Below are 72,089 nucleotides of genomic sequence, written 5' to 3'. Positions count from 1 at the left end.
TGAGAACTAAAGGCTACCAGAGTTGAACTGATGGATATTATTCCCCATTTTTGACTACATAGAGATTGTTTTGCTTTACTTTTTTATTGGAAATTGGGGATATTCTCTACTCTTGCTATATATACCAGTATGTGTCAGACAAGGCGGAAGAGCTAAAATGATAATGACCTTGAAGGCAGAATTTCAATTTGCAGGTAGCTCCTTTCCAGTTTAATGACTTTTATAGAAAGCACAGACAATAGGATTTAATCATTCAGCACTGTTGCCCACATAAAAGAGAAGGCAACTTCTAAAGCAGCTCGCTCCATAATGAAGCGGCAGAAAAGAATTTGTATGCAAAAGGAGATGGGGAAGCTGATGTAGAGCAGCAAAGTCAGAAGTCTTTTACTCTCCAGAGGTAAATTCATAAAGATTGCCCTTCAGTAAACAGAGTGGTAAAGTGCTCTAACTTTGCCAACGTTTTGCATTTGTGCTGTGAATGACAGAAACTGATGAGACATATTTGATAATTAGGGATGCAATTTAAATTTGAGTAGGTTTATGAGCATTTGATGTTAAATGATCTAAACATTGGCAATGACATGTCCTTCTGTGCGGTAATGTCTTGAGCTAGAAGGCATCCAAATCACCCACCATTCATGTGCCACCTGGCCATATTTTAAAGATGTTATATAGGTTCTCTCCATTATTGAAAGTCAAATGCTTTGCAGGAGTCTGGAGAGTGCAAAAGATATAGTAGGCGGGAAAAAATGATCCATATTTACTAAGCTGCTTCTGTTTATATCATAGCCAGGGCCAGTTTGTTCATGCAATGTTCTCAGCAGCGTCCGGTTGTTTAAAATATAAGACAGGATTTGCAAACTCAAAATAAATCACGTCTGCTTTTTCTGTATTGAATTTCCCATATTTGCTGCCTATAACTTCCCATCAACATTTCAGTGAGCAAGATGAAACAGATGCATAGGAAGAGGATTCCAAATAAATCAAGTCCAATGGATGAATTCAGATTTGCACATGGTACCCGTGAGTGGTAAGAATTGCATGAGGCACTCTTCCCCTTCTGACTAGCACTGTTTTTTAACTCATGTCTGTGTGAACGCTGTATTCCCTCTCCCCCGTCCAGCTGATATACATAATTAAATGCATTAATGCTATTATTACAAAATCCTTGGGACGATGTTGGGTAACTAAAAAAAAATAAGATCCACTACACTAGGCCTCACACGAATAAAATATAACTGTTGCCTTTCTCTAAAAGAAAAGAAAAGACTAACATATGGCCCAGTCACTACAGGGAGAGCTAGAGGCGGAACTAGGCTGAGGAACATCATGCATATGAGGAATTCATTGAGAGTATTCATATGGAGACATCCAAGGCTGAGGAAATTATCCTGCTAGAGAGGACTGCTGTCATGCCCCTGGGGGAGGAGGATATGGCTCTGTCACAGGGAGGACACTCACTGCTGGTTACTTCTAGCAGCAAGCAGTGTTCCACCTCTACTCCCAATTCATCCACCATAGTGATAAAGAACCATTATGCAGCCCTGATAATGAGCAATGAGAAATCGCCCCCAAAGATGGAGAGGAGAAGCCATATATCCTGATGGCTGGAGGATCACAGCCACCACTCACAGGAGGAAACATAGGGTAGTGGTAGTTGGTGACTCTCTTCTGAGGGGGATGGAGGCTCCCATCTGTCAACCTGACATTGCATCCCAAGAAGTGTGCTGCCTGCCAGAGGCCTGTATCTGAGACCTTATGGAGGGATTGTCGAGGATCATCTAGCCCTTTGACTACTACCTCATGCTGCACATCCATTTGGGCACTAATGATACTGCAAGATATGACCCTGAGCAGATCAGAAGTGACTACAGGGCTCTGGGAGTAAGGGTGAAGGAGTTGGGAGCACAGGTGGTGTTCTCTTTGGTCCTTCTCAGCAAAGGTAGGGGCCCATACAGAGAACAATGCATCCTGGAGGTGAATGATGGGCTCTGAGGATGGTGTCGCTAGGAGGGCTTCGGGATCCTTGACCATGGGATGTTGTTCTGGGAAAAAGGACTGCTAAGCAGAGATGGGATCCACCTACCCAGGAAGGGTAAGAACATATTCGGATACAGACTGGATAACCTAGTGAGGAGGGATTTAAACTAGGTTCGATGGAGGTAGGAGACAAAAGCCCACAGGTAAGTCAAAAACATGGAGGCTGGGAGAAGGGTCGGAATCTGGGGGGGAGCATGGGCCATTGTAGCAGGAATAAGGGAGAGACAAGAGAGAACATGGGGGCGGGGGAGAAAGGTGGATGAAATCAGTTCTTAGATGTCTCTACACCAATGTGAGAAGTATGGGGAAAAAAGCAGTAAAACCTAAACATGCTAATTAATAAACACAAGTATGATATAGTTGGCATCACAGAAGATATGATGAGATAATACACACAACTGGAATATTGGTGTAGAAGAGTACAGCTTGCTCTGGAAAGACAGAGAGGGAAAAGGGAGGAGGTATTGCCTTATATATGAAAAATGTATACACTTGGACTGAGGTTGAGATGGAAATAGGAGACAGACTTGTTGAAAGGGTCTGGGTAAGGATAAAAGGTTGTTTTTTTTTTGTTTTTTGTTTTTAAAGGTGATGTCATGGTAGGAGTCTACTACAGATCACCTTGCCAGGAAGAACTAACAAAATCATCCAAAGCAAAGGACTTGGTAGTGATGGGGGACTTCAGCTGCCCAAACATTTGGGAAAATAACACAGTAGGGAACAGATATCCAAAAAGTTCTTGGAATACATTGGGGACAATTTTTGATTTCTGAAGGTGGAAAAGTCACTAAGGGAGAGGCTGTTCTATATTTGATTTTGACAAATAGGGAGGACCTAGTTGAGAATTTGAAATTAGAAGGCAGCTTGGGTGAAAGTGATCATGAAATGATAGAGTTCATGATTCTAAGGAATGGTAGGAAAGAAAACAACACAATAAAGACAGTGGATTTCAAGAAGACAGAGTTCAGCAAACTCAGGTAATTGGTAGGTAAGATCCCATGGGAAGCAAGTCTAAGGGGGAAAACAGTTCAAGAGTTGGCAGTTTTTCATAGAGATATTATTAAGGGCACAAAAGCAAACTATCCCACTATGTTGGACAGATAAGAAGTATGACAAGAGACCACCCTGGCTTCACTCGGAGATCTTTAAAGATCTGATTCCCAAAAAAGAGTCCTACAAAAAGTGGAAACTAGGTCAAATTACAAAGGATGAATATAAACAATAACATAAGTATGTAGGGATGAAATTAGAAAGGCCAAGGCACAAAATGAGATTAAAATAGCTAGAGACAGAGTAAAAAAAAATTCTACAAATACATTAGAAGCAAGAGGAAGATCAAGGACATGGTAGGCCCATTACTCAATGTGGGGAGTGGGGAGAAGAATAACAGAAAATGTGGAAATGGCAGAAGTGCTAAATGACTTTTCACCAAAAAGTTTAGTAGTAATTGGACATCTAAATTTGAATGCCAGTGAAAATGACATAGGATCAGAGGCTAAAATAGAGAAAGAACAAGTTAAAAATTAATTAGACAAGTTAGATGTCTTCAAGTCACCAGGGCCTGATGAAATGCACCCTAGAATAGTCAAGAAGACTAAGGAGACATCTTAGCCATTAGCAATTATCTTTGAAAAGTCATGAAAGACTGGTGAGAGTCCAGAGGACTGGAAAAGGGCAAATATAGTGCCAATCTATTAAAAGGGAAATAAGGACAACCCAGGGAATTGCAAACCAGTCAGCTTAACTTCTGTACCTGGAAAGACAATGGAGCAAATAATTAAGCAATCAATTTGCAAACATCAACAAGATAATAAGGTGCTAAGTGAGAATGGATTTGTCAAGAAGAAATCATGTTAAACCAACCTAATAGCTTTCTTTGACTGGGTAGCATGCCTTTTGGATAAGAGGGGGAAGTGGTAGATGTGATATATCTTGACTTTAGTAAGACTCTTGCATGACCTTCTTATAAACAAACTAGGGAAACACAGCCTAGATTGATGAAGCTACTATAAGGTGGGTGCATAACTGGTAGAAAAACCATTCCCAGAGCACAGTGATCAGTGGCTCACAATCAAGCTGGAAGGGCATCAAGTGCGGCCCCACAGGGATCATTCTGGGTCTAGTTCTGTTCAATACCTTCATCAATGACTTAGATAATGGCAAAGAGAGTACAGTTATAAAGTTTTCAGACAATACCAAACTTGGAGAAATTGCAAATGCTTTGAAGGATAGGATTATAATTCAAAACGATCTGGACAAACTGGAGAAATCGTCCAAAGTAAACAGCATGAAAGTCAATAAGGACAAATGTAAAGTACTCCACTTAGGAAGGAACAATCAGTTGCACACATATAAAATGGGAAATAACTGCCTAAGAAGGAGTACCGCGGAAAGGGATCTAGGGGTCATAGTGATCCCAAGCTAAGTATAAATCAACAGTGTTACACTGTTGCAAAAAAAGGAAACATCATTCTGAGAGCTATTAGCAGGATGTTGTAAGCAAAATATGATAATTCATAGATTCATAGATTCATAGATACTAAGGTCAGAAGGGACCATTCTGATCATCTAGTCCGACCTCCTGCACAGCGCAGGCCACAGAATCTCACCCACCCACTCCTATGAAAAACCTCACCTATGTCTGAGCTATTGAAGTCCTTAAATCATGGTTCAAAGACTTCAAGGAGCAGAGAAGCCTCCCTCAAGTCAACCATGCCCCATGCTACAGAGGAAGGCGAAAAACCTCCAGGGCCTCTCCAATCTGCCCTGGAGGAAATTTCCTTCCCGACCCCAAATATGGCAATCAGCTAAACCCTGAGCATATGGGCAAGATTCACCAGCCAGATACCCAGGAAAGAATTTTCTATAGTAACTCAGATCCCATCCATCTAATATCCCATCTCAGGGGATTTGGCCTATTTACCCTGAATATTTAAAGATCAATTACTTACCAAAATCCCATTATCCCATCATACCATCTCCTCCATAAACTTATCGAGTAGAATCTTAAAGCCAGATAGATCTTTTGCCCCCACTGCTTCCCTTGGAAGGCTATTCCAAAACTTCACTCCTCTGATGGTTAAAAACCTTCGTCTGATTTCAAGTCTAAACTTCCTGGTGGCCAGTTTATACCCATTTGTTCTTGTGTCCACATTGGTGCTGAGCTGAAATAATTCCTCTCCCTCTCCTGTATTTATCCCTCTGATATATTTATAGACAGCAATCATATCTCCCCTCAACCTTCTTTTAGTTAGGCTAAACAAGCCAAGCTCCTTAAGTCTCCTTTCATAAGACAAGTTTTCCATTCCTCGGATCATCGTAGTAGCCCTTCTCTGTACCTGCTCCAGTTTGAATTCATCCTTTTTAAACATGGGAGACCAGAACTGCACACAGTATTCTAGGTGAGGTCTCACCAGTGCCTTGTATAACGGTACTAAAACCTCCTTATCCCTACTGGAAATGCCTCTCCTGATGCATCCCAAAACCGCATTAGCTTTTTTCACAGCCATATCACATTGGCAGCTCATAGTCATCCTATGATCAACCAATACTCCAAGGTCCTTCTCCTCTTCCGTTACTTCTAATTGATGCGACCCCAACTTATAGCTAAAATTCTTGTTATTAATCCCTAAATGCATAACCTTACACTTCTCACTATTAAATTTTATTATTAAATTATTAATTCTTCCCCTCTACTCCACACTGATCCCCAACTAGAGGATTGTGTCCAGTTATGGGTGTCACATTTCAGAAAAGATGTAGATAAATAGGAAAAAGTGCAGAGAAGAGCAACCAAAATTATTAAAGGTCTAGAAAACATGACATCTGAGGGAAGATTGAAAAAAAATGGGTTTGTTTAGTGTGAAGAAGAGAAGACTGAGAGGGAACACTCTTAGAGTGAAAAGAAAAGGAGTACTTGTGGCACCTTAGAGACTAACAAATTTATTAGAGCATAAGCTTTCGTGAGCTACAGCTCACTTCATCAGATGCATTTCCACAAAATGCATCCGATGAAGTGAGCTGTAGCTCACGAAAGCTTATGCTCTAATAAATTTGTTAGTCTCTAAGGTGCCACAAGTACTCCTTTTCTTTTTGCGAATACAGACTAACACGGCTGCTACTCTGAAACTCTTAGAGTGCTTTCCCTTCACCATCTCCTCTGGTTCTTGTCACAGAGACAGAAAGCAGAAGACCAGAAGTCTGAAGTGCAGGCAACACAATGTTTATTGAGGTTAGTTTCAAACAAGCATATTCATTGCTTTACATGCCGGCAGAGTCTGTTCCCCAGTATTCCATTCCCAGCTATGACACGGCAAAGCATTTACCCTATGTCCACCTTCCCAGCTCTGATGCCGCAGAGCCTTGCCTATGTCCATTTTTCCGTTCCCCATTCTCATTTCCCATTCCCTATTCCCCCCTTCTCCTTCTTAGAAGGCCCAAATATACCTGCAGTCCCACCCCTTACAAGTTAGGGTCATGTTCCATTTTGGGTCTGGGGTCTACATCCCACCCCTTCTGTACTCCCTGGAAGGGACAGGGGGTAAGGTTGTGCTGCCGTCAGGGAAGGGCATTTCTTTGGTCTTTTAATGTTTTCTACCTCCTCCTCCTTGCAAGCTCCTTTGCCCCTCCCGACTAGTTGCTTGACTTTGCCTTGAGATAGGGCTTGAGACAATCTTAAAATGTGCTCTTGAGTAACACTTTAACTACTCTTATCTGTTCCCATTGTGCTAACAAATCCAGCTGACTAGGCAGAAGCAACATCACAGTGTCTTTGTCCCTTGTTTACACATTTTAGTATAAGAGTATCAAAAAGTCAAACCCTAAATTCTATCCCAGGCTAACAAACAGACCTATATACTAACAGATATGATAATAGTTTTCAAGTACATAAAAGGTTGTTACGAGGAGGGAGACAACTTGTTCTTCTTAACCTCTGAGGATATGACAAGAAACAATGGGCTTAAATTGGAGCAAAGGAGGTTTAGGTTGGACATTAGGAAAAACTTCCTAGCTGTCAGGGTGGTTAAGCACTGGAATAAATTGCCTAGAGAGATTGTGAAATCACCATCACTGGAGATCTTTAAGAGCAGGTTAGACAAACACCTGTCAGTGATGGTCTAGATAATACTTAGTCCTGCCATGAGTGCAGGGGACTGTGCTATTTTGAGATTTATCAAGGAGCCTAAGATCTCAGATTATGCAAATTTACCTGGGTTTGAAGCTGTCCTCCTGGAGATGGCATTTCTTGAAAAACACTGACAAAGCACTCACCCTGAAAAACAAATGCTGGAAATGGTTTTTGGTTGTATGTGCTTTCATTAAGTTCATTAAGGGCAACGTAGAAGCAGGTCATAAACCATTGGAACTCATGTTAAACAATGTGCATAGTACCACCTATAAGTCAGAAAGTGATCATGATATTGTAAAACTGTTAAATGTGATGTACAAGCTCAGTAAGAAACCTATGACATACATGTTTTAAGGGAGCTGGGGGGAAAACAATTTGAGGTAAGTGTGACTCAAGTCCTACACCATTTCCAAGACAACTTTGGAGAAGCTAAAACAAGAAACACAAAATGAACCAACTTTATAAGAGCCTCATAGGTTCTAAGCAGAAAGCCAGTAGACAACCCAGGAACTACTAGACATGAAATGTACTGAAACTATTGGGATGAAATTGCTGCATATGATGGGATTCTGTGCAAAGTGTAGCAAGTTCTAATTGCACAGCATAAGGCTGGAAATGCTAAGCATATGCCAAAGTGTTCATCTGAATGATATTGTAAGCCCAGAGCCTGAGCTGTACAAATTATGGCAAGCCAAGGATGCTGCCATTGGACACATGGCATCCAAGTGTGAAATGGACAATAAATACAGGAAGCAGAAGGCAAAACAACCATTGAAACCACAGGAAATTCCTGATCAATCTTGGCCCCTGGCAGGCACTGTTCCATAAATTTATGAATGGATTCATGTGATAAAGTTGCCTGCAACAGTAGGGACTGGACTCAAGTCCTATATTCTTATTTAAATTAAACAGGGAAGATTGCCTCATATTAGTTACCTTATTGATCTTTTTTCTTTTTTTTTTTTCAAAATTGTGATACTATATCTTTACACGTGATATAACACCCCCCCCCCCGCCATGGTGCAATATAGTGCACACAATATATTAATACACTAGCACTTACCCTTGGATTCCAGATGAGATAGGGGTTCCAGACAGTTAATGGCTTACGATTCATGAATAACTCATTTGGGCAGTACTTGTTGATGCATCAGTTCAAGAACACCTAGTCAAGCTGTCAGTGTGGACAGTCTGTGGGACAGAGTGTCCTTACACCACTGCATGTTTTGATTCCAGATTCCCTGGCCATCACTGTGTTTCTCTCAGTGGCATCAGAAGAATGTTCTCAATTTATTTGCTGCACTCTAAAATAAAATAGATGATGGTGTATGTGCATGAAAAATCACCAACACTAAAACTTGGACCCCAAAGCGTGTCCTGCATATTCTCATAAGCCATTAACAAATTCATGGTTATCATGCATAAATTGTCAGGTACTGAAATAATTTTCAGGTTTCAGAGTAGCAGCCATGTTAGTCTGTATCTGAAAAAAGAAAAGGAGGACTTGTGGCACCTTACAGACTAACAAATTTATTTGAGCATAAGCTTTCATGAGCTACAGCTCATACACACACAGACATCTTCTTTGCCAGGCCTAAATAATTTAGAGATGGCGGGGGGGGGGGGGAGGTAGAGAAGCTCCTTATACACACATTTCTAAAACCTACCCCAAAGGCCCAGATCACCTTGATTTTATTTAAATATATGGAGCTTCTCCTCACCCCATCTCTAAATATTTAGGCCTAGCAAAGAAGAGGCATGCACCAGCTTTCAGCAACTGTGCATCCACCCACTTCCCCCTTCACATATACACATTCCAAAATTCCATTTCCCTTGGTAACATTTACGTTGAGTACCTGGAAGAGAATGTCATTTCCATGAGAGTTCAACATCTACCAGAACTATAATTTCTACTGTCAAGGGAGCCGGAGAGTACATGTTACATCAGGAATAAAATATAAGGTTAAAGATGATATTTCCTCAGGCTGTTAAAAAAAAACATAGAAAATGTATTAAGTAACTCTGCTATTCCCACAAGCTAAGGGAGGACTCATGACCAATTCATCATCTCATACCCTTATTTTCTGTTCCTAGCAGATCAGAAGGGGAGATCAGTATCTTCTTCAAATACTGAATTAAAGTTGTGGCCACAATTTCTTCAGTGTCTAATCTTACTATATCTAACCGATCTTTAAACAACCTCCAGGACAGGTTGGTGTCCCATAAAAAGAGTACTGAATTGCTACACTAATAGAAATCAGTCTCCTAAGTAGATAAGGGTAAACTGAGTATTCATGCAATATCTGTTTGGGAGAAAGAAAACTCCCCCCCTTTTTTTTCAATATACTTTTAAAAAGTTAATTTTGTATTGGCGGAAGATTCTAGACTGACAGCTCTGGAGGCTGAAGTCTTTTGTTTATTCACAGAATAGGTACAACACAAACAGCTGTGTAGACATCTATATGGTTTATTCCACCAAAAGTCAGAGAAGGTTACTGACATTTGAAAATGGGTAGTGTGACAGACCCAGACCAGTGGGGTACAGGAGTCTGGTAGGAGGCAAATATACTGTCCACTGGATGAATAGTTTTCTGTTCCCTGAGTGACCAGAGCAGGGGCTGCCCTAAAGCAATCAGGAACCTGCTAGAACCCATTAAGACCGGCAAGCTAATCAAGACACCTGGAGCCAGTTAAGAACTTGCTAGAATCAATTATATCAGGCAGGCTAATCAAGACACCTGGTTTAAAAAAAGGACCTCCAGTTAGTAGGGGGATGTGTAAGGACCTGGGAGTGAGAGGATGTGCTGCTGGAGGACTGAGGAGTACAAGTAAGTGTTTTTAGACACCAGGAGGAAGGTCCTGTGGTGAGGATAAAGAAGGTGTTGGGAGAAGGCCATGGGGAAGTAGCCCAGGGAGTTGTAGCTGTCATGCAGCTATTACAGGAGGCGCTCCAGACAGCTGCAATCTACAGGGCTCTGGGCTGGAACCCGGAGTAGAGGGTAGGCCCAGGTTCCCTCCAAACCTCCCAACTCTGGACCCAGCACAGGAGATTCTACCAGAGAGGAATGTCTCTGGGCTGTTCCCTGACCTACATGGTGGATCAGCAGAGACTGTGGGGGGTTGTTCTTCTCTTTTTCCCCATGCTGGCCAGTGATGAGGTTATTTGAGTGAACAGCAGATTTGAGCCACAAAGGTGGCCAAACTGAGGGCTGCCATGAATCTCTGAGGTGAGCAAATCCACCAATAAGCACAGGACCCACCAAGGTAGAAGAGGAACTTTATCACAGTAGGTACACTTGATATGTAAATATGGAATCACTGGCAGTTTACATGTGTAAGTAAAGCTCTTAATATATCTGATTTGAGCCAGGGAAGGAAAAGGTTGCCTTGTCTGTCCTAAGTAATTGATGCTGACCAATGTGCCTCAATCCTATTGAGATGAAAGGGTTGCTCAATAGATGAGATTACCAATAAAAGTGCCACTGAACGACACCAGTGATGTGGATTTTGTGCACACCTCTCCATTGAGAATCAACTGGAGACCATCACATTAATTCAGATAAACTACTGAGAAGCCATCAAATGGTAATAACATATGGTGACTATTGACCTAAGTTAAAATTGAGCTAGAGGTGGGAAGGCTATTACCATCAATTACCATTAGCGCTCTATTCCTCACCAAAGGATTTTTTTTATTTTAAATGCAAAGATTCTTAGTGCCAAATTCTCCATCCCAACTAGCTGCTGAGAAAGGTCCTGAATGTAGCAGAACTTGTGCAGTTCCACTGCATGGAGAGGACTCAGACGATGACAGCTTTTCCTGTGCCAAAGAAGCTGTGTTCTGGATGAGCTCCATCCCCTGTATCATGAAGAAGGGAGTTAGGTGAATGGGTTGAGGGTGATACAGACATGTAGATAGTAGATCTGCAACTACAAAACCCCACTGGCTAATCCCCTTCCAAAGAGTGCAAAACATTTGCAGGGGTTCCAGTGGCCTTCAGACTAGAGTAACAGCTGTGAAGTGACTGTCCTGCTGAACTGCCATAAGGACTCCTCGTTGTTTTTGTCCCCACTAAGTGCATTGGAAATTGCCTGCAAAGCCTGTTGATGCTGAGTTTGACCACAAGAGAAAGGGCTTTAGCCTGCACTGAAGTCAATGGGAGTTTTGATCTTACTGGGATCAGTAAAACCCCTTACCGTATCAGGGGTTTAATCTATTTTTTTTAAAAATCCCCCAAAAAGTCTGGCCTGTGCATGTCAAGTGACTTAGACCTGTGATGATCTTTGCTCATGGGGAGCATTTCTTAGTGGTCAGGGCTTCGGCCCTTCGACCAGCAGAGGGGATTTTGGTAGGGGAGCCCAGACCCTCACACTCCACCACAGTTCAACCCCTGTGAAGGCAACAATAGGGTCTGACACCCAGAAGCACCTTCAGATTACTCTCGTTTAGCCCCTTCCTGCCACTCCTCTATTCTCCACAGTTCACAATCAGTACAGGAAAGCATGAAGGGGGTCACCTCGCCACATGGCACCTCTTCATGGTCAGGTGTGGCGTGGTAACTCTCCCACTGTTGGAGTGAAAGCTGCCTCCTCTTCTGCCTTGGCCTTCCAACCATGTTTCTTCTGAGTCTCTCCCATTCGGGGGTAGTCCAGAAACAAAACCAGGGGAATTAACACAAATCAACTGAGTCCCTATGAGGTGGGGGAATGCCTCCCTCTCAGGGTGTATCCAAAGCGGGGTCCTCCCTTCCCTCAGGGAGGGATCTTTTGGGCAGTTGTTATAGGGAGCGATCCTCCCTTCCTTCAGCACTTCTCTGTGGAGCTGCAAGTTGCAGGTCTGCTCTCTTCACTGGTCTGCCCCTAAGTGAGCTGCTCTGCTGCCTTTTAACTTCTCCTCCATCCTGTGCATCACTTGCAGGTATGGCAGGGTGGGGCTCACTGATCCCAGGACAGCCTCTTAACCCTCTGTTGCCCAGTGTGGGGTTTGTACACCCCTTCACAAGACCTTTAATATTTGTCCCATTAAGCCGGTAGAGTCATGGGAGTCAGGAGTTCTAATGAATGACTGCAGCATTTGGATTCTACAAGTGCATCATATTAAACCTTGCCAGTCTTTTTTTTTCTTTTCCCCACAAAAACCCTCAAACACCAAAGTGCTGAAGTTGTATAACCACCTCAGAAATGTTCCAACCTGGCCAACTTTTTGGTAATACATTACTCTTGTGTTTAGACTGAAGCAATAAAGAGGGAAAGCCAAAATAACAGACAGCATGCTTCATTTTCAGTGCTTATCTTTTAACTGTAAACCCCTCCCTCCCAGCTGTATGTTATCTATACATGGGAAGTTGTTATAGACGAATGACAGTTTACTTTTTATTACGCAAACAAATTTACAGGAATGCTGGGCAAAGTTCAATTCTAAACATATGGTAGTTTTAACAAAACACCTGTTTTAATGCTCAGCCCTCCTTGCTTTGGGCATTTAATAGTTTGCCCATTATCAGTCTTTTTAGCCCCAAGCATAAGTATCAGATGTGTTTTAACTAAAGTTGTGTAAGTCAAAACAGAGTGAAAACCAATAGTAAAAGGTTCTATAGCCATATAAAGAAGAAAACAAAGAAAGAAGAAGTGGGGCAACTAAACACTGAGGATGTAGTAGAGGTCAAGGATAATCTAGGCATGGCCCAATATCTAAACAAATACTTTGCCTCCATCTTTAATAAGGCTAAAGAGGATCGTAGGGATATGGTAGCATGACAAATGGGAATGAGGATATGAAGGTAGATATTACTATATCTGAAGTAGAAGCGAAACTCAACCAGTTTAATAGGACTAAATAGGGGGGCGCAGATAATCTTCATCCAGGAATATTAAAGGAATTGGCACCTGAAATTGCAAGCCCATTAGCAGGAATTTTTAATGAATCTGTAAACTCAGGGGTTGTACCGTATGATTGGAGAATTGCTAACATAGTTCCTATTTTTAAGAAAGGGAAAAAAAGTGATCCGGGCAACTACAGGCCTGTTAGTTTGACATCTGTAGTGTACAAAGTCTTGGAAAAAATTTTGAAGGAGAAAGTAGTTAAGGACATTGAAGTCAATGGTAAATGGGACAAAATACAACATGGTTTTACAAAAGGTAGATCGTGCCAAACCAACCTGATCTCCTTCTTTGAGAAAGTAATAGATTTTTTAGACAAAGGAAACACAGTGGATCTAATTTACCTAGTTTCAGTAAGGCGTTTGATACCATGCCACATGGGGAATTATTAGTTAAATTGGAAAAGATGGGGATCAATATGAACATTGAAGGGTGGATAAGGAATTGGTTAAAGGGGAGACTACAACGGGTCCTCCTGAAAGGTGAACTGTCAGGCTGGAGGGAAGTTACCAGGGGAGTTCCTCAAGGATCAGTTTTGGGACCAATCTTATTTAATCTTTTTATTACTGACCTCGGCACAAAAAGTGGGAGTGGAGGGTTACCAATAGAAACTACAGCATTTGCTCAAGAAACTCCCTGAAAAAGCACAAGAACAAATCCGCACACACACACCCCTGGAGCCCCGACCTGGGGTATATTTATCTGCTACCCAAGATCCATAAACCTGGAAATCCTGGACGCCCCATCATCTAAGGCATTGGCACCCTGACAGCATGTACACTCCCTCCTGGCTATGTAGACTCCCTCCTCAGGCCCTACACTACCAGCACTCCCAGCTATCTTCGAGACACCACTGACTTCCTGAGGAAACTACAATCCAACGGTGATCTTCCTAAAAACACCATCCTAGACACTATGGATTAGAAGCCCTCTACACCAACATTCCACACAAAGATGGACTACAAGCCGTCAGGAACAGTATCCCCGATAATGTCATGGCTAACCTGGTGGCTGAATTTTGTGACTTTGTCCTCAATCATAACTATTTCACATTTGGGGACAATGTATAGCTTCAAATCAGCGGCACTGTGATGGGCACCTGCATGGCCCCACAGTATGCCAACATTTTTATGGCTGACTTAGAACAACGCTTCCTCAGATCTCGTCTCCTAACACCCCTACTCTACTTGCGCTACATTGATGACATCATCATCATCTGGACCCATGGAAAAGAAGCCCTTGAGGAATTCCACCAGGATTTCAACAATTTCCATCCCACCATCAACCTCAGCCTGGACCAGTCCACACAAGAGATCCACTTCCTGGACACTACGGTGCTAATAAGCAATGGTCACATAAACACCACCCTATATCGGACACCTACTGACCGCTATTCCTACCTACATACCTCTAGCTTTCATCCAGATCATACCACACAATCCATTGTCTACAGCCAAGCTCTACGATATAACCACATCTGCTACAACCCCTCAGACAGAGACTCTATCATGCATTCTTACAACTACAGTACCCACCTGCTGATGTGAACAGATTGACAGAGCCAGAAGAGTACCCAGAAGTCACCTACTACAGGACAGGCCCAACAAAGAAAATAAAAGAACGCCAATAGCCATCACCTTCAGCCCCCAACTAAAACCTCTCCAACACATCATCAAGGATCTACAACCTATCCTGAAGGACGACCCATCACTCTAACAGATATTGGGAGACAGGCCAGTCCTTGCTTACAGACAGCCCCCCAATCTGAAGCAAATACTCACCAGCAACCACACACCACACAACAGAACCACTAAACCAGGAACCTATCCTTGCAACAAAGCCCGTTGCCAACTCTGTCCACATATATATATTCAGGGGACACCATCATAGGGCCTAATCACATCAGCCACACTATCAGAGGCTCATTCATCTGCGCATCTACCAATGTGATATATGCCATCATGGGCCAGCAATGGCCCTCTGCCATGTACATTGGTCAAACTGGACAGTCACTACGTAAAAGAATAAATGGACACAAATCAGATGTCAAGAATTATAACATTCAAAAACCAGTCGGAGAAGACTTCAATCTCTCTGGTCACACGATTACAGACCTGAGAGTGGCTATCCTTCAACAAAAAAACTTCAAAAACAGACTCCAACGAGAGACTCTGAATTGGAATTAATTTGCAAACTGGATGCAATTAACTTTGGCTTGAATAGAGACTAGGAGTGGATGAGTCATTACATAAAGTAAAACTATTTCCCCATGTTATTTTTCCCCCCACCCCATCCCCCACTGTTCCTCAGACGTTCTTGTTAACTGCTGGAAATGGCCCACCTTGATTATGACCACTAAAGGTTTTCCTCCTTCCCCCCCTCCTTCCTGCTGGTAATAGCTTATCTTAAGTGATCACTCTCCTTACAGTGTGTATGATAAAACCCATTGTTTCATGTTCTCTGTGTGTGTATATAAATCTCCCCACTGTATTTTCCACTGAATTCATCCAATGAAGTGAGCTGTAGCTCACGAAAGCTTATGCTCTAATAAATTTGTTAGTCTCTAAGGTGCCACAAGTACTCCTTTTCTTTTGTGCTAATAAAGTTTGCGGATGATACAAAGCTGGGAGGTATTGCCAATTTAGAGAAAGATCGGGATATCGTACAGGAGGATCTGGATGACCTTGTAAACTGGAGTAATAGTAATAGGATGAAATTTAATAGTGAGAAGTGTAAGGTTATGCATTTAGGGATTAATAACAAGAATTTTAGTTATAAGTTGGGGACGCATCAATTAGAAGCAACGGAAGAGGAGAAGGACCTTGGAGTATTGGTTGATCATAGGATGACTATGAGCTGCCAATGTGATATGGCTCTGAAAAAAACTAATGCGGTCTTGCGATGCATCAGGAGAGGTATTTCCAGTAGGGATAAGGAGGTTTTAGTACCTTTATACAAGGCATTGGTGAGACCTCACCTTGGATACTGTGTGCAGTTCCGGTCTCCCATGTTTAAGAAGGATGAATTCAAACTGGAACAGGTACAGAGAAGGGCTACTAGGATGATCTGAGGAATGGAAAACTTGTCTTATGAAAGGAGACTCAAGGAGCTTGGCTTGTTTAGCCTAACTAAAAGAAGGTTGAGGGGAGATATGATTGCTCTCTATAAATATGTCAGAGGGATAAATACCAGAGAGGGGGAGGAATTATTTATACTCAGTACCAATGTGGACACAAGAACAAATGCATATAAACTGGCCACCAGGAAGTTTAGACTTGAAAAAAGCTATTTTATAGACTAAGGTTTCTAACCATCAGAGGAGTGAAGTTTTGGAATCGCCTTCCAAGGGAAGCAGTGGGGGCAAAAGATCTATCTGGCTTTAAGATTAAACTCGATAAGTTTATTGAGGAGATGGTATGATGAGATAACATGATTTTGGTAATTAAATAGTCATGGTAAATAGGCCTAATGGCCTCTGATGGGATGTTAGATGGGGTGGGATCTGAGTTACCCAGGAAAGAATTTTCTGTAGTAGCTGACAGGTGAATCTTGCCCATATACTCAGGGTTTAGCTGATCACCATATTTGGAAAGGAATTTTCCTCCTGGGCAGACTGGAAGAGGCCCGAGGTTTTTTGCCTTCCTCTGTAGCATGGGGCACAGGTCACTTGCTGGAGGATTCTCTGCTCCTTGAAGTCTTTAAACCATGATTTGAGGACTTCAATAGCTCAGACATAGATGAGAGGTTTTTTGCAGGAGTGGGTGGGTGAAATTCTGTGGCCTGCGTTGTGCAGGAGGTCAGACTAGATGATCATAATGGTCCCTTCTGACCTTAGTATCTATGAAACAATTAAAAAAATCAACAACAATAATCAAAGATAAAGTATTAAGGGTTTTTGGAGTTATAGTTTACTGTGACTACAATTTCCTAAGAAGTTTCCCATTCAGACAGAATTAGCCAGGGTGTTAAAAATACAATTGCTCTAATATGTACAATGAACCTTATAAATCCGGTATTTAAATATTAATCCACTACTGTTTGTCTTCCTTAAACTTAGATTTTACTAATTTTCATGGTGGTATTAATGGAATAATGACGAAACTGAGTGGTAGATTTCTTTGATCTATTTCCCTAAGGAATATAAAATTTTGTGTGTTACATTTTTAGCAGTACTCATTGGTCATATGGTTGAAATTAATTAAACAGATTTTCATCGCTTGGCTTTTGATTGAAATCTAATATTAATATATTTTCTTACATCAAGCAATGAGTAATTTTGAGATACTTGGGCCCTGATTCAGTAAAACACTTAAGCATATGCTTAACATTAAGCATGTGCTTACATCCACAAAAGCACAATCTCATTCTAAGAAACTGCTGATTCAAAGGGACTTTGTCAAGTTCAAAATCATGTACTCACTAATTTTCTGACCTGTGATTAATGACATCACCTTAGGTTGTTTGTTTGTTTGTATTTTTTTAAGTTTTTAGTCAGTTTCCAGTCAATTTCATTTTCTACCTCTCATACAATAGCACATTTCTGTAATATTTGAGATGTAAATGCTGTTGAAGAATGTTTAAATATAACAAAGCAAAACAATCATGGGAAACCTTGCTATTGGTTTTAAGAACCCAAATCTGTATGTATTCTAAGTAAGGAACTCATAAAACTTATCATCAGCCCCATCAACCATTCCTTTGATTAAATCCTGGTTGAGGTAACTTCAAAGACTTCATTGACTTCAGTGGCCATTAGATCGAGACCTATATGAATGTTTCTTGGTGTAATGTATGCAACCTACTGCCATATTTGCAAGCTAAATGAGAGTTCCACTTACAGGGTGGACACGGGAAAAAAGAACAAAAACCTTATTGTTACAATATCTTGACCTCATTCCTCCAGCAAATGCGGTTATATCGTAGCGCTTTGCTGTAGACAATGGATCGAGTGGTATGATCTGGATGAAAGCTAGAGGCATGTAGGTAGGAATAGCGGTCAGTAGGTTTCCGATATAGGGTGGTGTTTATGTGACCATCGCTTATTAGCACCGTAGTGTCCAGGAAGTGGATCTCTTGTGTGGACTGGTCCAGGCTGAGGTTGATGGTGGGATGGAAATTGTTGAAATCCTGGTGGAATTCCTCAAGAGCTTCTTTTCCATGGGTCCAGATGATGAAGATGTCATCAATGTAGCGCAAGTAGAGTAGGGGCATTAGGGGACGAGAGCTGAGGAAGCGTTGTTCTAAGTCAGCCATAAAAATGTTGGCATACTGTGGGGCCATGCGAGTACCCATCGCAGTGCCGCTGATTTGAAGGTATACATTGTCACCAAATGTGAAATAGTTGTGGGTACTATGGTGCTAATAAGCGATGGTCACATAAACACCACCCTATATCGGAAACCTACTGACCACTATTCCTACCTACATGCCTCTAGCTTTCATCCAGATCATACCACTCGATCCATTGTCTACAGCCAAGCGCTACGATATAACCGCATTTGCTCCAACCCCTCAGACAGAGACAAACACCTACAAGATCTCTATCATGAATTCCTACAACTACAATACCCACCTGCTGAAGTGAAGAAACAGATTGACAGAGCCAGAAGAGTACCTAGAAGTCACCTACTACAGGACAGGTCCAACAAAGAAAACAACAGAACGCCACTAGCCATCACCTTCAGCCCCCAACTAAAACCTCTCCAACACATCATCAAGGATCTACAACCTATCCTGAAGGACGAGCCATCACTCTCACAGATCTTGGGAGACAGATCAGTCCTTGCTTACAGACAGCCCCCCAATCTGAATCAAATACTCACCAGCAACCACACACCACACAACAGAACCACTAACCCAGGAACCTATCCTTGCAACAAAGCCCGTTGCCAACTCTGTCCACATATCTATTCAGGGGATACCATCATAGGGCCTAATCACATCAGCCACACTATCAGAGGCTCGTTCACCTGCGCATCTACCAATGTGATATATGCCATCATGTGCCAGCAATGCCCCTCTGCCATGTACATTGGCCAAACTGGACAGTCTCTACGTAAAAGAATGAATGGACACAAATCAGACGTCAAGAATTATAACATTCAAAAACCAGTTGGAGAACACTTCAATCTCTCTGGTCACTCGATCACAGACCTAAGAGTGGCTATACTTCAACAAAAAAGCTTCAAAAACAGACTCCAACGAGAGACTGCTGAATTGGAATTAATTTGCAAACTGGATACAATTAACTTAGGCTTGAATAGAGACTGGGAATGGATGAGTCATTACACAAAGTAAAACTATTTCCCCATGGTATTTCTCCCTCCCACCCCACCTCCCACTGTTCCTCTGATATTCTTGTTAACTGCTGGAATTAGCCTACCTTGCTTGTCACTATGAAAGGTTTTCCTCCTCCCCCCCCCCGCTGCTGGTGATGGCTTATCTTAAGTGATCACTCTCCTTACAGTGTGTATGATAAACCCATCGTTTCATGTTCTCTGTGTGTGTGTATATAAATCTCTCCTCTGTTTTTTCCACCAAATGCATCCGATGAAGTGAGCTGTAGCTCACGAAAGCTTATGCTCTAATAAATTTGTTAGTCTCTAAGGTGCCACAAGTACTCCTTTTCTATGTGCATACTCTGTCCCTTGTAGGTTTTCATTACAAATTTTAAAAAGTCTAAGTTTTATTCTGATGTCTGAAGAAACTAAAGGCTGAAACCTCAATTTTTAATGAAACTGAATTCTTGGTCTTCCATCAGCATTATTTATAACTAGTAAATTTCTGGACAGAACAACGCATCTATATATCCACTGGTTAGGGACCCGATAAGATTGATTGCCTCATGGAAGTTGATCTTCAGTGTGCAAACAAAATCATATTTGAGAATGTTTTAAAATGTCCATTAAGAGAGATGTTTGCCTATTGAAAATGACCCTTAGAGCCTGTTTCACTATTTCTTGAAATGCTAAAGGCCTGAAGTTACACTTGTTTTAAATCAGTACAGTACTACTTTATTATATTTCACAACTCTGTTCTTCATATTTATTTCCTGAATGAGAGAGTGTCTAGGAAATGTTGTTTTGTGTATCAATTAGAATTAATCTAAAAGTTTCTTTATTTAAATCTGACATTACATTACAAATTACCTCCGCAACAAAGATTAATGGGAAACAAACATTTTAACTGAAGTGAGGTGATTATAATGTATTTAATTTTAAATATAAGACTGTGTGTTGATATCACAAGCTTAGTTGCTGAGAATGACAATTTGTAATTTATACCAGTAATTGAAAGTGCTGTTGTGATGGTAACAACCTAAATTAGGGGACTAAAATAATTAATACAGAATTAATAACAGGGCTGTGCTCAGCCTGGTTTGCAGTGTGCCTCTAGGGTAGTTTCCATGACATGGAAATTCAGTTATATGGAATTCTTACTGTGCACAAAGGACACTGACCAACAATGCACCACTCAGGAAAGCAACAGGAGACAGAAAACCTAGTGCCCATTTCACTATCCGTGGCCTTTTCAAACATTAGATGGCATTTAAATTAGAGAACTGCCAGCCAGCTATCAACTTAGATTTTGATCGTCTTAGATACCCCAAGTCAAACAACTCTCAGCCTGATAACTGTTTGCATAGGAGACTACCAATGAAGAAAAAAGAAAACAAAAAAACCACAGGCTGCTGCAGGCAATGTCATTCATTCTGTAGCTGGCATTCCTCACTCTCAGTCAGAATTGAACTAAGGGCTCTTCAGGTCACTGTCCTGATGGAGGTTCAGTCTTTTAATTGGAATGTAAAACTAAGTCCCTGACTATTTATTGCCGTTAAAGATCCCACAGTATTTTTATTGTTTTGCTTGTTCCTGAAGTATGAGTGTCTGAGCCAGTGAACTTAATAAATTCTGATGTAGGTAATTACAGTCTGCCTACATTACTTTGTCACTTTAATTGGATACAATATTCTTCTTCACCTAAACTTTTAAGAGGATATTACTGCTGCTGTTACACTGGTTGCCACATTGTTGTCATCGTGACCAGATCTTCAGCTGGTGTAAAACAGCATAGCTCCATTGAAATAAACTGGAGCTACATGAACTACACTAGTTAATTATATATTCTATTCTATATAAACTCAAATATCACCCTCAAAACCTTATTGTCTGAATGCCTTCCAGTAGTGGCATTTTGTGATATAACTAACATTCGTGACATGTGGTTTCTCCTCTCACTCATCCACTCTCCTGGGAGAAAACGGTGTGTGAAGTTGAGGGTTTTCTTTGGGAAGGGCTTTCCTCCCCTTTCTTTCCACAGGTACACTGCTCTGTATTTATATCAAAGGAGGTAGGTTGAAGCAATGTGCCTTGCATTTCAAGTGGAAGGTGTAGTGGCTTGTGATGGTCCTGTTGGAACTCAATTTTATGGAAGGTCTGGGAACAAATTTTGAAAGAGAAGTAGTTAACATAGAGATAAATGGTAATTGGGATAACATACAACATGGTTTGAGTAATTCCGTAACAGCCAGAGGTTAGGGGTCTATTACAGAAGTGGATGGGTGAGATTCTGAGGCCTGCAATGTGCAGAGTGGATGATCATGATGGCCCCTTCTGACCCTAAAGTCTTTGAGCCCTTTGTTCCTGGGGAAGTTCATTCCATAATCAAGGACTGTCCCCTGAGAAAACTGTTTCCCTCAGGGACAAACTTTACCCTTCAGGCAGCTAATATAACATCACCCCCATCTACCTGCATATTTTTCTTCTTTTAAAAACACATTTCCTTCAGGAATCCTTACTACTTTGTCCTCCTCCCCAATAATCCCTGCACATCTTTTCTCACTGAAACTAATGGTCTTGTCTTACTCTGTTAGCAAATCTGTTTAAACTATGCTTATAAAGTACCCTATAAATTTTCAGAGCAATTACAGCTGATTAATAATAACAATGAATAACCTAAGAGTAATGTCAATCCAGAAGAGATAACTCTCCAACAAACTGTGAAACAACCTCATAACTACTTGCCTTTAAAGAGGAATACTTCCACCCCACTTATTTTTGTACAGTGGGGTATTTATTCTTTTGGCAAAGAAGTGACAACAGCTGTAATCATTTCTAAGGTGGAATGTGAGGCCACTGTTTCAGCAGTAGCACAGAAGAGGAATCTCCTCTGTAATCAATGGCAATTTCAGTGCTGTGCCAGCTGTCCATCTTAATCCATCATTTACCTTGCACCTATTGCCTAGGGTAGTGATCTAACCCATATGTGAGTGGGCAAATATCATCCTAACAGATGGCCATGTGCATAGTAACCAGGACTGTTTGTATATGCATTAAATATTTTTATTAAGGGCAGAATTCCCATCTGGCAGTACAAGACCAGCTGTTTGGTTTCAGTTTATCAGTCCACACCTAAAAGGAGATGCTACAACTAATTTAATTATGCTGGACATTATATGTCAAAAATAAAAATTGCTGTCCATAGACGGGAAGAAGCATTTAGAACCATGAAACCAATGGAATGATGTGCAGTTGATGGATAAAGATATTGTAATAGTCTCTCTAACCCTATCGATCCTCCATAGAAAGCCCCACTCACCAAAATTACAAGGTCTCACATCTGTCACAAGGACCATCTGTTCTAACCTCCTGCAGAATGCAGGCTGTAGAACCTCACCCAGTAATTCTTGCATCAAGCACAACTACTTGTGGTGCAACTCAAATATATCTTTAGGAAGACAACCAGACTTGACTGAAATACCCTTAGTGATGGAGAATTTGCTATATCAGTTTGTAAACTGCTGTAATTAATTACTATTAACTATCATAAACAAACCACTTAAGAATGTGTGTCTTATTCCCAGTTTGAGTATTTCTGACCTTACTTTCCAGCCATTGGATCAAGTTATGTCCTGCTAGATTAAAGAGCTCTCCAGCATCAGATATCTTTTCCCTGTTTATACTGGACCCATGACTGGTGTATGAGCAAAAGGAAGATGAGAATTAATAAAAATTATAATTGTTGGCTAATTGTATTGAGGAATATATCAAAGATTCTTTGGATGCCTGAATTATAGTAGTACATGTTTGTGTCTGTAGTTGTAGATACTTTCTTTAATAAACACCGTTTAAGAGGACTGTGATCATGGACTCATTGATTTCAACCCTCCGACTCCCTCTGTTCGCCACAAAATCCTTCCTTAGACTGAACTTGCATAGACAAACATCAGAGCCAGGATGTATGTGTGTGCAAATGAGTGAAGAATTCTCCTGAGCTGCATCTCTATGGCCAGCCCTCCCATGCACCCACAGAGATCCCACTGTAGTCAACTAAGATTGTTAACTACAAGCACGATGCAACTTTTATGAAAGTCAACTGTAGCCTTTCCCTTAAATTTAATTGGAGTTGGAGCTGGCTCTATATGAATACTTCTGTGTTTTTTCATCTGCAGACTTTGCAAAAAAATTCCTGTTTTTAAATATTCAAAAATTATGATTTAATATTTTAGGAGTATTCAAATTTAAAGTGAATACCAAATTCACATTCTCAAAGCAAAGAACTTACAGAACTAATTCTGACGCATTCTCCTGCTGAAAGCTATATGCAGCAAGATTCTATAATCCATTAAACTGTATGTTTTTGTACATTAGTTGTCAATCCTGTCATGCACTGCTGACATCCATCTTCTTAGACCTTACTTATTACTGCTGGTCAGCCCAACTGAAATTTAAATACAAGCAGAAACATTTCTATGGGGACAATGGGGGAGACTTAATTGGGGAACTTTTTAATCTTTAATATAAATTTGCATTAAAGCTCTAATTTTGTTCCACTATTTACACATGAGTGTCTTATTGCCTGTATTCTAAAGATATCAAACAGAAGGAATGAAAACTATGGGCCAACGAAGCATCTAGAGGTTCTTTGGTTGCCATTAGAAAGGAGAATAGAAATAAATATTATAAACCAAGGGCCACATTTTCAAAGGAAATCACTTCCCATTTAGTCACCTAAATACAGGACAGACTTTCACAGAGGTTCAGTACTTTAGAATGCATTTTCCACCATGACACTCATCACCAGATTTTTAAAAAAGGACCACACACAGTGTGCTAAATTCCATTGAAAATCTAGCCATTTCTTTTGGTGTCTATTTGAGAGCTGAGCTCCCAGTCTGGCCCTGATTGTGGGTGCTGTGTGTTTGAAAAATCTGACCACAAATCTGACCAGGTATCATTAGGTTGTAGCACTGTTAGGTATTTCCTGAATTTTGAGTTCATAATTAAATGAGCTGCATTCCCTTTTGCCTGACAAAGAAAGATATAAGCCAAATTTATTGGCTATTGATTTTTTTTAAAAAACACTCCACTTTTCCTTGCCACCAATTCCTCCCCACCAAATGAACGCGTGTATTTGTAAGGTGAGTATATGTCGCAGGTCCCTCTCTGATCCTGATCCATAAAGGCTATTAGTACAGCTGGTCAGAAAACAAAATTTCTGTTCTGCAGGAAATTCCACCATTTCAAAATTTATTTTAATTCTAAATTGGAACAACCCCTGCCCCTCCCAATTTCAAAGTTTCTCATGGAAAGAAAATTCCAAGACATGTTGCTTTGGTGTTGATGTGTCATTTTGACTGTATTGCTTTGATTCTTTCAGTTTCAACTTTTATATTACATTAAAATATTAAATAGAACATATAAACAACAAAAACAAATTAAAATAGTATTATAACAAAAAATAAAACCTGACATAATCAAAACAAAATGTGAAAGTCAAAATGATTTGTTTAGACTTTTCTCTGTCAAATGTCATTGAAATCCACGAACCCACAAAACAATTTGATTTAGACTAAACTGCATTTTTCAATGAAAAACTTTTCCATCATATTTTCTTTCAACCACCTCTAGAAAGGAGTCTGCTACAGCTGCAGCTAGAGAGCTTTAGCTGAAACTGTAACTCATGACTTTTTAGCTCAGGAGGTCCCTGGTTCAATCCCCATGTGTGGGCCAAGAGGGAAGCTGTCACATATCATAAGAGATCAACTGATCCCTTCTGCAGCAAATAAGCGTCACCTCATGCCAAAGCCCTTATTCACATGAACCAAGCTTATCCCCTAATATTTGTGGGCCCCCACATTAAAAAGCTATGTGAATGTTCATAAAAAGTGACCCAAAAAGGATACAAATATGTTTGGATCAAATCACAACTCAAATTTAGCAGATATTTTATTATTGGAAGTCACTAAATGGTGTCATGCCAGATGGCATTAGAAATTCCATTGATCTGATTTGTAACATATAAGAGTTAAAGCATGAATAAAAAAAGCTTAATGTCAGCTGTGATGCAGTTGTTTTTAGATGATGACCGTAACACCACTAAAGTCTCTTTTCTCTGGCTGGCACTAAAATAATTCTTAGGTTAGTTGTTGCCTATACACTGTACCTACACAAGCAAACAGAACTTAATTGTGCCAACACATTGCAGACAAATTTGCAAATATATGTTCCCACTAGACAGCCAGCTCTAGCTAATAGACTGCTCTCCAACTTCTACAACAGACCTCTTAAAGGGAGTGAATCTATCTTCTGTAATTCACCCACTGTGTCTGTTCACGTCAGCAAAGAAAACTGAATCTTTTCTGTTCTCCTCCAATAACAAAGCCCTTCAATATCCCTGTAACAAACAGCTGCCATCCAAGCTAATGGGAGTGAGTGTCTAGGGGAGAGCATTCAGCTGACCCTTTTAGCAGTGACTGCAGCAGAATAAATTGTTACTGATGGGGTTTGGATGTACATCAGGTAGAACAGCTTTGCTTGCATGGCAAGAAAACCTCGGGCCTCACTCAGACAGCAGGACTTCACTCTATCACATATTGCAGAGAACCTTAAACCCCAGCTTCTGCTGTCTCAGTAGCTATTTCATATGCACAGATGTGAAGGAGAAAATGGGAAGGGTGAGCTAAGCACTGCCTGAAAAGCCCCTGGAGAAAAAGCCTCTCTTTCTCACCTTTCTGCTTCCTTTGCGTGTTCTAGCTTTCCAGTTTCTCCCTGCCATTTTTGTGTCCCATACCCTGCTGAGCACCATGAGAAATACCCTGCTCTGCAAGCAGTCCCAATGATGCCAGTTTACTACCAAGAGTGGCAGATTTGGGCAGAATGGTGGGAGCAACTCTGAGCATGAGCGTCTCTTACCACCTGATTTGAGCCCACCATCAGGAAGGGAATGTAGAGGCTCGAGTGCCAACAATTCAACTGCAGATGCAAAACTGAGAGCAGAGGGAAGCTTAGGAAGGCTGCCTTTCTGAAAATCTTCTCCTTATTTTCCATGAGGGCTCATAAAAGAGGCCAGTACTTAGGACTCATGTAAAATGCAAGCCAGCATCTCCGGCATATATCAGAATATTATTTTACTGTATATACAATTTTTTGGCTTGGATCTCTGATCTGGAATGTAACATATCTGCATTCACTTACAAATACATCAATATGGGATTAATTTTGTCAGCTTTCTTCCTGAATAATCTGCTCTCATTTAATTGGAATTTGATTGATATAAAAAGCAGCTTTGACTTAGTTGTCTACTGATATGTTATATTAAAATTTTGTGATCTGGAAAGCAATATGTTGGTATTTACTGATTATCATATCAATAAGAGCCTAATTTTGTTGGCTTTTCTACTGAATAATCTAACAAACACAAAAACAGTTTTGATTTAGCTCCTTATTGATTTATATTTTGTATTATAATTCTTTGCTATGAAGAATAATATGTTTGCATTCACTTGCCATCTTATTAGTGGGGCTCAATTTTAATCCTGTAGCTTTTTTCATACTGAATAATCAGGTTAATCTAACTGGAATTTGGTTAATAAAGAGAAGCTTTAGTTTAGGTGTTCAGATATTGCAGTGATGAAAACCATATAAATACCTAGGATAGAGAGATGAGCTGTATGTGATATGCTAATTTGTTATATTCCAAAATGAAATTCATTATTATCAGCCTGTCTGAAATGGGTGTCCATCACCATGGTATCTGAACTTAACCAGGACAATTAAACAATAAATATAAATCTCTTGCACCCCTGCTAGTGGGAAAGAGGAATAAATAGTTTCTTTGATTTGTCTGAGGATACATAAATAGACTTGAAAGGACTAGATTTTTATTGGTGTGTGACGATAGATGTTACCATAGATTTCACCATAAACACACACACACCGACCAAAAAATATTTCCATGGATAATAATAGAAATTTACAGCTAGGCAAAGGAAGAAAAATGATGCTTGAGAACTTATTAGAGCTTGACTTCAGCATATTTACTTAGTAGATGTTGAGACTGAAAAAGTTAAAGCTTTATAACTCTTAAAGCACAAACTGTCAGAATCACGTGTTGAAATATACAATCATTTACTAATTATTTTTTCACCCCTCTTTTCTAACCCTCCCATAATTTCATGCACCTGTGAAAATGTAAATAGATAAAATAAAAAAGGAATGCTTAAAAATAAACATCTATATTGTCCATCTGAGTTGTAAACACATAAAAATTGAATTCTGCCAAGGCTATACATAAACCATGAGGGTCCTGAAATGTGTCAGAGGACTTTGAAAGCTAAGGCAAGGAGATAAGTTTCTATTACATAGAAGCCTATTATTTAAGATGTTTTGAGCACAAGTGATCAGGAATTTTTTGACAAAATGTTTTTTTCAACAGAAAATGCCAGTTCATCAAAACCAAAACTATTTGCGGGAAAGGATTAGTTTTGATGAATTTACCAAATGTTAAAAGCTTGAACACATTCTGTTTTGACATTTTCAAATTGAAAAGTTTTGGGGGTTTTCATTTAAAATGACTATTAAAAATGTAACCTAATGTATACTAGAAAATGGTAAAAAAGAAAAGAAAACGGTCAACCAAAACCAAAAGTTTTGAAATTATCAAAACCAAATGCTTTAATTAACCCCAAACCAAATTTTGTTTTGGTTTGCTTGTTCACAGAAATTTCTGGAATTTCAACTTTTGTCCTGATTTGGATTAAAGCACTTTTTCAAAATCCCAAAAATTCTCATGGCATGGGAAAATAATTTCCTGCTCAACCCGAGTTTTGAGGCGTTTTTTGGCCAAAGGAAGGATGGTAGTGCTGTGAAGGCCTTTAATTAGAGACCTGAGATCTGGGTTAAATTCCTGTTTCTGCCAAGGATTTCTTGCATGATCGTGGGCAAATTATTTAATCTCTCTCTGACTCACTTCCCCATCTGTAAATGGGAACATCAATACTTCCTTTTTGTCACTCTACTTTTATAGTTTTTTTTCTACTTTGATAATAATCTTTTTGAGACAGCTACTGTCTCATACTGTGTGTCTGTATAATGCCCACTACAATGGATCCCAAGCTTAGTTTGGCCCTCAGGATGCTTTAATACTGTAGCAGGGACACCATTTCCTGAGTGCTCCCTCATGGTCATGTGTGTCTTTGTAGTGTCCTGCTCCTGTAGTCCCCTACTTTAGAGCTCCTTAAATAAAACTCCACACAGTCTTGCTCAATCACAGACCTTCTTGGGAGTCTGGGGCCCCAAATCCTCCTCAGAAATCAGCGAACCAATTTTTTTCTAATCACTTGGCTCTTTGCCTATTTGCTTTAATTAAAGGAATGGCAGCACGCTCTCCAGTGACTAACACTTGATTCCTCCTCAAGAACCAATGGGATATCATCCTTGTGATAAGCATCTGGCATTTTATAACATGAATAAGCTCCATTATTAGACAGAGTGACTGAAGGAAAGATTTTGTTACTAAAGAAGGGTGTCAAGTAAGGAGAAAGTCAGTCACTCAAGATACGACAAGATGTGTCGTGAGCTACTTCTCTACGTGGAATCCTGGGAACTGCACAAACCTGACACCTGGATCTACAAGTCTAATGGAGAGAATTCACATTCACCCCAGTTCAAGGCCTGACACCCATCTTTGAGGGCTGAAGCACTGTTCCTCTCTTCAAACAGGAAAAAAGGAACTAAATAATTGCTCACAGTGAATTGTTGGTCCAGCTCTATTTATTATCATTGATTTATGTATTGCTTTGTTTTCAGCAGCCTCCACAAAGTGCTAAGAGCTGCAGAAATGCAAATGCTGCACTGATGCTGTCCCTGCTCTTAAGAAGTCATAGGGTATGTCTACACTACAAAACTAGGTGTGTTCTGAACGCAGGTTGAAGTAGCAGTGATGACATGGCAACTCAGTTTTTATTTTGGGCTAGCAGCTCAAATTCCATTCTGCAGGGTGGTCTAGGGTTGAACTCAAGCAATTAACCCAATTTAAAAGCCATGTTGCTGTGTCTTCACTGCTATTTTAACCTGAGTTAGCTAACCACAGTTAAGAACACATCTTTTATTTACAGTGGTGACATCCCCATGATCTAAAAGATGGACAAACAAGGTATGGAGAAAAGGGTGGAAGGAAACAACTGAAGTGGTCACAGTGGTGACTGATCATTTCTTCATAACAGAACTGCTGTCACAAATACTAAAGTGCTTTGGAATATTTCTCATCTTCAAAGTGCTTTAGCAAGCACCTTTAATAAAAGGGATGTTTCACTTGCATTCTGCTCCTCACTTACTGTGTTAATTGTAAAAAGAAAAGGAGTACTTGTGGCACCTTAGAGACTAACAAATTTATTAGAGCATAAGCTTTCGTGAGCTACAGCTCACTTCATCGGATGCATCTGATGAAGTGAGCTGTAGCTCACGAAAGCTTATGCTCTAATAAATTTGTTAGTCTCTAAGGTGCCACAAGTACTCCTTTTCTTTTTGCGAATACAGACTAACACGGCTGCTACTCTGAAACCTGTGTTAATTGTGTGTTATATTAGACTGCACAGAAATCCTACCACTTGAGGGCACTTAAGATTAGATCTGAAGAAGAAGTTGTGGAAGATAACCTTGAACTGGTTGTTGAAATATATATCCTGTCTAATTGCCGTTCTGTTTCCTGCAAAGCTGTGGAGTCCTTTTTCCATTTGTAACCCACTTCTGGGAAACTTCACCCATAACAAGCTTGAAAAATCAACAGCAAACTGTGCTTCTTTTAGAGTGACAACATGTTACCTTGCCCTGCACACTCTCAACTGGTTTCAATGGTGCAGGAGAGCAGGGAAGGAGTCAGTGACACTAGTCACTCAGCTGAATCAATCGGATTAACTCAGCCAGCCCTCAGGGACAAGGTTAGATGGACACATGCTTGAGAAAAAATGGTGAGGGCCTGATCTGAAAGGTTAGGAAGCTTGGATTTGCCTTGTTTATAGGCTTTGGAATCTCTGGCATGCCACAGTTATTTTGATTAACTCTTTGTCTCCCCTCTGCACAAGCAAGAATTCAGAGGCTCACCAAAAGAAGGGAAATGAAACTCCTGGCCTAACCCTTGTTTGGCTACTTTTATAGCCTAATGCCTACCACAGATGTGTGCTCTCATTGGCTTTCAAAGCTGAATTCGGCCCCTCTCTCTCCCATTGTGTGTTTCCAAGCAAGACTGGCAGCTTGTAGGAAAATGAATATGGCTACATTACTAGAACTATATGACCCCTGTATAGATCTTCTTGTTTTCTTTATAGTTGGTACTGTACTAGAGATGGACCCAAACAAAAAACATGGATGAGAACATACCTGATCTGTAGGAAAGCGTAGAATAGTAGTATAATTCCATGATGCTTTAGTTCAGACTAGGCTTCGATGAGACCTAGTAGAGTGATGTAAAGCAGAATAAGTTGCTCTTGATTAGCCTAGGACAGTATTGCTCAACCATTTTCTTATTGTGACCCCAAAGTTACTACAAAAGAGAATTTAGAAATATAAAATTTCCATCCATTTAGCCATAAAGAAAGGAAGATGGTTGGAACTCTCTAGATCTGCTTATGACCTTCTGGTGAAGAATCCATCATCTGGGAGGGAAAGAACAAGGGAGAAACTACAGGGTTCTCTCCGTGTTTAGCATCTTCAGTAAAAATTTTCTTTCATAATCGTTATGATCAAGACCCATGTCTATCATGAGACCCCGCAGTAAGAGCCAGAGTTTTGTGGCTCAGGTCCATTGCTCTAAGGCCTTGCTTTGTAGTCAGCTATTCATCTCCACCTGCCTAAAGTAAACTGTAAAACTTGTTCCCCTTATCTCCTGTAATCAGATAACAGTTTCCAAGGAAGAATGACAAAGACAAGTGCTGGGATCTGCTGTTCACTGGGCAGCTGTCCCGAGTCTTCTGAAATCAATGTTCTGTATAGCAAACAAGACTTGTATTCCTCAATCTGTTTCAGATTAATTTTCTTCTTCATCTCCTCCCCCTCTTCACTTACACTCCTACAAATCACATTGCTTGGAGGTTTTTTTGGCCTTTCCTTCCTTTCAAATACTCCCCCCCCACGGTGCCCTTTCTCAATTGGAGTCCATGAAGAAATGTGCACATGTAACTTGAGATGCAGCGAGCACATTAAACACAGTCTCACTGGGTAGGTAGGAAAGAGAGGAAAGAAAAATACCCAGATGATCAGAAATATCTGAAAGTATAATACAATAAAATAAAAAATAAGTATAGATATTTCATTTGGGATTCCACTTTAAGAAATTTCCATTGACAGTGGAATCTTCAATGGGATTATGAAGTTGTCTCTCCTCTCAGCATCAGACCCAGGTTCTTTTTATTTACATTTCACTAGAATCAGTTTCTCCTTCTAAAATGCTCCATTTAACTGTCAGTTATTTTGTGGTTGTTTGCTTTTGATTGAGCCATCTGTATAAAAATAAACCCATCCTAGGATTATGTAAGGAAATAGGTAAATCATGAGGTAAGCAACAAGAAATGGGAAGACTGGTCTTGTGCTTCAGGCACTGGGAAATCAGTTCTTGGGAAATCTCCTGTGCGACCTTAGTCAAATCATTTCAAGTCTGTGTGTCTCAATTCTCCATCGGTAAAATTGAGATTATACTTCCTTTCCTCCCACCTCCTTTGTCTATTTAATCTGTAAAATTTTTGGGAAAGGGAGTGTGTCTTACAAGCAGATGGGGGCTCTAGGCACCATTGCAATTCAATTAATAAATAGTAATACCAAAAAAAAGATGTTGCACTGAATTTATCTCCCTTTGAAGAATGAAAGGATTTGTTGCTCACAACAGTATTGGAACCTGTGTGGCATTTGGGAGTCAGTGTGTGCCAAGCTTTGTTCTGAGAGCACCAAAATGTGCCTTTCGGAAATAGAAATCCACACTGAGGGAGAGGAATCTCCCCTGCAGATTTAAGGAGGGAGTATTCTGATCCCACAGATAGGAGGGAGTAGGTCTCCAAAGAAACTGAATTACTTTACATAGTAAGGGTTCTCTGGCAGACCTCTTTGGAAGTATAGTGTAGGAAACAGCAGACCTGTGAGAAAGCTGAAGAAGATCAGAATACCTTCTGGTATCTAAGCTTCTTCTCATAGCCCCATAAACTAGCAAAAATAAACTCCTTTATTGAGGTTATAAAGCACTTTCATGGACCTTTTGCCATGTGTGGATTCTGAACAGTTGTGCATCAATGAAACAAGCTACCTAACAGGAGACAGATTGATATTGTCCTCTTCCCAGAATCCATCATTGGTCATCTGTAATGAAGGCTTTGGAAGGCTAGTTTGAAAAAGTTATTCATGCAAAAAATGGTATTTCTAAATCACGTCAGGGTTTGTTAATGACTTCATTCCCATATCTGAAGCAGCAGACAAGAGCGGGGACAGAGCCCACTAAGGAATGGCAGACAAAAAGGGTGAAAATGAAGACAGTATTTAAAGAATGCACAGCCCAGAAAACAGTGATTGTAAGTGGACATGACTTGGAGTCTAGAGCCAAATGCATTTAGATCCAGGTGGTGATGACAGAGAGTGAGCATATGGAGCCAGTGAAGGGAAAATGCTAGGGGGAAGAAGAACATTCGGGAAGCTAAATCATATCATGAACAGTAATTTATCATATTTTCAGTCACTGTGTCCTTCCTGCAATGACTTATGGATGGGACCTGTGAAAACCTATTAGAACAGAGTAAAGCAGAATAAAGTCTGCAGGGGACCCAAAAGAAGAGCAGAAAGGTATTTACTATGGCCACCTAGGACTTTATGGTTGTCACGGTGCTGCACCCCATGGACATTCAAAACTTAATGGTGACAACCCAAATCTTCCTCCTTCAAATGGATAAGCTATCAGCACATAAGCTAAAGGAGAATCTCCAGTAGTGGTAGAGGGCCCATGACACACAGTTGAGCAGTTCTGACGCCATCCAGAAGAGGGCAGTGGCATGCATTCACACACAACTGGTTGTTACAAAAAAAAGTGAAAGCAGCAAGAAAATGTAGATGAAATGCAACAGCTGCAGCAAGGAGAGCATGTTACAGGAATAAAAGTAGAAAATGTTCTGCAGGTAGGTGGGACCGAATACAAAAGGACAAAAAAGTGTCAGGCAGGAATGGGGTTAGATCATAGCCTGGACTAGGAGCATCACAGAGACAGATCACTCCAGCTGGAGCTCAGGAAAGAATTCCATCTTAGTGTGGCACGGTTATTCTGTGAGCTGCTGGTTCAGAAGTGTTACAAAATTGATATGATCCTTAGGATAGTGCAGCCTGCTCTCCTGGTCAGAGCTGTAGGTCAATACAGAGTTGGGAGGAAGACCAAGAACTTGCTTCATTATTCACTTGGAGTGCCTATAGTAAGCAGTACCTATGGGCTTCTATGTCTGGGGACTGCAGTTGTGGCTGACCCTTATACAGGTGATGCAATGTGGTTGTTTGTACCTCCTAACCTCTGTGCACCCACATAAAAGCCAGCTACCATGTAGCCGACATTGCCTTGGCTAGTGGAGGGAAAGGAGAGGAGAAAAACACAAAGCAAAATTTCCAGATGTGAGTCATTAAGTCAAGCAGCTACATACAGGGCTTGATTTTGAAGTGAGCGTAGCACTCACTGTTTCATCAGCCTCAACGAGATCTATGGGTGCTCAGAACCTTTCAGAATAAAGCCACTTGTTTTAGATGCTAAAATGTGCACCAGGTTGTAGCTGGTCTAAAATGCTGTCAAACGCAGGCATAAATAAAGACAGAAGAAGCAACACACTTCAGAGTAAGTCTTCTGATATGAAAAATCCACAACATGAAGACGCATGAAAAATTTACCCCCTTGCTATTGTATTGGAACAGTCATGTTTAGATGGAAGAACACAAGCTCTGTAGCTCACAAAAGCTTATGCTCAAATAAATTTGTTAGTCTCTAAGGTGCCACAAGTACTCCTTTTCTTTTTGTGGATACAGACTAACACGGCTGCTACTCTGAAGCCCCCAATCTGTTTGTGCCATTTCTGACTATTAGAATTTTTTTCATAGATTCCTAGATTGTGATAATCTAGTCTGACATCCTTTATAACACAGGCCATAGAATTTCTCCATAATAATTTATAGATCATTTATTTTAGAGAAAAAAAAATCCAATTTTGATTTACAAATTGTCAGGGATGGGTAACCCACCACGACCCTTGGTAAATTGTTCCAATGGTTAATTACTCTCAATGTAATAAAAAAACCAGTCTGAATTTATCTAGCTTCAACTTTCAGCCATTGCATTGTGCTATACCCTTGTCTGCTAGTTTGAAGAGCCCATTATTAAATATTTGTTCCCCATCTAGGAATTTATAGACTATAATCTAATGACCCTCTTTGTTAAACAAGATTGAGTTCCTTGAGTCTATCACTATATGCACATTTTCTAATCCTTTAATCATTCTCATGGCTCTTCTCTGAACTCTCTCCAATTTATCAACTTCCTTCTAGAATGTTTGGCACTAGAACTAGACATGGTATTCCAGTAGCAGCCACACCTGTGCCAAATAGAGAGATAACATCACCTTTCTACTCCTATTTTAGATTCTCTTGTTTATGCATCCCAGGATCACATCAGCTCTTTTGGACACAGCATCACACTGGGAGATCATTTTAGTTCATTATCCACCATGGCCTTCATTTCATTTTTAGAGTCACTGCCTCCGAGGATAGAACCCCCCTTCCTGCAAGTATGGCCTACAGTCTTTGTTCTAGTATCAGCAACAGCATAAAATGTTTTAGGTAAACTGATAGAGATATATAATACTGTCCTCTACTGAATGGAATTAGAACTGCGAACTATGTGTCAAGGACCATAAACCAATCAGCTAACTGAGAGATATTCCTTTAGCTCAACTGGGAGGGATAGGAGGTCTGGAGCTACAGAATCCATGTTCTGTTGCTGAGAAGTTTTTAATGGCCATGATATGCAGCACAGTGACAAATGCGAGGAGTTGAGTAGCCCTGTATTTTTTGTGTCCATTTCTTTTTTAAGCCAGCTGATGCTTGTGTATCGAATGATATCTTACAAGTCAAGGATCAACAAAAATACATTAAGTACTAAAATCATGTTAGGAAATGAAGCATTCCATTGTTAGCCTGCTAGAGTAATTTGGATAATGAAAAATTAAAAGACTTAATGATCTAAATTGAACAGAAAACAGACATAAATGCAGAGTTAACCCATTCAGGAGCCAGCTAACTCTTTATGCCACATTTGCCTTCCACACAAGTTTTAATTCTAACAGGAGCACTAACATCCCCAGATCAAAAGGCTGGGGCGGGGTGGGGGGGTGAGAGAGAAGAGGGAGGTGATGTTCGTAGTGGAATTTCATAATGAAGAGAAAATGTATATCCATATGGCAGGGGAATGCTGAGAGTCCAATAACTCTTGGAAGGAAATGATAACTGCACTAAAGGGTGTCATTAACAATGATGTTCCCTTAACTGTAGAGCTATGTATTTCAGTTTGCAGAACTTATATAAATATTTACAGATCTATTGGGAATCTACTGGATTCAGGTTTAATGGCAGTGCCTAGACATACAGTAGTTAGATATTAAAAAGGCAAAGATTTCTCTCTGGTGTTCTCCCATTCCTTTTAGGTATACAGCTGTTGAATATGTTAAAAAATAGCATTTCAGTGCCATGCTTTCATATTTAAAAATGATCACTAAAGGTAAACTCCTTCCACTGCCAAAAATAAATAAATAAGTAGAAGCCAAAAAAAGGGAGAAAAAAACAGGATTCAAGGTATTCATTACAAATACAAATATATTAACCACAGCAAATTGTTAGCAGCTAGCATAAAATCAATTTCTTCTTGTTAAGAAGGAAGAATCCATAAAATGATGGTGAAAGGCTTTCATGTAACTTAAAACATTTATTGGTTAAGATAACCTCAAGATAAAACAGTTTTTAGGGGAGGAGGGCTGTGTATTTCTATCACTTTCTAGTACCAAGCAGTATAATCTTGTTTGTCCTATACCATGCAGAGTGGTTTCAGACATTGCCATAGTAACACAGGCAGTGCATCTTGGAGTTGCATAATTTTGTTCCCCCTTCTATTGAGTAAAGTTTCAATAGTCTAAAATTAAAAAGCAAACCAACACAAAAAGCAGTTCCAAAGAGCACTATGACCTGGGAAAACAGGTAGAGAAAATAATTGAGGGCTCCAATTCCAAAAAGTTGGGGCAAATCTCAAAATATTATATTGCCAAGTGCTCATTTTAATTCCACAGCTATTTGCTTAATGGATTTGGAACATGTCACCTATAATTGAAGAGATCTGACATATTTGGAGATAGAAATAGAGAATGGCCATTTCCATAATTTGCCTTTACTAACCATGGGGAGAAATGTGATATAAAGACCTGTACAGACAGTCTACAAGTCAAATCCGGCTTGTTTCATTCACATAAGCAGTTCCATTGTACCTAGTCAATCTGCTTGCATAAATGAGGTTAAAAACCCCCAAAACTGATCCTACATCCATGTCATGTACTGGAAACTATTTAATCCTATCCTGAAGGAAATGTATATATGCTGTTTTCCTTTAACCACTGTTGCCAAAGCCTCATGAAGTACAGAAAATTCTCTTCCTCTCCTGAGACTTGCATGCTTCTAGGTGGATTATGATACGGTGATTTTTTTTGCACCAGGTTTATTAGAAGGTAGAATTTAAAGCCAATCCTTTTAGTGATTCCCATTTTCTGGTTTTAGATTTATGAACAGCAAGATATCTTTCCAGATGCAATAATATTGCTCTAGATAATGAAGCATTAATAGGAGCTTTTGATTTTTTGTATTTGATTTTTTCATACCAGCCATATAGGAAGTAAACACCACAAAACAAAACTGACCAAGGTATTCAAGTCTACCCTGTGAGTCAGTGCTCCAGAGAGGAAAGCACTGTGTGACTGGGATTCAAAAGCCCAGACGCCCCCCCCCCCATTCCTTGGAGGGAAATCATTCCTCAAAGCTGAACTTTACAATCTTATATTTTTAACTAGTCACCTGAAAGTTATTAGGGGCTGTTGAAGGCCTAAGGTCAATATTGCCAAGTAGAGATAACCATAGGGTTTTATAGCAACAGAAGATAGTACCTTCAGAGGGTTTTGGAAGTGGATTTGGCCTAAGAAGATCACACATTAAAGGGGTCATACCGACCCTCACAGAGGCATTAGCTAAAACCACTTATTTATTTTTTCTGTGTCTTCACTGGGGGAAAAGGAAATGAATGATATCCAGTTAATCCAATGTTTTATCCAATGATAAAAAAATCACTTTTATTTTTAAAGATGGTTTAATTGCAGAAGTCAGGCAAAAGTATATGTGAAATATTTGCACAACCTCAGCACAAGTGCTAGAGAATTAGTTCCTGAAGGAGAAACAGTTAATCATTATTATACTAACTGACAAGAAAAAATTGATAAGAATTAAAATCAGCTACAGTTCCATGACTATGGAAGAGAGGAGCAAAATAATGAGGGTGATGCTGGCAACGATTAAACTAATCCAATTAGTAAGGCAGTATCAATGAATGGACTGTACAAAACACATACACAAAGAGGTAAGTTTGGTGTGCAGGAATTAGAAATACATGAACTTTCCCCACACCAGTTCAGTATTCTGTGTAGAATAAAGTGAGTCATGCATGCAAGATATGGAAACTTTGGTACCTTGCTGCTAATAATCACAGTTCAATATGCACCAGGTGCGTTTCTTTAATCTTGCCTTCTCTAGTACACATGGCAACATGTATATTTAAACTTAAAAACTGCCTACCAAAACAAGACACTCCACTTTCCCACACTTTTCTTCCATGAAGGAGAAGATAAGAGAACAAATACCAGGGGGCAGATGTTTGTCACATCCTTTAATGCATTACAGGAAGGTTCTCAGATATGACAATGATGAGAGCAGTATGAGAACCAATCTAGAACAGAACAGAACTAGAAATCAGCATTCTTAAAGTGTGAGTTACTGACACCTAATCCTTTGTACATTCATCTAGAGAGAGATGCCTTCCAGAGTTGTTCTCAGTCTTTCACAGATGGAAAGCCAGAGCATAATATGACGGAGCAACCAAATAAGCATGCCATGTTATCATCTTGTGTTTAAGGTGACATAGCATCATTGTAATTCATGGTCATATTGTCATCACATATTATAGAGTGATGATGTAAACATCCTCCTCTCTTTTGTCTCCACACGGTACTGTCTTCTTGTTGCTGGGTGGGACGTAGTGCAATGAAGAACTGGCTAAACCAGCCCTACTCAGCATTTAGGGGTTAAGTCTTAAAAACCTCGGACAATAGTTATCCAGGGAATCAAACTAATAAAATTTCCAGGAGACAGGGGATAAAAAAAGCTAGTAATAGAGATAAAGTGAGATAAAGGTTTATTTCCAGATTATGTTCTTACATTCTAAGACCTTCTTGAAATGGATTTAAACTAATGTTCTTGATCTGGGACAACGGGTACCACATCTTGTGTATCCCCAATGAATTTATGTTTATCTGGAGGGAGTGGGGGTAAGCATCTTAAGTCAATACCAGTATCAATATTACCAAACTTTCCCCTTCACAGTCTGAAAATCTTGAAAGGGAACTTGTCGTACAGCTGACCATGGCTCTGGGAAGGAGGAGACATTTCTCTTGGGAAACACAAACCATATGTCTAAGATCTGAAAAGAGGCCATACTCTAGGTGGCATTATGCCTCATAATGTAACAAGGTGGGATCTGGTACCTCCCATCACTTCCTCCTGTAGTTCCATACAAAAGTTAATGTATTAAAGAAACTTACTGCTTCTTTTATTTTCTTTAGTGGGTGGTTAGCATGTTACGTGAGGTGACCCAGAGGTAAGAATATTATCTAATTGTGACACCCCAAAGAACGGGCCAGGTGTAGACAGACAGAACATGATGCTTCCTCTGATTGCTCTTACCATTTTATAGCAAATATAAATGGTCAAATGTTTTCATACCTCTTTTTCTCCATTAGTTAATCTCATATTTTTTCCTTTGTCTTTGCCCATCTCACTTTTTTGGAGTATTTTCCTTGGTGATGAATGAACTGGGAAATGCTAGATGATTCACATTAGATAAGCATCCAGAAAAATCACATGAGCAATGCATGGCATGATCCAATGGCTGGAAATTGAAACTAGACAAATTCAGACAGGAAATAAGGCATACATTTACAGTGGTGAGCATAACTAACCATTGGGAAAAAATTACCAAGGGTTGTGGTGGATTCTTCATCCCTGCCCATTTTTAAATCAATATTAGATGTTTTCTAAAATAAATCCTCAAAGAGTTATTTTGGGGAAGTTGACTGACCTGTTTTCTACAGGAGGTCAGACTAGATTATCTCAGTGGTCCCTTCCGGCCCTCAAATCCATGAATCTATATCTGTACAAACTAGAGACAGGAAGCAGTCCATAGGGATATATAGTTTCATGCCAGGCTCAGCTCAAATGCAAATTCTTTAACCTATAAGTTTTCTCATACAATTTAAAACTGATAAAAGGTATCTTTTTTTACATAAACACTCTGTTAGTCTATGGAACTCACTGCCACAATATATTGCTAATGCCAAAAGTTTAAAAAGATTTAAAAACAACTAGACATTTATAGGGATAACAAGAATATATAGTGGTATAAATATTAAAAAAGCAGGAGTTTTGCAAAGAATAAATCCTCATGCTTTGGGTCATAAATCTACTCTCATGACATCTGAGAAACTTTTTGTGAGGGTAGGTTATGCTATAGCTGCTTGCTTCAGCACTTCTTGCACCTCCCTCTTACTAGTTTTACTGACACCTCTCAGAGACTGGATAGTGGAATGATTTAATCCTGAATGGCAATTCATTTGTGCCTGCAACAAGAACGCCTGCATCTGAGTCAGGTGACATAGTGTCACATGATATCAGCCCAGTGATGGTGAGATGGTGCGGGGAGAGAGAGCCATAGTGAAAGGTTTCTCTGCTCCATCCAATAGAAGGCCTGGTGGGAGATACCTGCACGGAGCCAGAGTAGAAGCTTCAGCTGGGAAAACGGATAGTTTTGGGAGGGAAATGCTGAGCCTGAGGATGCACTGTGTTGTTTTGTAATAAACCAGCCCCCTGAGAAGGGAATGTTACTTGAACCACTTGATTCTAGAGGCATACATGGGGAACCTAAGAACAGGGCAACTGAAGAAGCAAAAGCATGACCAGGAGGAGTAAACTGACTCCAATCCAGTTCCTATATGACTTCTGGTGCTTCCTGCTTCGGGATGACTCAGAAATAATACGAGAAGGTCAGTGATTTCAGCACTCCTGCTCTCATTCCATGCTAGAATAGCAAAAGGGTGTATAATGGGAAGGGGTGGGGAAAAGTCCAAAACCAAAAACATTTAGCCAAACATTTCCCTGTTATCTAAAGCCTGCTGCTTTTGAGTCTGCTTCTTCCCAAACTCAGGTTCAGAAGGAATGGAATCTCAGCAGCCAGCCTGACAATTAACAGCACCTCAGAGGGTCAGCCATATATCTTAGAGCTCTGGCTCTCAACCAACTCGTTTTTCCTCTTCTTCAAGCAAGCACATCAACACCTGCTAGGAAGCCAAGTCAACCTCCAATGGAGATGGCAAGATCACCCCTGTGGATCAAGCAACTGGGCAGGCATGAAAACACAGCAAGCGGGACTTCAAAAGAAGACAGGAAGGGAGACTGTCCATTTGCTTTATCCCATGTCCTTTTGACTGTGGATAATTTAGTTGGCAGTCCCTTGGAATTCCCAGGTCCTTAAGATGTTCCTGTTTAATGGGTAAGCTTTGTCCCCATTTAGACTCAGAATACAAACACGACAAATCATGGTCCTGATTCTGCAGTTTGATCCTGATGATCTGATCCCTGTACCAGGGCAGAGTCTCACTATGGTCCACCCAGATCCCCGATTGCATGACTGGGATCCATGTTGGATGTGTGCAGAATGTAGGATGTTATTTAAAATGAATAGATTAGCTAGGCACAGAATCGAGTTATATTCCTATTTCATTTTGAATTTTCCAAAATGTTCTAATTGAGCAAAAGAATCGTGACTTTTTTTTTGAGCAATCGTACTTCAAAAATTTCAAAACCAAAATTTACTTTGGATGAAATTAGTCTGTAGCAAAAATATTTTTACTTTGCAGAAAATTTGCGCACACACACAAATCCTGTGGGACAGAATATTTTGAAACAAAATGGTGACAACGGCTTTTTGGAAAAAAAAAAAGGGTGATGCTTTTGCACTGTTCAAGTGGGGAACCACACTCATTAGCTTTCTTCAGATATGTCAGAGCCTGAATCTCACTTACCTTAAGGCCCTTTACACAACTACAGTGCAGCAGCTACACTGCTCAGGCTTGATCTGCACTACAGACTTCTGAGCGACATATTTCAATCAACGTGAGTATGGAAAATCCACACACCTGAGCAATGCAGTTATACCAACATACTCCCCAGTGTCGTCTTGGCTAAGTGAGGTATGTCTCTTAACTCATGCAGTAGAAGGCTTATGCATTAAGCACCAGAGATCTCCGGCTTGATTCTGGCCATCAACAGCCAATGTCTGTCAGTGGTACAAGTGGGGGCTCATCCAGGATATCAGCTGGGAAGTTTCTGAAGCTTGGAGCACACTTCCTCAGCTAGGAGAAGTATGTAACCCAGGCTTGTTGCTGTGGCACCGAGAGATTATGAGCCTGCTATACACCTGGCTAAGAGAAATGTGTCTTTTAACTCATGGATTAAGCTCCAGAGGTCCCAAGTTGAATCCCAGCCACTGCTGACTGGGGTCTGTCACAATTACACCTACAATTACCATGCTCAGTTCCATGGGGTGCTACACAGCAGCCCCACCTGCCACAGGTCTCTACACACAAAAAAGTATTAATTGAAAGGTGCATTTACAGCACAGAGTATCACACACCTCTCTAATCAATGGTTGTATGATATTGTAAGGTTTTTGGTGCAGGGACCGCCTTTGTATTCTGTGTTTGTACTGTGCCTAGCACATATAGGCCCTGGTCCATGACTGGGCTACTGCAATACAAATAACAAACAATACAAGCAACAAATGTAATGCAAAAAAAATAAAAAACATTCCCAATCCATTCATACACTGAACTTCCCTTTCACCAGCACATTGCTTCATAATACAAGCCATATAAATATTGCGTGTATGATAAAACCCATTGTTTCATGTTCTCTGTGTGTGTATATAAATCTCCCCAGTGTATTTTCCACTGAATGCATCCAATAAAGTGAGCTGTAGCTCACAAAAGCTTATGCTCAAATAAATTCGCTAAGGTGCCACAAGTACTCCTTTTCTTTTTGCAAATACAGACTAACATGGCTGCTACTCTGAAACCTGTCAGAAACCTTCGTAATAATAAAATATGTAACAATGCATAAATATATTCTACAAACAGCACACAAATGCATAGCACAGCAACTATCACCATAGCCTAATCAGTTAAATGAAGGGACACAATTAAGATGGGGTGGGCAGTGAAAGTTGTTTGTGGTTTTCGTGAATAATCAGTTAAAATACTTTTCATGTCAAATATATAAATCAATTCTGCCAGCAAAAGCAATAAATCATATTAAAGGAAAATTAGGTACAGGCTTTGTGGTACAAGTGCAGGGCAAATGACTGACAAGAGATTACAGAAGTTTGACTCATAGCTTGACTACTTGCATGAATAAAGATCATTCACCCCAGTAGGTGGTGCAGGAGACAATCCTATCTACAGATCCACAGGATAACTGCTATGGGGGTAGCAGCCAGCCAGTATATAGCATTCTACACAGCAGTAGGGGAAGGAGATGTTTTTGGGGAATGACACGAGGGCACAACCCCAGCCCTACATAAAAATGCCTGGTGATTTTTAATGATTACGCCCAACACACCGGACCTCTCTTTGTATAGTCTCATCTGAAAGATCCAAATTCAGTAAAGTATTTAGTAGTCATTGTATCCATCTCACAAAGGTGAAAGCAGGAATTTGAACCCATGCATGTGTAATCCACTGGTGAGTGTGTGTTTCAGGTCCCCATGTGTGCCAATGTGCAGAAGCTATTTGTTTCAGTCCCTTCCTACTAAACTTTGGTTCTGCAGCTCAAGCTATAGGTGCTTATACTTGTAGCTCTGGAGGTCTCCGGTTCCATCCCCAGTGAGTTGGTCAAGAGAGGGGTTATCACACATGGTTCCAGGGCTTGTTGCTTGGTTATAAAAAGGCTCTTTCACACTGTTTTAGCAACATAAAGGGACCTCCCACTCCAAAAGCAGCCAAACAGGGCCTTAATAGTATTGCCAGCTCTCATGAGTTCTTTCAATATTTGGCATTTTTCTTAAAGCCCCTGCTGCTGGAATCAGGCGCTTACCTGAGAATCCCTGTTTTCATTTTCAAAAAAGTAAGTTTCTAGCCCTTCTGTTTGCAGAGAAAAGCTGGAAGACGTGAACACTAAACAGTCCAACACCAGAAGGCTGATAAAATTAACATTTAATATTTTTAAATCACACAATTTTTAAACCAATTTCATGATTTTGTAGGAACTGGCTCCTGAATTTTGAATGCTTGGAGTTGGCAATACTGCCTTGATATATGTGCAAATCAAGGCCAAACTCTGACAAAATACCTTCCAAGAAAAATTTGCATTATGTTACAAATCTAAGTATTTATTTACACACTAAAAAGTATTAAAACACAGATTCATTTCAAGCCTTTATTGCTAATGGCAGGTAACATATTTCTTACATGTGTTTATAAAATAAACAGCTCCATTCAGATTTGTTAAGCACATTACAGGATTCAAATCCTTCATGAATAAATCTAATAGAACCGTGAGCTGGGATAAATAAAAGTGCTATATCACTGAATGGCATATAAAATACATGCATTACTTTGCTACCTGCATAACAATTAGTCTGGATTCATTATTTAGTTCCCTTGCAAGCTGACCTTCCAAGACATGTACAGACAGATAACAATTGTCTGATGATTGATTGGAATAGAACAACATTTCTCAACTTGTGCATGGCTATATCATAAAAAGCAAAGTGCAATTAAGTCAGATGGAGTGCAGATTTGTTACCTTAATAAGGCAATATGCTGTTGCACATACCATAGCTAATATAAGAGTATAATAGCATAAAACAGAGAGATCTATTGCCAAAAGTTAGTGAAGCTATTTTATTACTTTTATGCCTTGGTTAACTTTTTTTTGTCAATGGTCTGTAAGCAGGAAAATGCTTGCTATTTTAAAATACAAGGACATTTTTAATAGGGCTGGCTGGAAAACAAGAATTGTGTTTCACCAAACATCTCAAGGTTTTAACATTTCTTTCTGTTCCAATGCAGTACAGAACAAAGACCTTTCAAAATTATTCTTCAATGTCATCCGTTGGCACCTTAAGCTGACTACTTAAATATAAGCTAACTACTGGCTAACTATTTAAATATACCTTAATAAGTGCAGTTTTACGGCCTGTTCTTTTGGAGCTAGCTGTGATGAAAAGAAAGGGAAAAAAAGTGATCCGGGTAACTACAGGCCAGTTAGTTTGACATCTGTAGTATGCAAGGTCCTGGAAAAAATTTTGAAGGAGAAATTAGTTAAGGACATTGAAGTCAATGGTAAATGGGACAAGATACAACATGGTTTTACAAAAGGTAGATCGTGCCAAACCAACCTAATCTCCTTTTTTGAAAAAGTAACAGATCTTTTAGATAAAGGAAATGCAGTGGATCTAATTTACCTAGTTTTCAGTAAGGCATTTGATACCGTGCCACATGGGGAATTATTAGTTAAATTGGAGAAGATGGGGATCAATATGAACATCAAAAGGTGGATAAGGAATTGGTTAAAGGGGAGACTGCAACGGGTCCTACTGAAAGGAGAACTGTCAGGTTGGAGGGAGGTTACCAATGGAGTTGCTCAGGGATCGGTTTTGGGACCAATCTTATTTAATCTTTTTATTACTGACCTTGGCACAAAAAGTGGGAGTGTGCTAATAAAGTTTGCAGATGATACAAAGCTGGGAGGTATTGCCAATTCGGAGAAGGATCGGGATATTATACAGGAGGATCTGGATGACCTTGTAAACTGGAGTAATAGTAATAGGATGAAATTTAATAGTGAGAAGTGTAAGGTTATGCATTTAGGGATTAATAACAAGAATTTTAGTTATAAGTTGGGGACGCATCAATTAGAAGCAACGGAAGAGGAGAAGGACCTTGGAATATTGGTTGATCATAGGATGACTATGATCTGCCAATGTGATATGGCTGTGAAAAAAGCTAATGCGGTTTTGGGATGCATCAGGAGAGGCATTTCCAGTAGGGATAAGGAGGTTTTAGTACTGTTATACAAGGCACTGGTGAGACCTCACCTAGAATACTGTGTGCAGTTCTAGTCTTCCATGTTTAAAAAGGATGAATTCAAACTGGAGCAGGTACAGAGAAGGGCTACTAGGATGATCCGAGGAATGGAAAACTTGTCTTATGAAAGGAGACTTAAGGAGCTTGGCTTGTTTAACCTAACTAAAAGAAGGTTGAGGGGAGATATGATTGCTCTCTATAAATATATCAGAGGGATAAATACAGGAGAGGGAGAGGAATTATTTCAGCTCAGCACCAATGTGGACACAAGAACAAATGGGTATAAACTGGCCACCAGGAAGTTTAGACTTGAAATCAGACGAAGGTTTTTAACCATCAGAGGAGTGAAGTTTTGGAATAGCCTTCCAAGGGAAGCAGTGGGGGCAAAAGATCTATCTGATTTTAAGATTCTACTTGATAAGTTTATGGAGGAGATGGTATGATGGGATAATGGGATTTTGGTAAGTAATTGATCTTTAAATATTCAGGGTAAATAGGCCAAATCCCCTGAGATGGGATATTAGATGGATGGGATCTGAGTTACTATAGAAAATTCTTTCCTGGGTATCTGGCTGGTGAATCTTGCCCATATGCTCAGGGTTTAGCTGATTGCCATATTTGGGGTCGGGAAGGAATTTTCCTCCAGGGCAGATTGGAGAGGCCCTGGAGGTTTTTCGCCTTCCTCTGTAGCATAGCACGGGGCATGGTTGACTTGAGGGAGGCTTCTCTGCTCCTTGAAGTCTTTGAACCATGATTTAAGGACTTCAATAGCTCAGACATGGGTGAGGTTTTTCATAGGAGTGGGTGGGTGAGATTCTGTGGCCTGCGCTGTGCAGGAGGTCGGACTAGATGATCAGAATGGTCCCTTCTGACCTTAGTATCTATGAATCTATGAATCTATGATGACAGATGCACTCTTTATCTTCTCTTCCTTGCAATGGAAGGTATTCAAGGACTCAGAAGACATGGGTTCTGTTCCTGCTACAGACATCTAATGGCTGTGTAACCCTGGGAAATTCATGTGTGTTTTACTGCTTTGTGCCCTTTGTCTTGTCTGTTCACATTGTAAGCTCTTCAGGACAGGGACTCTCTCATCGTATATTTACAGAGCCTGATAAAAAGGGACACACTAGGTGTTATCGTAATACAAATAATAATTAAGGTGTGCTGGCTTTAACCAACAGAAGGAGAATCTAAGATCAGGGTTGTTTATATTTTTAATACACAATACCCTTTATTTCTGGAGTTGTATTCTCAGCTAACACAAAACGGGTTATTACAACTAGCCACTAGAGCCGTGCACAAAACTGACTTTCAGTTCACTGTTCGCAGCTTTGTTGTACCGATGTGAGTCCCAGGATATTAGAGAGACGAGGTGGGTGAGGTGACATCTTTTATTGAACCAACTTCTGTTGGTGAGAGAGACGAGCTTTCGAGCTTACACAGAGCTCTTCTTCAAGTTTTCAGTTCACTGCAAGTTGAAGAAAATAATCAGTTTGGATTGAAACATATCTGAAAATAGCAAAAATACTCAGTGAATTGGAAAAAAAATATCTGATTTGAGTCAAAGACAAAGTGTCGTTTGACCTGAAATATTTTGTTTGGGTTTGGCAGGGGCTGAAGGTGGTAGAAGTGTCACTGAAAATGACAGCGAATAGTCATGAGGTGACACCAGTAGATTGAACTGAGTTTACAGGTTACTTCCCTCTACAGGGAATAGCAGTAGATAGACAGGTACTGGGAACAGACATTTTGAATCTGGTATATTAAGGACAGTGGTGTATCAAAAGTGTGGTGGTCTGGAAGCAATAAAGAAGAAAAATTAAATAGAAAAATGTTGCCATGAGTATCAACTGGTAAGACTGGGTGACACATTGTTTGTAGCCTGGTGACTGGGGCACACACAGGGGCACTGGCGCACACACACAACATAGGTTGTAGGAGCACCAAGTTCAAGTCTCTGATCTCATCAGAGGCACCGACTTCCCCTCTTTCCAGTGGGTGCTTGACCCCCCTTCTATCCCCTGCCCTGTCCCCACTCCACCCCTTCCATGAGGCCACACCCCAGCCCCGTCTCCATTCCAACTCATTCCCCAAATCCCCACCTCAGCCCCGCCTCGTCCCTGCCTCCTCCCCTGAGCATGCCACATTGCTGATCCTCCCACTCCCTCTTAGAGCTGTTTGGCGGCGGTCGGGCAGGAAGCGCTGGGAAGTAGGCAGAGGAGCGGGGACACGGCATGTTCAGGGGAAGAGGAGGTGGGGCGGGGGGGCGAGGGGAGCTTGGCTGCTATTTTCCCATGGAGTCGGCATCTATGCCTCTCATGACTGTTTAATTATTTATCCACAGTCAAACAGCTTCAACAGAAGAGACTGAAAGAGTCCCAATCCGGAATATCCCATTGTCCATTGGTTAGAGTGCTCTCTTGTCGGGGAGGGGGGGCAATTGCAAATCCCATCTCCATATTAGGCAGAGGGGGGATATGAACCTGGGTCTACCACATCCCAGATGAGTGCTCCAAGCACGGGCCTGAAAATTATCACAAATTTGTAAATAGATGTGGGTTGGCCAAACCATCATTTCTCACCAAATAAACCATTTGTCAAAATTCTCCGTGCTCTACAAGTCACAGCACTAACTATTCATTATAGCTTATGGAAAAGTTAACCTCATTTTCCACCCCACTAACAGCAACATAGGGTGAGCAAGCAATAGTAATCTGGAAAAAGAGGCTGGACCTTTTCAAATACCTGTACAAAGCAGTGGCAAAATAACAAAAGCAAAATGAGCAGTGATCAATTTAGATTAGCACAAGTGAGGTTTAACCTGGTTAACAAACTATTAAAAGGCTGATTTACTACAGGAAGAAACTCCAACTGCGCATGCTCTATATTGAGAAACAAAAGTGCCTGACATGCCGAATTCTTGGTTCTTTTAAAAACAGACAAAACGCGAGAGGAAAAATCCAAATGGCACATCATATTATACAGCTGAGTTTAATATAAAGTCATTTTGATTCATTTCTGCAGCATATACCATTCCATCTACAGAGCAGTAAAATCAGTATTTCAAAGATAAACAATGGTAAACCTGGACACACACACAACTAACAATAAAAACTATGATTATTATTATTACATAAGCAAGGCCTGAAACTGCTCTCTGCTGACAGCTAGTGATGAGCTGGGGTGAAAAGGGTTCAGGACCCGACTGTATTTTCATGGACATACCTGTATCCAACAGACAGAGTTGTGTTGCCCAAATGATCCATTTTGGCTGGTGTTCGGTTCTGAGTCACTGGAGGAATGAGCTAGAGTGCCATTGAGAAGCAAAGCCAGGATAGTAACTGAAATTTTTTTTTTTGCTGGATTGTATTTACTAAGAGACAATCTATCCTAAATTCTCAGTTACTGAGGGACAAGCTACACTCATTGCTATGTCTGCTTTCCACTAGCTACACTTAGCATAACTTTTTTTATGAGTGGTGTAGCTGAATATTTGGATGCTAATATTCAAATTGTATTGTTAAATTTATTAACCTTGATTTTGGATGTTGCAGATTATGTATTATATATATTCTACAACTTTTTAAACTAAATTTTGTACTTTTGCATAATTTAAGCATTATACCCAGATGTACAGAAACTCTTTTTTTAACCTGAGTATTAGATAATTTTAACATTAGCTTTAATCAAAAATTTAAAATTTGAATGCAGGGATAATGAAATGTTGTTATCCTTATTGTATGAGTAAAGAGCAGCAGAACTGTACTTAGCCTGTCCTGACTGAGAGGGTGACCCTCAACTGAATTGAGCTAACTAAGTTTGGGGTTTGGATGCCAGACCCAAGGGGAGAGTGAGAGGGGGTGGGGACAGGTGTCCTTGCCTGTAGGTATGGGCTCTGCCTAAGAGTTCTAAGCACCATTTGACCTGCCCCTGTCCACTCTTTAAAGATAGAGCAAATTAGGCTCCATTGAGTTTCTTTTGTTAAGCGATCACAGCTGATCATGTCTAAGTGTTGCTTAGATCTGCTGTAGAACCGTGTTTATGCCCAGCCTGCATAAGAAGCGAAGTTCCCCCACTGAGAGCTGAAATCATTGAGAGCTGGGTGGAACTTCAAGAGACCGACTTGCAGAGGTCATAATAGAGAGGCAGGTGGCAGTAGAAGGTGATGGTGCAAGGCCATTGGCGACAGAGCACAATAAATTATAGCAGTGGAGTGAACAACAGTGCAACGGTGGCAGAAGGCAGTGACAGAGTGAACAGCGGCAACTGTGAGCAGCAGCCAAGGCATTGCTTTATGTCTGATTCCCCCATAGGAGGGAGGTGAACTCATCTCTAAACTCTGGGTCTTCACTAGCAGCGGTGAGTGGGGTGAGGCAGAGGGGAGCGGTGTGTTAAAGGGACATTTCTTTGTTGGATTTTCACACCAGAAGGTGAGAAATGGAAGCAAATGACATGGCCCAGCGTTCTCTGGGGGTTGGGGAGTTTTGCTCATGGCCAGATGTGTTCAAATCATAGTTGTGGTCTTTCCCCAAATGAATACCAGGTTCATATCCCCTTTTAATAAAAGTTGTATCTGTTATACACAGACTCAGTGCTTGCAAGTGGGGAAGTATTGCCTCATAGAGGTGCCCCGGGGTGGTATTTAATTTCCCCCGATTACTGGGTGGGGGCTCGGGCCAGTTCTGTATTGTATTGGATATTGAACCCAGCCCTTGTTCCTGCGGTCTCCACCTGGCAGAAGGATTACAATTATTTGAACAAAAATAACAAGGAGTCCGGTGGCACCTTAAAGACTAACAGATTTATTTGGGCATAAGCTTTCGTGGGTAAAAATCCCACTTCTTCAGATGCATTTATTTGTACCTCATTAGTACCAAGAGCAGCCAAACAAGAGCACATTGTGCAAATACTGTACTAAACATGGGGTAGGACACAGCCCTTGCCCCAGAGAGCTTACAGTCTAAAGAATTAGCACAAAGTGTGTGAGGAGACATAAAGGCACAGAGAATTATTATTGTTGTTTATTAATTGTTTTAAGGAGTAGGCCTGGAAGAAGAGCTCTGTGTAAACTCACAAGCTTGTCTCTCTCAGCAACAGAAGTTGGTCCAGTGAAAGATATCACCTCACCCACCTTGTGTTTCTAATATCCTGGGACTAATCCAGCTACAACAATACTGCAAACAGATTCTTTTCAAGTGGAGAAGATGACAATTCTTACCCATGATACTCCCAGGCTAAAGACAGACATATTAAAAAGCAGACAGGATCAGGCCAGATGGCTACAGGAGAGTGAAAGAAAGCAGATATATTAGCCCCAGGTTAAGTAGGTCCCTTTTTCCTGGGTAAGATAACAGGGAAGGTTCCAGAACAATCAATAACTTTGTGGAAACAATTAAGGCAGACAGGCTGATTAGAACACCTGCAACCAATCAAGAAGCTGCTAGAATCAATTAAGGCAGGCTAATCAGGGCAACTGGGTTTAAAAAAGGAGCTCACTTCAGTTTGTGGTGCGCATGTGAGGAGCTGGGAGCAAGAGGCACTAGGAGCTGAGATTGAGAAGGCATACTGCTGGAGAACTGAGAAGTACAAGCATTATCAGACACCAGGAGGAAGGTCCTATGGTGAGGATAAAGAAGGTGTTGGGAGGAGGCCATGGGGATGTATCCCAGGGAGTTGTAGCTGTCGCACAGCTGTTCCAGGAGGCACTCTAGACAGCTGAATTCCACAGGGCCCTGGGCTGGAATCTGGAGTAGAAGGCGGGCCTGGGTTCCCCCCAAACCTCCCAACTCCTGATCAGACACAGGAGGAGCTGATCTGGACTGTGGGTTCATGAAAATGCCCAAACTGAGGGCTGCCGTGAATCTCTAGGGCAAGCAATTCCGCCAATAAGTGCAAGACCCACCAAGGTAGAGGAGGAACTTTGTCACAGCTGAAAAGAGCCAGTGTAGACAAGCCCTTATTGTTGCTGGAGCTCTTGTTTTAACTATGAAGAACATAGAATTTAGGTCTTTTACTTCTGGAGCACAGTTGCAAATGTTAACTAATTAGTCCTCAGAACGTGTTTCTGAGATCGTTTAGCATTATCCACATCATACATATGGGGAAAACAGAGGCAGAGTTTAATGACAAAATTTAGGTGCCTAAATCTGTAGTTAGCCACTGAAGTAAATGGCCTGATTTTAGCAGCCATTGTAATAACTGGAAATTAATACAAAAGAGAACCTAGTAGCTCCCACTGTATCAGCTGGTGTAGGACTGGGCACAAAATAGTCACCCCAAAATGACCTTGAGTGTCTACTTGCTTTGGTATTTTAACAATATGTTAGTAGTTTTATAGAAGCAGGTGGTCATCTACAACTGTCAGACAAAAAGAAGTGAATCAAGGACCTTGCGACGACACAGAAAAGCACCGAGTTGTGGTCACAACAATTAAGAGGTCTGTATTAGGTTCAGCCTGATCCACCCAGTTCAGTGAACAATAAAGTACCTTGAAGGTTTGTAACATACCCAGACTCGAAACTATCCAATTTTCCCCTGAATTCTGCCAGAAATAGCCTGTTACCAGCACTAGAATATTTAGTACAAGAGACTGCTATTTCTAACGTGAAGAGCAGCATTATTAATGAGATCCACATTTACATTGTAGTTGAAAACATATTCTAGAAACCAGTCAATAACAGTGTAAAAACTAATTGTAAGGTGCATGGTACATTAATTCTTTTCCATAAACAAACATCCAAGGACCGATGCTAATGCAGAACTGATCATTTTCTACTCATACCTGCCAAGACAGATGGAAGACATCCCAGGCAGCATTCTAAAAAGCAGAGAGCTTTGAAATAAGTGTTTCTTCTGAGAAGAAGGTCTCAAGATTTCATTGGCAATTTGTTATTTATTATCTGTGGTTTGAAATCAGTCTCACACACACACACACACACACGAGTACAAAAACAACCGCTGTGTTGAAACGCTAGCTAAAAAGACAAGACAGATGAAGAGTGATGGGAAAATGGCACAAAGAAGTCACACAGCAAATCCTGAGTCCCAATACACTGGATTATGTAGCTTCTCATTTTTGGCAACATCTTCTCAATTTGAGATTCCTCTCCCTTTTCACGTGTAATTCTCATTTTAATGACAGTGTTGGGAACAAAGACTATCTGGTGGCTCCTGGGAGAGGTGCGGTGCTTCCTCAACTCCCATCAAGTTCACTGAGGGCTTGAAAGTTGAAGGGATATTGTGCCTTGATGGAGAGGTTCAGTAATGTATAAGATCATAGCTTTGTTTTGTATCACATTTACACATACCCTGTCTTTTCTTTGCCCACCCTATAGCTATTACAAGGCATGGTAAGCCAGAGACTCAAAATAAGACATATATCATATACTCACAAATCCAAATTTTTTAATTTTATTATATATAATGTGTGTTTGCACAAGATTTCTGTGTGTATGTATGTATGTATGTATAAGAATGGAAGTTTTAACATGCAAGAAAAAATAGGGTAGTATTTGCCTGCTATATAGTGTTTTGCCCAGATTTTCTGCTGCTCAGAGATAAATCAGTTTATAGCAACTACACAGAAGTTTGGACAGAACATGATTGTGGGGACTTGTTCAAGATTAAAGAGCCAAGGCTACATTACCAAAGTCTATCTTTAATGAACTGGTTGGGGTATGTGTGTTCCACTGCCATCTACGGGGGAGAAGCAGAACTGATCAACTGCAGAAATCATGGTGATGTGAGAATCAGGCCCATAGTATCTCCCTGGGTCTATATTATCATAGAATATCAAGGTTGGAAGGGACCTCAGGAGGTCATCTAGTCCAACCCCCTGCTCAAAGCAAGACCGAATCCCCAACTAAATCATCCCAGCCAGGACTTTGTCAAGCCTGATCTTAAAAACCTCAAAGGAAGGAGACTCCACCACCTCCCTAGGTAACCCATTCCAGTGCTTCACCACCCTCCTAGTGAAAAAGTTTTTCCTAATATCCAAACTAAACTTCCCCCACTACAACTTGAGATCATTACTCCTTGTTCTGTCATCTGCTACCACTGAGAACAGTCTAGACCCATCCTCTTTGAAACCCCCTTTCAGGTAGTTGAAAGCAGCTATCAAATCCCCCCTCATTCTTCTCTTCTGCAGACTAAACAATCCCAGTTCCCTCAGCCTTTCCTAATAAGTCATGTGTTCCAGTCCCCTAATCATTTTTGTTGCCCTCCGCTGGATGCTTTCCAATTTTTTCACATCCTTCTTGTAGTATGGGGCCCAAAACTGGACAGTACTCCAGATGAGGCCTCACCAATTTCGAATAGAAGGGAACGGTCATGTCCCTCGATCTGCTGGCAAGCAGGACAATCCCCAAGTTTTGCCCCAGATCCCTAAATGGCCCCCTCAAGGATTGAACTCACAATCCTGAGTTTAGCAGGCCAATGCTCAAACCCTGAGCTATCCCTTCCCCAGTTATCCCTCCCTCCACAGCAATGATATATTGCTGTATTTTCATGGCTGCCAACACAGTCACAGTAATTTGTGCTCAGTACCTCTGGGGGGAAAAAAATCAGGCATTAAGGACTTAAACCAATTCCCATTGAAATCTATGGACACCTCTTCTTTGACTTTAATGGATATTGGATGAAGCCCTTGATACTTCTGGATTGAAACCTTGGTCCAATAAGTATTTTCCCTGTTGGTACATTTTCAACATTTAGAAGTTCAGAATGTAACAATGAGGCCCTGAACATAACCAATTCATCAATACTGTGACAGACTTCAGCTCAAATAAATAAAGTTCAGCTTACAGAGGGTTATACTTGAACTGATCATTCCTGAAATTCCCAATTCACAACTCTCTGCGCTTCCTATTCATGTTCATCTGACATCCAATTAACACCTTGTTATGTGTCAGGCCTGTAGTGGCTTCATCTTCAGATCACTGCACTGTAGCATTCAATCCCCTCCACATTACATATACCAAAGTGATCCAGCTAAGAGCAGAGGGCTCCCAGCTGCAACATTTTCATTTTGAAATTGGACTTGGGACACCAAACACTACTGGGGATTTTGAATCCATGACACGTGCATTGCAGTAAAGTAACAAAGTTGGATCTGAAAAAAAAAAAGGGAACTTCCTCTTCAGATGTAAATGAAAAACAAAAACAAAAACCCACAAACCAATTCTGGTGACTATGAGTGTGTCAGCATCAAGGGATCTCGCAATAACCCAAAGCTACAAACCCGAGAAATCAATTACTATCATCCCTGACCCTAATGGTAGCAGATGATGAAGGTTTGAGGTTGGGGCTGAAATCAGTGATGTAGAATCGGAGTATATTCCTCATGCAACCGGCTTAGTTCACACTATATATACCAATCCTGGAACAGAAGTGGTTCACAAATGGCACACAAGAAAACCCCTCTTTCAGGGAACTCAGCCCAAGTGCCGGTGCCCGGTTCCCAGGGGGCAGCTCTGCCTGAAAAAAAAAAAGACTTTAGTTAGAGAAATTAAGACAGACCAAACTCCACTGCTGCTTGCTACAATTTCCTCAAAGAAACACCTACACAAAACCAACACCAGCAAAACGTTTTCTTTCAAAGACTAAAAACTTGCTGGAAAAAGAAATTGTAAGATTATATGTAACTGTGCCATTAGGTTATGCCTGGCTTAAATGGACATACACACTCAAAAGGGGTCGATAACACCTGAGTGAAGGCAGCCAGGATTAGCCAGGTTGTCCACCACACACAACAAGTTCACTGACTGTGGCTTTGTTGTGACTACAGACCTCCTCTTTGCTGCTCACCCAGCCACACGGATCTAAAAATAAAATCTTTATGATGTAATCTGTCATATTTTGACACGAGACTCCAGCCACCAGCACTCTAGCCCTCTTCTTTCTTGCATCAGAATCACAGGCCATCTGTAAGCCAGGGAGAGGATGTCATTGGGGAAAGAGCTTACTCAGAAGCCACTTCAGTGCTAGCTGACGCCTTGCCTACATCTGAAAATTAGGTCAACCTAGCCACATCACTCAGAGCTGGGGAAAATTTTACACCCTGTGAGATATAGTTAGGTCAACCTAGCCCACACTGTAGGTGCATCAAGGTAAATGGAAGAATTCTTCCGTTGACCTACCGAGTGCCTTTGAAATGTGGATTACCAACATTGAACAAAAACTCCCTTTTGTTGATGTAGGAGACATCTACGCTACAATGAGGTAAACAATCAATGATTTCTTAGAGTATGAAGAATGAAGTCTTTTACAACTAAGCACTGTAAAGTTATCTTTCAATAAAAATCTTGTAAACATAAGAATGGCCATATTGGATCAGCCAATGGTCCATCTAGCACACTATCCTGTCTTCTGACAGTGGCTGGTGCCAGATGCTTCAGAGGGAATGAACAGAATGGGGCAATTTTTCAGTGATCCTTCCCCTGTTATCCAGTCCCGGCTTCTGGCAATCAGGGGCTTAGGGACACCGATAGCATAGGGTTGAGTCCCTGACCATCTTAGCTAGTAGCCACTGTTGGACCTATCCTTTATTAATGTAACTAATTCTATTTTTAACCCAGTTATATGTTTGGTCTCTCAATATCCCTTGGCAACAAGTTCTGCAGGTTGAAAGCATTCTGTAAAGAACTACTTCCTATATGTTGGCTTGAAACCTGCTGCCTATTAATTTTATTGGGTGAAACCCTGGTTCTTGTGTTATGTGAAAAAGTAAATATCACTTCCTTATTCACTTTTTCCCTATCTGTCATGATTTTATAGATTTCTATCCTATCATCCCACTGTCATCTCTTTTCCAAGCTGAACAGCCCTAGTCTTTTTAATCTCTCCTCCTACAGAAGCTGTCTCATCCCCCTATTCATTTTTGTTGCCCTTCTCTGTACTTTTTCCAATTCTAATATATCTTTTTTTGAGATGGCATGACCAGAACTTCATGCAGTATTCAAAGTCAGGGTGTTCAATGGATTTATATTGTGGCATTACAATAATTACTGTCTTATTATCTAGCCTTTTCCTAATGGCTCCTAATATTCCGTTAGCTTTCTTGACCGCTGCTGCGCATTGAGCAGATGTTTTCAGAGAACTTTCCACAACGACTCCAAGATCTCTTTCTTGAGTGGTAATAGCTAATTTAGACCCCATCATTTTGTATGTATAGTTGGGATTATGTTTTCCGAGGTGCATTACTTTGCGTTTAACACTGAATTTCATCCGCCCTTTTGTTGACCAGGCACCCAGTTTTGTGAGATTCCTTTGTAACTATTCACAGTCAGCTTTGGAATTTCTGAAGGTTTAAACTCACTTTTTTTCCCCCCTCTGGGGGAGGAGACTGAGCAGAGAAAAAGTCCAATTTTATAACTTAATTTTATAGGTCTGATAACACATCCCTACATTCTTATTTGTAATATCTGGAATTCAGACCATCCTGACATTCTTTTATACAACCAGTCCTTTTTTCTAAAACATAAATCTCGTACAAGTTTGTTTTCTTGGAGAAAGATCAAGTCAATAACAGACTGGTGTCTTGTACAAGGTGAGGTGTCCTGTCCTTTGAGAAGATGCTCTTTTGTCTTTTGTCCAAAATGATCCTTGGCTTTATGACCTGCCCTTTATAGCATTTACAGCTGCCATGTAAAATATCTATTCAATATGTTGTATAAAGCACAAATTGCAATAGTCAATACATCATTTGAAACACGGCATAAAGAAAAGAGTACAGAATTAAAACTAAGTAGGAGTTATAAAAGCTGTATTTTAGAGATTGCATAAACATTTATGTGTGGTAAACATGGTTTTATGGCCACAGAGAGTTATTTTCCCTGCCGCTTGGTTTGTCCCTGGGTAACAGAAAGCAGAAAACCTCTTTGAATTAGCCTGAGATAGCATAACATAAGCAACCAAAAATATAAGTATTTCTTGTTATATTCTCCAGGCACCCAGTGAATAATATAACTGTAGGATTAGCTTAATACTCAGTAAAAGCACAGACAAATTTGTAATGATCTAATGTTATAAAAATAAATGTCATTAATAACCCTTTTTGTATCAAAATTGAGGTTTGACTGCTACAAAGGCATGTGGAAAATCTAGGTCTGAGTTCAGCAGTGTTTTGATGTGGGGTTTTAATTCAGACCTGTTACTAGTTTGGAGTAGAGATGCATGAATTGATTTGGGGAAAAAACAAAAACAAAAAACCAGGAACTTTGTTTTCCCCAAAGACAATCAAAATTGCGAGAATTAAATCTGAATTGACTGTGCAAACTTCTAAAATATTTGGATAGGTTCTCTCCTCTGGGTTCCAGCTGGGACTGGAACCAGAATGCCCCAGTACTATTAGAATGGCTCTTCTTGCAATATGTACAAGATAAGGGAGGAAGCCTATCCTGATTGGGATTTCCAGGGCATTTCTGTAGACTTGAGTAAGTGCTCACCGATGCGGGTAAGTGTTGGAAAATCAAATTCGAAGTGTGCACTGTTCTGAATATCTGGACTTAGAACTTCAAAGATTTGAATGTTTATTCAGGCTGAACCCACGTTCAAGCTTTTCAGGTTTGCCAATCCCTAATTTAGAGGAGATCTCCTCCAGAGCTGCAAACATGGGGCTCGACACTTCCAGCCTCTTGCATAGTACACGAAGACCCTGGCTCCCTGACTAGATCTGCACAAAAGATCAAGCACAATGGAAGTCCTTATTTCCTCTGCAAGGCTAGTGCAATTGCCGGCCTCCACATCTCTAGAGGGACAGGAAACCAATAGCATAAGCATCGATAAATGATGTACACTTTTCCTCAGGCGGTGCAGTGCCTGGTTCCTATTAGGGTCCTCGGAGCTCCAATTAGCATTATGCATATGTAACTGCCATCATCTTGGTCATCACCAGGTGACTGAGCCCTGGACTCTACAGCTAAAAGGATGAGTCTCTACAGATTGAGCTGTAGATCTACATCCCCTAGTTGGGAGCTCCTGAAAACTCAGGCACAGAAGAACCCAGGTAATACACACTCCCAAAAGCGGCCTGTTCACTGACCCCCAACAAGGCTACATGCCCAACTGCCACCATTGAGAACAGGGTTTTTTCTTATTAACTGGTACCAGGAATACAGCTTAAATTATTGAAATTTTTCAGGTGGACATGGACTGTGAAGAGCTGAACAACATAGACCACCCTGAAACGTTGTCCTTTCCCAGCCAAGGGTTTTGAAATGTGCTATTGCCGCTTCATAAAACTCTGACATCCATGGGAGCTCATTATCTTCTGTCCTTAAGGTGATCTTGGAGAGCTATTTATTGATTAACTCAGCAGCGTGCTGCACACCACTTTTAGCAATAAGGAAGCCATTTATGTACAGCCCATGCAAAGTTACCTGTCTATTAAATTGGTTTAAAACATTAGGCTCCAGATTGGCCATAAAATTCAAGCAGCCGCTGCAGGAACCAGAGGTCCCATTGCAACTTTTATCCTCTAGATTGTTTCTAATGTTGCCCCCAGGCATAAAGCAGTGGGTGGTGGTGACAAAATTGTGAGGATTACGTATTTGTAGTCACATACTGACATCAGTTTGAATTAAGTAGACTAAGAAACACATTTTAATGAATAGAGTGCCCCTTCCTCATCCAGGAGGTCAACTGGAGAAAGATGTGCTGTGTCTCTACAATTACTTTACTAGCAGCTTGTATGACTGATCATTTTCTTCACTGCCCTCCTGAAATCTTGTGAGTTTGTAGGTTTCCTGTGTTTCTACAAATACAAGATATTGTCTCAGAGCAGCAGCTGGGTTAGTCTGTCTCCGCAAAAAGAAAAGATGCATTCAGTGGAAAATACAGTGGGGAAATTTATATACACTGTATTTTCCACTAAATGCATCTGATGAAGTGAGCTGTAGCTCATGGAAGTTTATGCTCAAATAAATTTGTTAGTCTTTAAGGTGCCGCAAGTCCTCCTTTTCTTTTTGAAGATATTGTCTATTTGCCTCCATTTTGAGGTTCAATCATTTTTATAGCCATAAAATGAAATAGAAAGTAATGATTAGTAATAGGGGAAAATCATACAAGTTTCAGAGTACAGTTCAGTTCTCTAAGTCTGGATGATTGTTCAACACATGTGAGTATCCCATCTTTGTAAAACATCCTGGAAGTTTCAGAAAAACAGGTTCTCTCACGAGATATGTGACATCTTCCAGTGATAGCTAGAAATATTACAAGAACTGCTTTAGATATGGTATTTGCCACTTTCAGCTTTGGTCCCTACTGGAAACCAGAACTTGATATAAAGCATTACCAGAATTTTTAAAAGTGTTCATATGCTAAAGGTCATTGTCATCTTTTGAGTCTGAAAAATTGGGCTGGTAATGAAACCTCAGAATAGATTTTAATATGGAACTTGTGGGTTTTCGTATGTCCAATCTCAGCCAGAAAGCAGAAATTTGAATTTTTTTTAAAAGGTTAATTTTCTTTCCTTTTATTTTTTTCCAAATTCAATTTTGCAAAACTCACATGAACCAGTTATTTCTTGCAACTTTTCAAAGAGATATTGAAAGCAAATGAATAAAGATGGAACTAAAACTTTTAAATAGGAATCCAACTTTTTAAAAAAGACCATGTTTCACATTTAGAATGCTAAAATTAGAAGTGAATATTTGGCTAAAATAACTTCCCCCAGCATGCCATGGTCTGAGTCTTAATGCTTCATTTGTTGGTAGAAAGCGGCTTTCCAATGACCTAATAAAGATAACGCAGTACAACAGTGTTACAATGTGACATCTAGCACCAATGTGAACCTTCCCTAAACACAGAAGCTCAAGGGGCAAATTATTAGAAGTAGTCACAGCAGGGAGAAGATTTAGTATGGCATATCAAGTTCCAGACCTATTACTGCTAACCTCTTTGAACCTATTCTATCTAATGTAAATTATAAATGACTTTTGCACTGAACTGAATGACAATCTTGGAGTCGCATTAAATTCAATTGGAGAGGTTAATTTCCAAACTAGAAAAGATTTCAATTAGCAGGAAAAAATTGAAAACCATGACTAGGAGCCAAAAGGACAGTAAAAATAGGAAACAAGCACAAGAAATTAATTTAATGTGTGTTACTGAAAAATGTTTCAATATGTTGGACATAATGGCCTGGCATTGTTTCAGGCTTCAGTTAAAAATCATGCTAATTCAATGTTTCATTTCAAGTGACCATGTCAAATTCTATATCCAAAATAGTCTCTCTGCCCCCTAAACATTCCCCATAATCACTGAAATACAAAATAGCAGGAAATCATTTGGGTCATCCAGTCTTATCCAAGTAATTTGCAGGACTTCACTACATCAATCCTACATTATCACATCCAATTCATTCTTGAAGATCTGCACTGTTGGTACCTCCACCATCCCATTGTGAATTGTCCTCCCAAAGCTACCTGCACTTTGCCTTCCTTAAGAGCATTGACCCACCTCCTGCAACCTTCAGAAATGGTAAATGGCATCTTCATTCACCCTGCTTTCTGGTAGGTGTCTAGACACTATTCCTGTGTCAGTCTTAAGGACCTCTTCCTGAAAATGATGCAGGCAGGTAAAGGCTTGTGCTCAGAAGAAACATAACGTAAGTCAATGGGGCTGTGCATAAGTACAAGCGACTGCCGGCATGGATCTACTTGTTGAACAGAGTGTTGTCTTCACTGCTGTGTTAGCATGAGGTCTCTAGAATAGATATTCCAGAAATAGATCCATGTTGCTTATAGTTAGTAATAATTCTGAATATTATTGTATATGTTTTTGTTAATGGGGATATAAAAATGACATAATCAGATAAATGGGAATAGGGTAGGGGTGCAGGGGCTACAGACTGCAGAATGTGTATATGCTGCTGATACAAGGGGAGACTTGTCTATAGCTGGGCAATGAGGAGGTCTCTATCTGCAAGAAGCCCCTAAAGCCAAAGGTTTCCATTCCCAGAATCAACAGTATTCTCTGTTCTGTATTAAGGGTGTAACAGTAGCTCCACTGAGTACAGTCAAGTTACTCCATTATCCTTGCTTGAGGGAGAGGAGGGAGAGGGACCACATGACAAAACAACACTTGAGCTACACAGAGATTGGCTTAGCAGCGCATTGACCCGGACAAGCAGACACCGTGAACAACAGACACACATGGCATGAGTTTAAGCAGAAGGCTGCAACTTTACTAATTATACCCTGGTCAGGGACACTACGCTGCCCACTTCCTGCTCTCACACACCAGGCATTTCATTGGTTCCAGTAGGGGTTCCGGGGCTTTAACCACAAACCAAAGAGTAACTCAGGGTAGATCTTTCCCGGTCCACCCCATAGACTCAGCTCAGTTGCAAAACCTCTCCCACCCATCCTGGGTATGGCAGGGTGGAGTGACAGAAGCCACAAGGTTGTGAGGGGGACACGATCTATGAGACTTCAGGCTTCTCCCCCACACCCCTCCCATGAGTGTAAGGTGCAGCTGCAGAGTCCCGGGTCTTATTAACCTCTGGGAGCTGGCTCTTTGGCCTTTATGAGCCTGGGACATCGGCCACAAGTTGCAACAAGGCAGTGATATTAACAGAATTGTATCATCCTCAAATCCTGTCATTTCTACCCCATTGGTGCCACTAGGAGGCTGCAGAGCAAATGAAAAAAAAAACCCTGGACAACATGCCAGTTGGGCACAATGGGAAAAATTCCTTCCTGAACCCAAAAATCAGGCCATCAATCAGACCCTGAGCACCATAAGGGGCACAGCTCCCAATCTACAAGTAAGGGAAGGGAAGGTTGGCTAGTTAAGTGGGGGAGCAGAGGCTTTTGAAAAGCCGAAGCTTAGTTTAAATAGGTTACGTGGGGGGACCCATCAACCAATCAGCTAGCCTCCTCCCCCTATGCTCAACCAACGGCTAAGCAGAAAAACAAGATGGGAGAGTAGGGGAAGATAGTCTCTTCCTAACACATGCATTTTTGGGCTATTCTCATTCCCTGCTGTGATAAATGAAGGGCGGGGAGAGCTCCTTTTTATGGACACCCAGCCAGCCAGCTAGCTATAAAATTCCACTTAGTAGCTGTTCTCTCCTTTTCTTTTACCTGTGGGCTTGTTAAACCTTCACAGCTAAAGGTTTTGGTTTTTTTTAAAGTAAATTTTATTGAAAAAAACATCAGGAATTTAGACTTTTGCTAGATTTAACAAACCCACTTACAAAATTTAAACATGAAGAGTAATCTTCTTGAGGTCCAGCTTAAAGGTTACTAGTAAACCAAAAAAGCATTTGGGGTTAGCACAGAGGAGTCCATAAGCCAAGAAATAAATAGAAATAAACCTACTTGTGTCTTTCTAAACATTCTTGCTCTACTTACACATTTGGGAGTTCCAGATAAGTAGTTCTAGGTATAAGCTGATGATTTATGATCATATCTGGTTTAAAGCTTCTCATAGCATAACTGCTCTCTGTTCCCCTCTTTCCTGGAGAACACAACACGCAGACAAAGGGAAGTTTTTTCCCCCAATTTTAACAAGTTCTAACCCTCCCATTGGATCTTTTGGGCAGGTGTCTACTCTTTTCCTTTTACCTGTAGGTGTGTTAACCCTTCATAGGTAAAGCAGAGAAGAGCTACTAAAAGAAATTTTATAACTACTGGCTGGCTGGGTTTCCATAAAAGGGAGCTTCCCCCCACCCCCACCCACCTTAATTTATTACACCTGCCATCCAGCCTAAGGTCCCCTGCTGCTAAAGCTGGTGAGAAGATAGAGTGATTAGTAGCTGATGAGCTATTGTATCTGGAGCTACTGCATTCCTAGCCTTCTGGCTCAGATCCATCTTCTGGCTGCATCTTCCATGCCGCTCTCCCAGTTCAAAGAATTCTCTTCTTTAGCAGAAGGTGAACAAACCTCTAAGTCCTGCTAAAACCCCTGAGTTTCAGAGTAATCAGTGCATTCATGTTATTTCAATGAATTTCATGATAATCAATTGCTGCTGAACATTCAAGGTACTCCCAGATAGAAGGCACCTGATGCACTTCTGACTCCAGTTTCAGGGACATGATAACATGAGATCCATTTCAGCAGCAGAAGCTGACCAGTGATGAAAGAGTTAAGTCAATTGCCCAGAACATTTTAATGAGAGATTTTATTAACTCTAAACACACCAGCAGTATCTACGAATATTCGTTGTCTAGGACCCATTTGCTGCCTCGAGGCCCCCCCCAGATTGCATACCTGCACATGCCTCACACCACCACTGCCCATTCCCCCCATTCCTCAGGCAAGTGCAATGTTTTAAGGGTTCCTTGCTGTGGCGTTATTCCAGCCCTAGTTTCTGAGGCTATCTAGATAGAGGGAGTGGCTCCTCAGAATCAGGTTCTGTATTATATTCATAGGAGCTCTGCTCTCCTTCCTCACCTGTACACCTGTATTATTCAATGGGAGGTTATTTCTCCATTTGGCTTTGCACAGCAGATCGGCATTTCATCCGAGGTAAGCTGATCTGCTGCATCCCGAAGGTGGCAGATGTTTTCTTGCCCCCACTGTCGAACTTCCAGCTGGATTCAATCTAGTGTGTTGCTTGTGTCCAGGAAGCAAGCAGGGCTGACAGCAATCTCGCACAAAACATTGCTTCCTGTAATATATTTTCAGCACGTAAATCCTATTCTCAGGGGGAACCACCTTTTTCCACCAATATGCCTAGGAACTCGACATTCAATACCCAATGTCTGCCCTTCACTGCAGATTTAATAAAACGAGACCAGCAAGCCATAACCCCAGCTCAGTCAATGCGTGCAAGTATGTCTCACTCACTAGCAGTCACCTGAGATATGGACAGAAAGAACTAATACTTATAGTAAGGACAGAAATGGCACAGAATTATTACTTTGAATCCATCAGTTTCCCACTTCCCTACCCACTTCCCTCCTTATTCTGCATTGGCCCTGAATCTTAGCCAAAGATTTTAGTTAACTGACATTTTAGCCAAAGATATACAGAAACAAAAAGAAAAATGTAAGTATATTAGTCTTCAATCTAGCAGACAGAGGCATAAGAAGATCCAACGGCTAGAAGTTGAAATCAGCTAAGTTCAAACCGGAACAAAGGGTAATTAACTATTGGAACAGATTTTTAAGGGATGTACTAAATTTTAAAACTTACAGTCTTTTTAAGATGCCTTTTAAAGAAACGTGTTCTAGTGCAACCTCAAGTTGTGGGAGTAGATTTAGGAATCACTTGTGAAAGTCTCTGGTCTCTGTTATGCAAGAAATCAAACTAGATTGTCATTGGTCCTTTCTGACCCTGACATTCATGAATCTGTCAGAAGCAGGAAGTATGTGAGAGAACTAGTGGGCCTGCTGAATAAACAGGTTGTAAAGAAATATATCGAAGCCAATACGGAGATTGCAAAGAAGAAAAAATATTTCTTTGCATCAGCAAACCACAGAGTGTGTAAGGGAGATACTTACATCAGCGCTACTCTGTTTTAGGAAACAGAAATGAGATGCAGTCAGGAACTGAGTGTCAAAGGAGATAGTGGTAGAACAAATTGATAAGTTAAACAACAAGTCACCAGGACCAGATGGTGTACATCTGGGAGTTCCAAAGGATCTAAAAAAAATGAAGTGACAGAGCTGCTTGCAAAAGTATGCCACACTTCTCATTAAAATCAGAGGACCGGAGGGTACAAAATGTTGCAATTATCAAAAAGGCAGCTAAAAATGGAGCAGATTGCACACCCCTCCTGGGCAAAGATCCACACGGAGAGACATTATGCCTGGCTGAGGCACAATTCTTCTGTTGTGGCTACATACCACCCCTGAGGCAGGGTAGGGCATAACTGCTCCAATCTAGCCTTTAATGTTTTGCTGAACTTCAAAAACTTAAAGTGTTAAGTATGCCATATAAATAGACAAACTATATTGCTGGTAAACATTATCATTATATCACAGAGTCCCTGTAATACAGTTACCTCTGAAAATAGTCCGGGGTAGATAAGATCACCAAGTGAAAACAGACCTTTAGATATACATATATTGTAAACAGCATGTTTTCCACTGACAGTAGGTAGCTAGTTTGCCTCTGTGGTCTTTACCCTCCGAAAATATGTGCTACTATACTGGGTTGTTTAGTGATCTTCAACAATTCCACACCTGCCACTCAATGTTCCATAGTCCAAGACCACCCCCTTCATTAGTTACAATCTCTTATTCCTGATTCAGGGACGGGGTTGATATACAGAGTCTGACCATTTGAAGCTGATTCACTACCCTGTATTCAGGTTTCCTGCATACCTTTCTTGCTCTGTTATTGGTTTATATAAAGCAGGCACAATCCATCCTTGCCTTTTCATTTCCAGGAGTAGCAGAGCAAAAGGAATATTACTGTATACATAAGAAGGACCAGATTTCTGTGTACTCAACATCTCACCTTTTGTAACTGATAAGAGCTTGGGAGGGCATTTTGCTACTCCAGGTCTTTCCTTAGTAAATCAGTACATTCACAGTGGGAGATACATGGAGGTTACTTTTTCTGACCTAATCAGTGCTGATGCAGTTTATTAGAGCCAAATCCTCAGTGGGTCTAAATCTCCATAGATCTTTTGTCTTCAGTGAAGTTACATTGATTTATACCAGCCGAGGTCCTGACTCATTGTTTTCTTTTATTTCTGCTTCTGACTACTTACTGGTTTTCTGGAGAGCAGGAACAACCTAACAGTATAACCTCAGTGAGACCATACTCTCAGTCTTATTTAGCCTATGGTTTGGGGTTGAGTCAATAAGAATAAGTTCAGATGTGCCCAGGGTAAAAAGAAGAAAATGAATCCTGATGGGGGAAGAGAGAACTATAGTTTTGACACTAAATACCTATGTCAAGCCCATCAGAACTGAGCATGGGACACAGACTTAAGGAATAATATAACTCCAAAATATACATGACAAAGGTGTAATTTCACCAAGGCATCCTGGTGACAAGCAAAGCTTGTGTGGTCTCTTAGTTCTCCCAGAGGTCCAGCTCTATTGTTTGCAGCCATTTGAAATGATGGATAAGTAAGGGCACCGCTGATGAATAGTGGATCTACTAAGAGGATTCAGAGTAGCAGCCGTGTTAGTCTGTATTCGCAAAAAGAAAAGAAGTACTTGTGGCACCTTAGAGACGAACAAATTTATTAGAGCATAAGCTTTCGTGAGCTACAGCTCACTTCATCGGATGCATTTGGTGGAAAAAAACAGAGGAGAGATTTATATACACACACAGAGAACATGAAACAATGGGTTTATCATACACACTGTAAGGAGAGTGATCACTTAAGATAAGCCATCACCAGCAGCAGGGGGAGGAAAGGAGGAAAACCTTTCATGGTGACAAGCAAGGTAGGCTAATTCCAGCAGTTAACAAGAATATCAGAGGAACAGTGGGGGGTGGGGTGGGAGGGAGAAATACCATGGGGAAATAGTTTTACTTTGTGTAATGACTCATCCATTCCCAGTCTCTATTCAAGCCTAAGTTAATTGTATCCAGTTTGCAAATTAATTCCAATTCAGCAGTCTCTCGTTGGAGTCTGTTTTTGAAGCTTTTTTGTTGAAGTATAGCCACTCTTAGGTCTGTAATCGAGTGACCAGAGAGATTGAAGTGTTCTCCAACTGGTTTTTGAATGTTATAATTCTTGACGTCTGATTTGTGTCCATTCATTCTTTTACATAGAGACTGTCCAGTTTGACCAACGTACATGACAGAGGGGCATTGCTGGCACATGATGGCATATATCACATTGGTAGATGCGCAGGTGAACGAGCCTCTGATAGTGTGGCTGATGTGATTAGGCCCTATGATGGTGTCCCCTGAATAGATATGTGGACAGAGTTGGCAACGGGCTTTGTTGCAAGGATAGGTTCCTGGGTTAGTGGTTCTGTTGTGTGGTGTGTGGTTGCTGGTGAGTATTTGCTTCAGATTGGGGGGCTGTCTGTAAGCAAGGACTGGTCTGTCTCCCAAGATCTGTGAGAGTGATGGCTCGTCCTTCAGGATAGGTTGTAGATCCTTGATGATGCGTTGGAGAGGTTTTAGTTGGGGGCTGAAGGTGATGGCTAGTGGCGTTCTGTTGTTTTCTTTGTTGGGCCTGTCCTGTAGTAGGTGACTTCTGGGTACTCTTCTGGCTCTGTCAATCTGTTTCTTCACTTCAGCAGGTGGGTATTGTAGTTGTAGGAATGCATGATAGAGATCTTGTAGGTGTTTGTCTCTGTCTGAGGGGTTGGAGCAAATGCGGTTATATCGTAGTGCTTGCTTGTAGACAATGGATCGAGTGGTATGATCTGGATGAAAGCTAGAGGCATGTAGGTAGGAATAGCGGTCAGTAGGTTTCCGATATAGGGTGGTATTTATGTGACCATCACTTATTAGCACCGTAGTGTCCAGGAATGGTGGGATGGAAATTGTTGAAATCATGGTGGAATTCCTCAAGAGCTTCTTTTCCATGGTTCCAGATGATGAAGATGTCATCAATGTGCTGGTAACGAAGGGCCTGAGGAGGGAGCACTCCCAGCTATCTTCGAGACACCACTGACTTCCTGAGGAAACTACAGTCCATTGGTGATCTTCCTAAAAACACCATCCTAGCCACTATGGATGTAGAAGCCCTCTACACCAACATTCCACACAAAGATGGACTACAAGCCATCAGGAACAGTATCCATGACCCATCACTCTCACAGATCTTGGGAGACAGACCAGTCCTTGCTTACAGACAGCCCCCCAATCTGAAGCAAATACTCACCAGCAACCACACACCACACAACAGAACCACTAACCCAGGAACCTATCCTTGCAACAAAGCCCGTTGCCAACTCTGTCCACATATCTATTCAGGGGATACCATCATAGGGCCTAATCACATCAGCCACACTATCAGAGGCTCGTTCACCTGCGCATCTACCAATGTGATATATGCCATCATGTGCCAGCAATTCCCCTCTGCCATGTACATTGGCCAAACTGGACAGTCTCTACGTAAAAGAATGAATGGACACAAGTCAGACGTCAAGAATTATAACATTCAAAAACCAGTTGGAGAACACTTCAATCTCTCTGGTCACTCGATCACAGACCTAAGAGTGGCTATCCTTCAACAAAAAAAGCTTCAAAAACAGACTCCAACGAGAGACTGCTGAATTGGAATTAATTTGCAAACTGGATACAATTAACTTAGGCTTGAATAGAGACTGGGAATGGATGAGTCATTAAACAAAGAAAACTATTTCCCCATGGTATTTCTCCCCCCCACCCCACCTCCCACTGTTCCTCTGATATTCTTGTTAACTGCTGGAATTAGCCTACCTTGCTTGTCACCATGAAAGGTTTTCCTCCTTTCCCCCCCCGCTGCTGGTGATGGCTTATCTTAAGTGATCACTCTCCTTACAGTGTGTATGATAAACCCATTGTTTCATGTTCTCTGTGTGTGTGTATATAAATCTCTCCTCTGTTTTTTCCACCAAATGCATCCGATGAAGTGAGCTGTAGCTCACGAAAGCTTATGCTCTAATAAATTTGTTAGTCTCTAAGGTGCCACAAGTACTCCTTTTCTTTTTACTAAGAGGATTGTTCTTATTGTTACGTCCCCTGGGTTAGTGGAGGCCGGTGTGATGCTCCAAGTGGGGTAGACAATGGACAAAAGCAAAATAAATACATCAGATACTGTCTCCTCAAAAGAGGAATGACAAAGCATATTCTGCCTTCAGTAAGGAACCTCTGTTGCCTTTAGTCCCTCAAGAAGAGTTGGTTGAAAAATTAATTTGTATTTTAGTCAAAATGTTTGTCCAGCCAATGAAAAGTGGAAAAATTCCACAAAAAGATTTCAATATAATAAAAAGGTTGTCTTCAAAATTTGTTTGCAAAAAGTTATAAAAACACATTTTTGAACCCGCTCTATGGGCCAACAGTGAAAATGGCTATACTAGTTTAAGTTTAGCTGCTAGAGGGATACAAATGATGGGAGGGTTCATCCTGGACTATTAACCTTCAAGGTTCTTTGATACGTCTCATTTATTGGACCCAAATGGTGTTCCCAGGAGCTGTCCTCAAACTGACTGAGGATTCGATTCAGTGCTGTGGCTAAACTGTGTCAGTTTCGGTCCTACCTTTGCATCCTACTCCAGGTAAGCCTCCTTCCCGTGTCATGATCAGTGGAACTGGAACCAGAAGGTCAATGTTCCCCGGAGGGACTGTTATTGAGGGGAGACCTGTGCAAATGGGAATAGGGAGGTGGGTGGGAAACAACACAGCCCCATGGACAGAGCAGTGCATAGGGTTTCATAAAGTTCCACTTGTTCAGCTTACCCTGCATTCGCTCTTTGCTCTGGAAAGATGGTTGTATCATTTGAGCTGTGAGTGCTCTGAAGTGCAGTCACCGGCAGTGTGAGCAATGGGACTCTCTAACTTTCCAGAGCCCTGGATTGTGCAGACACAAACCCAACCCAGTGATGGACCCAATGGAAGGAGGAATTTGAGCTGTTCACAGACCTGGCCATGCAGGAGGGGAACAGCAGCAGGAAAATAAAAATGTTATTATCTTACTGGAGAACAGGACTGAGAGATCTGCCCCACTCTGAAGCTCAGCAGTGTCTCAAGCCTCACAGCAGTCCTCAGAGCCCTGGGGACTTATTGCTTCCAAAGCAGAATGAAACTGTGGAGCAAACCAGGGTTTTCCACTAGAGATCAATTGAAAGGGGAGAAGATATGTTACTGCCTTACCCACACTGGCTGCTACATGCAATGTTGAGGACTTGATAGACTTCCTAATGTCGGACAGGATAGTCTGTGGCACTTGGGATCACCACCTGCAGGAGCAGCTGCTGCAGGAAGGTGATCTCATATTAGACAGATGCTTAGACATGGGGCATGCAGTGGAAGCCTGAAGAGAAAGGCTGAAAGCCCTAGTTGGCACAACAGCCCCAGAAATACATGCAGTGAGACAATAGCAAAGGAGAGCAGGTGGCTGGGTTTCTATATCTGTAGTGAGATGAATTTGCTGTGGAAGACAGCAGGAGCAGGTAAAGTTTATGTGCCCTGCCCTAGAACAGCATTGCCAGGTATGGGGCAAGTTGAATCATTTTATCAGTGAGTGCAAGAGCAGAGAGATTCAGTAAGACTTATACAAGGGGAGGATGGCACATTGGAGAGCACTGATGACATCATGGCTCTCCTTGAGTCCAAGAGAATATCAGGTTCATGAAAGCAACAAGAGACAATACCAGACTCCATACATGAAACAACGTTAACAGGGAAATGCCCTGAGCTATGTCATCTGGACAGTGAGGTTTCCTGCAATGCGATTCCGCAGTGGCCACTTCCTGAGTACCCCCTCATGGCCAGAGGTCCCTCTGACACATCCTGTCTCAGTTTCCCCCTCTTCAGGGCCCCTTACACAGATTGCACACAGTTTTTATGTGGTCAAAACACCCCTCACTGGGGTCTGGGTTTATTCAAAGAAAATGAAGTCAAAATAAAGCTTGTCCAAATTAAAGGTTTCAGAGTAGCAGCCGTGTTAGTCTGTATTCGCAAAAAGAAAAGGAGTACTTGTGGCACCTTAGAGACTAACAAATTTATTAAATTTATTTGTTAGTCTCTAAGGTGCCACAAGTACTCCTTTTCTTTTTGTCCAAATTAAAGTTCAACAAACAAATGTCTCTCTTCTTACTTCCTCTCCTCTCTGCCTGGCGAGCTCTGTAGCCTTCCCCTTGCTTGGTCAGGGTCTCTCCCAGCCCTTGCTGTGTGGATCGTTTTGAAATCCCTCTTGTATGTTCCCCTGCTTGGTCAAGGTCTCTTCTGCCTTAGCAGGCTACTCCCAGTCCTTCCTACTTGGAGACTTAGGCCCAAGACCCTGGACTCTGCTTGAGTCTGCTCATTCCTAGCAATCTCTGCGGTCCCTGAGCATCCCCCTTCACTGCTACTTCCAGCTGCTCTTTATAGGGAAATAATCTGGTTCCTCTCAGGTTTGCATCTTTCAGTGATCAGGGTTGGCTAGCCTTAGGCACTCCAGTCCTTACAGGGCAAGCCACCCTGCCCCGTTACACTTGGGATGAATTGGACTTGAATACATACATTGCCCTTGCTCCGTCTAATGGATAATAATGGAAAATAAGACCACAATGCAGCCCATAGGAAAATGTGACCTCACAGTAACTAACCCGAAATATAACAGGCTGTATTGACTTCAGTTTGTGGTGATGAATGGTAAGCATCGCAGACCCCTCTGAGGGCATACAGCCATACAAACCATGG

At 40.9% G+C, this 72,089-nt stretch overlaps 1 long non-coding RNA gene across 2 annotated transcripts; it reads right to left on the bottom strand.

The window, feature by feature from the left end:
• Window positions 1-37,922: 37,922 nt before the first annotated feature.
• LOC122459982 lies at window positions 37,923-61,533 on the bottom strand. Of its 2 annotated transcripts, XR_006280982.1 has the most exons (5): window positions 61,259-61,533; window positions 55,075-55,310; window positions 54,381-54,523; window positions 39,418-39,583; window positions 37,923-38,365 (listed from the first exon to the last, which is right to left on the bottom strand). It is a non-coding gene; the product is annotated as an uncharacterized LOC122459982 (long non-coding RNA). The 2 variants fall into 2 exon arrangements; XR_006280981.1 differs by having other exon boundaries at window positions 54,381-55,310.
• Window positions 61,534-72,089: the final 10,556 nt, after the last annotated feature.

This window comes from Dermochelys coriacea, chromosome 4 (genome assembly GCF_009764565.3).
Source record: "Dermochelys coriacea isolate rDerCor1 chromosome 4, rDerCor1.pri.v4, whole genome shotgun sequence".
Classification (NCBI taxonomy): domain Eukaryota; kingdom Metazoa; phylum Chordata; order Testudines; family Dermochelyidae; genus Dermochelys; species Dermochelys coriacea.
Note: the sequence above shows the minus strand (reverse complement) of the source record. Positions and strands in the feature narration are given on the sequence as shown.